Here is a 72089-nt window from a genome sequence, read left to right on the forward strand (position 1 = left end):
CTCAATTCTTCTATAACTAGAATTACTCAAGTGCTTTTGATAATAATTTGCATACGGCGTTTACCCGTAAACATTTCTGTGTACACCCATACATGCAAGTAGGTCACTTGTATGTATGGGTGTACCCGAGTAAATCTAAGTCTACTTAACCTTCTAGCATGACCCGTAAGATATACATATAAATAAACATAGCGGGTTGGAATTAAATACAAAATATTTGTAGGAATTCAGGTTTGAAATTTCGATACCCAAAAGCGCGAAGTAACGTGTTCTTTCTCTTGGTCTGCTCCTTCTCGAGTGGTGTCGCCTTTTGGAGACCATGGTAAGGATCGAGCTCGTAAGTATTTTGAAGCTTTGCATAATCAATGTCGGAATTCAAGCACATAACACCACCAACACGATCATTGAGCTGCAAAAGGAAATTAATACTTTACCCATATTGCACCCGATCTTTTACTTATGACTGTTTGGAATAGGTACAGAGGTCGTTTTTAATTCTGCTTTTTTTCGTGCTATATCCAAAGGGCCGACGATCTGGTGAAGTCGCTGGAATACGTTGGATGAGGGCAGCGCAGGACCGATCGTCCTGGAAATCTTTGGGGGAGGCCTTTGTCCAGCTGTGGACGTCTTCCGGCTGGTGATGATATCCAATGGATACTTCTTTATTATTTAGTACTTTTATACTAGTATGGGTATTAATTTAATTATTATTATCTAAGTGTTAATTTTTTGTGGTAAATAATTTGAAGCAAATTCGGCTCTATTTTAAAGTTTCAATGTATAAAAATGCCAATGCTGCATTTTTATCCCTTTGATTAATTGAAGCTCTAATCAGACGGTCAGAAGGTTCAAATAGCAAGAGATTTAGTAGTTGATCAACTAAAATTACATAAATTAACAAAGGATATTTTTAATCACCATGCACCGAATTTTGAAGTCAACGCAAAGTTGAGGGGATAAAGTCGTGCTGCGCGAAACACCTTTTTCGGATGTTTTATGAGCAAATAACATAATTTCAGTATTTTATTATAATTAGTGCAGTCGGAAATTATATGTTTATTTTATGCTTTCTTAAAGGCGGTTTGAAAATATCGTGGTGGGAGTTCGAAAGAGCTGTCATAACTGCTTCTTTAAGACACATAACAAGCTTAATATCTATACAGCGAATTTATGTAACATTATTCCGCGCAACGCCAAATACATAATACATATCTATAGACGTTGCCTAGAAAGAATTTTAGAAGAAAAATAAGAGAAATTACACTGTGGTGGCTCTACTTATATTTCTGGTGCTACATGGAAGAAACAGATTGACAGGAATAATTATTTTCTATGTATGCAATAGATAAACTTTACGTGTCTTACATCGGCTACAATAATTTTCCTATTCATTTCAGGATGTCGACCAATAACTTCGCTAATGTAGTAATTTCCGTATAAGTCACGTAACCTTTGATTATTCTTATCTAGTATATTCACTATATCACCATTATCTTCTTCACTGTAATGAAACAACGATAATTAATTTAGTAAGAAAATTAAGCGAGCGTAAAATGATAAAAAAATGGATTTGCAAACACGGCATCGATTCACTTGATTCTTGATATTTTTTTAACATGATTATATGTGGAGACCAATCCTTTATGCAGGTTTGTTTCACTTACTGGAACGGCTTGAACCGATTGAAGACGAAAATTGACGACGACCCGATTAAAAGGCTAATGGCCGTTCCCAATATACTATCTACAGATAGAGATAAATTACTACCTTCTACTGTCAGGAATTAGCTGTCAATAATCTGAAGCTGTCCCAATATACCCGATAAGTCATTCTTATCGCCAGTTCACTGTTGCAATTTCGATACAAACTTCTATCCCTGGTGAGATATACGTTCTCCCATTGACAGACAGCGTGTACGGATAAGATGAGTTACCGTCGATAAGTTTATTGGATCAGAAAATTCAATGATAGTTACTATTTTCTATCTCAAGTAGGCCACAACCGGAGATAGACTGAAAATTGGGAATGGCCGTAAGTGGGTAAGTCACCCAGTCAAACTAACTTAAGATACAGTGTGGATTGAATTGACTGACTCCAACATCCAATTGTTATCAGATATTTTATTCTTGCCCATCCATCTACAGCATCTACACTTCTATGTAGTTATTAATGACTATATAAAAACTTGGAAATAAATCACTACACCCAAATTCTACCTCCTTTTTGTTCGCACTCCATTCACTCAGGATGTGACACAGCCTCCCTGCGTCCCGTCATCATTTTCTCTACAGACTTGGCATCGATACGAGAAACATTAAGTTCCGTGGTCACCTCGCAGAGAAGGCCAAGCTACCTTGGTGTCCTCAGTAAAGCGAGATAATACTTCACCAAAATCCACCGCCAGCAACTATATAAGGCGCAAATTAAGCCTCACATGGAGTACTGTTCTCACCTCTGGGCGGGCGCTCCCCAGTACCAGCTTCTTCCATTTGACCGCATGCAACGAAGAGCGGCTCGAACCATCGACGATCAAGTTCTCTCTGCATCTTCTACCACATTTCACGGGGATGCTCAACAGAGTTGTTCGGGTAGATAACAACAGCCGAATTCCACCACCGGACATAACCTCAAAATGCTAAATTCCACCCACATCACGTTGACGTCTGGTATTCTACAGCCGCGCGTTTCGTAAGAGATTTCTTGTCTCGCACAAGTGGAATTAATTTCCAATGTTGCAGATTATCATGGGCGGATGAAGAACTATTCCGCATGACGTAAAGTTTTTTGCCTGTTTGCCCGTATAAAAAAAGCCCTGGGAGACGCAATGAACCCTACGATATGTAATGCTGGTTAGTTTTCCTAGCTAGTCTGCTTAGGGAGAAAACCTCCTCAGAAAATGTTCTACAAATTTTTTAGGATTACTTAAGAGTAGTATTTTGGCATGCCTTTGACTGTCATAGCCAAAATACTACTTATTATACTACACAACTGATGGCAGTAACCTCCTACTGTTTGCCGTGACTGTTTCTTGACAAATACTCACGTTTGGGGTTTGCAATGACGAAAAGGTAGGAATAACGGAAATCCGTCTACAAGCAGTCATGACGTGCAGAATGCAATTAGTGAAAGAGAAATCTCCCGTTTTAATTTTATTATGAAAACACAAAATTAAATACAATTAAAATTCGTAATTCTTTTATGTAGAGTCTATATAAATAGAATGAGTAATACTGAAAAAGTAGCTAACGTACACAGCCCGGCGAATTCGTAATTTTGGGCAAATATCTTGCCGGTTAGTCGCGTAGAAATAGTGATATCCGTGCTCTTTATCATCTTCACGTTTCGCGCAATATCTTGAAATGTTATGCTTTTTGAAAATCGGATGCTTCATGATAAATTCTGAAATGATATAAACCTTTAGTTAATCTACAATAATAAACACAATTTTGTCCTGATTACATTCGATACAAATCAGTACAAACATAGTTTTGTACTGATTTGTATCATCACCATATGATTTGTTCAAATATATTCTTTTCGTGTGTAGGGTACTTTTAAAATGAGGAGTGTATAAATAATTATTTTAGAATTGCTCAAAGTGCTGTATTTGACTTATTTCAAACTGTTCTACAAATACTGTGTAGCTTCGTTATTACATTGCGGACTGATACTGGAACGACTATAGTTCAAATCCCAAGTTTATATATATTTATATATATATATTTTCTTCTTCTTTGCTATTTTTTTTTCTATTTAATTATAAATTCAATTATCCTTATTTTTATGAAACTATCTACTGGAATATATAATTGATGATCTGCCAATTTTGCTCTTAAACTAATCAATTGGTGCATCCTGTCAGAGGCCGAGAGAGTAAGACTGCCATTAACTCGTTTTATTTCACTACATATTGCCATTAACACCAGCAGGTACAGTCGGAACCCGATATTCCTAGCAAAGTGAGCCAAGAGTATGACAGCTCCTTCGTGTCGGTAAGGAGTAAACGCTTGCGTACTGACTCTCACAGTGAAACTGATCGATTATCGGAGTCAAAGGACGAAATCAAAAATATGCTCTGCTCCTGGAAAACTGAACATAACTCTGCTCTTGCATCATGGAAAAATGCCCAAGACTCAATTCTAAAGAAGCTTGTTTCTGATCTAGCAGAAGTCAAATCTCAATGTAATACCATACAAAAATCTAACCAAGACATTGAGCGATCCCTAGAATTTATTAATAAACAATACGAAGAATTGCGTTTAAAAATGATAACATTGGAAAAAGAAAATAAGGCAAACAGAAGCAGTATATTGTTATTAGAATCAAAAATTCAAGAGATGCACCGGATGACGCGTTCTTCAACTGTAGAAATTCGCAGTGTCCCTGAAAAGAATAATGAATCTAAAGAAGATCTAACTACGACTGTTTCCGATATAGCAAAAACATTGAACACTAAACTGCAGCTAGCGGGCCTTCGTGACGTTTACCGCAGTACTGGAAAACCTGGATCTATTAGGAACATAATAGTAGATTTCACTAGAGTACAGGACAAATACGATCTCCTCGCCTCTGTTCGCAACTTCAATAAATCGCGCAAGCCGGCAGACAAATTACATACACAACACATTGGACTGTCTGGGGAGAAGAAACCCATTTTTGTCGATGACCATTTGCCCGCTTCGATAAAAAAGCTATTCTACCAAGCTCGGACGTACGCTAGAGACAACGCGTATAAATTTTGTTGGACTTCGAACTCTAAGGTGTTCCTTCGTAAGGATCAAGGGCTCAGACAAATCCTGATAAAATCTGAGCAGTGCCTACAAAATCTTGATCAAAAACTATGACTAAGTATTACTCTCGTACGATCGTTGCTGTTATCAGATACTATGTTAAGAAAAATCTATCATTTTATTACTAACAAACCATGTAAAACACACTTCTTACACGAACATTATAAACTCACACAAATATCTCTTTATAACTCTATTTTTTTAATAATTGCAACACACACTTATCACGTTTCTAAAAACAGAATCATAACATACACAAATTCGATTTACATACTTTATGACTATTTTAGCATTAATAACTTATTCATGAATTCAGATAATCTCTTATTTAAGATAATTGATAAACATAAACCTATTTATTTGAAAATTGATATATTTAAAAATACACTTTACACTAACCGTCCTTGTCCGTGCTATATTTTGTTAATAAATCTTTGCAATGCTTGATCTAATCACAAACGAAATAGATGCTTTTAGTGTCGCAAACTCTTTTCAGTGCTCACACGATCAATTCTTACAAATAATAGGTAACCCCGCTAGATGTATTAAAAGCCTTCATATAAATATTAGGAGTATAAATAAAAACTTTGATCAGCTGACAGTTTTTCTTAGCAGGTTGGGCTCTGACGTTGATATTCTTATTCTAAGTGAGTGCTGGCTTAAAAATACCCATCAATTACCGCCACTAGATGGTTACGCTTCATATTGTACCCACAATAACAAACTGCAGAACGACGGCGTAGTGATGTACGTTAAACAATATTTGGACGTTATATACGTCTGGGAACCTAAATTTGAGGATGGAAATTGCATAATATGTACCATTGGAAAAGATTTTGCGTTTATCGGTATCTATCGCTCCCCATCATATTCCAACATAGAACTTCATAAATTCTCTTACAACTGTAGTCTCCAGCTTAGATACTTTTAAAAATATTGCCATATTGGGGGATATAAATATAGACATTAAGCCCAATAATACCGACAGATGTTCGATTACTACCTGACATCTACGGCTGCTCTAGGTTTATTACCGGCCCACACATTCCCTACTAGAATACACAATTGCTTGGATCATATACTCTTAAAAACAAACCTCACTTCTAAAGCTATAGTCTTTGATTCCCCTATAACTGATCATCTTCCCATTATGCTGAACATCGACCGTGGTCGATTACATCATGGCGATAATTCAAACAGGACTAAAACTAGCGTAGACTATGAAGGTGTTCGGAAGGCACTCGATACATCCGACTTTTCCTCTATCATGTCTACTATGGACGCAGATTTGGCAACTAACCGACTAACTTCTATAATTACCAACACTATGAGCCTTTTTACAAATTTAATAGTCACATCTCGAAAAAGACATAACATAAAGCCCTGGATAACTCCAGGTCTACTTCGATGTATGCGTAATAGAGACAACTTACATAAAAAATTACGTCAAAACCCTACTAATCACATTCCTGATACAACATATAAAAAATACCGTAATTTTCTGAGTAACCTTCTGCATAAACTGAAACGTGAATTTCAAAAAAATGAGTTTTTGAAAACACATAAAAATCCAAAAGCCATGTGGTTAAAACTGCTACAAATTTCAATTCAACTCGGAAACCAGAGTCCTCACAGCCTCTCCTTACCTTATACGATGATCCTCATATTGCAGTTAATAAGCACTTTGTGAGTTTAGCTAAAAATCTAGCAGCTAAGATTGTTCCCAATACCACAAGAATGGAGTCACTGACAACCTCCACACAATCCAACTCCCTTGTTCTCCTTGAGATTGGTACTGATGAAGTTGAACGCATAATCTGTGGACTACGAGACGACTCTGCTCCGGGTTGGGACCGAATCACACCCTTGGTAATCAAAGCGTCCAAAAAAGTCCTGATACCTCCAATCACACATATCTGTAACATTTCCATATCTACGGGTGTGTTTCCTGAGGTAATGAAAAGAGCCTTAGTCAGTCCCATTTATAAACAAGGGGATAAAGGGGACGTATCTAATTATAGGTCGATTTCGGTTTTACCAGTCCTGTCCAAGGTCCTGGAAAGGATACTTAACAACCATCTTGTTAAATTTCTCAATAAATATGACATAATAGCTAAAAATCAATTCGGGTTCAGAAACGGTATATCTTCAGAAGTTGCAACCACAAATCTTATTAGTAACGTAGTGAGTAAACTTGATAATAAAATAAAATGTTTTGCAATCTTCTTCTCTCCAAAGCCTTTCACACGGTATCAATTCCGACCTTAATCACTAAGTTAGAGCGTTATGGAATTCGAGGTCAAGCGTTGGGAATTTTCTGGAGTTATCTTTTGAATCGGCAACAGAGTGTGAAAATAGACAAGCATATCAGTGACACGGAGTTAATTGACCACGGTGTCCCGCAGGGCAGTATCTTGGTATCCTACACTCTTCCAGCTGTATGTCAACGATCTGTGCAAACTAAACATACCATACTGCAGCATATACGCGTATGCAGATGACACCGCACTCGTTGTACATGGTAATGACTGGAGTAGTGCCAAACAGCACGCCCAAGAAGCGATTAACATCGTGGCCGATTGGCTTTCAACTAATTTACTCACACTAAATATCCGGAAAACACAAATTCTTCCTTTTTCCTTAACATCTGCTTCCTCGGTTCCACCTGAAAACTCAAATATCATTATACATACTTGTCATCCAATAACACCCACCTGTAACTGCCTCTCTCTCAATATTGTCTCCAGCGTAAAATACCTCGGAATCCACATAGACTCTAACCTAAAATGGCATACACAAATAGAAGCGTTAAAAGTGAGGCTGCGGAAATTAATATACATATTTAAGACGTTACGACACTTGACTGATCCCAATACGGTGAAAACTGTATACCTTGCCTTATGCCAATCACTTTTGACCTATTGTATCCCTGTTTGGGGTGGAGCCCGCGTAACTATTATGTTAAGTCTGGAAAGAGCTCAAAGAGCTATTCTAAAGATAATGCTTTATAAACCTATCCGATACTCTACCAACCTCCTTTACTCAGAATGCCAAGTCTTAACGGTCCGGCAACTATATATTCTTGGGAGTGTATTAAGAAAACATGCGACCCTTCCCCTCAACGTCTGTTCTTGAACGACGCCGCACCCAAATATGTCCCATAATAAAATGTAAAACGGCCTTCGCAAATCGTCAATATGATGCTCTCTCCTCTAAGCTTTACAATAAGATTCATGAGAAGACTTTTATCTACACACTAAGCAATTTTGAGGTAAAAAAGAAAACCACCACTTATCTTAAACAATCATATTCAGAAACGGAATGTCTACTGTAACCTACTCACTAAGAATTACACACACACACACACACACACACACACACACACACACACACACACACACACATATACATTCACATTTAATTTTTATTTTTTAAATTTGTTTAAATTCGTTTGTCATTTGTCGAGGAATCACTGACCCCGAAGATACAGTTTTAACTAGTTTCGGGGTCAGAGGTCTTTTAATATCACTGCAAAACCAAATTTTCAATGTTCAATGTATTGTTACAATTAGCGATAAAAAGATGTAAATAATTGGTATTATGTAATAAATATTGCACATTTAGTAATTTAAGTTATTTGCAGTGAGTGTAAAAGAAAATGAAATAAAGTATTATTATTATTATTATTATTATCATACCTGTGGCTAGCAGTAAACTTTGTATTTTTAACCGGTAATTTTAATTTATATTTTAAATGTAAGAGGCTACATTTAATGAGATAGGTGACCAAATACCATGCGGGCACATGAAGAGAAGTGAACACTGCCATAGATGCTGCCCTGTAACACTAGTGGAGCCACAGAAGCGCTGTCGGTCTTCGTACCGTTCGTCTGTCAGGGAGGTATATCACGTAAGCCACGATAATAAGACAGCAAAAATTTTGACAGACGAAAATCCAATGTGACGCATTCAAAATAGCTGCAATAAAATTTTCTACAAGTTTTTGAATAATACTTAGTACTGAAGATGATAAAATGGTAAGGGCACTGTTCACTATAATTTAGTAAGAAGACTGCACTCGGGGACGTCCGCTCCCGACTAAGGACCGATTGGAACTGGCGCTCCATCTCTACTGCGCATTCCTTATACCACGTCACACGGTTAATGTCATTGTCGAATGTCGATGTCATTACAGTGACAATGATTGTTAACACATGCTTCATTCAGACTAGATGTCAATACACTACAGTAAGGAACCTTTCTTCTTCATTCTCTTTCCTAGGCCGGTTTGCAGAAGTATGTGGTTAAATTTTAATGCGTTATTTGGTAGTTACCTCGGGGGCAATCTGGGGGCGGCATAAGCACTATTTGTTGAAGATAAGCGTCGTTATTGAACACCGTCATCATAGCTTCCGCCAGAAAGAACTCCTCCACGGAATTGTGACAACCCATGGCGTGGATGAACAAGGTGTTGCGTGACAAATAATACTTCCTGTTATTGAGAATTTATAATTATGATTACTTATTTGGTTGAACTACGGGGAGAAATATACTGCGTTCAATCTTTTACAATTCAGTTATTCGAAGTGAATTGCAAGAGATCCCGTGGGACTCCTCTTGATACGGTGATCAATTCTTAGACTGTTCCTTCTTTACATCCACGATCTAGGTACCTAAAGTTAAAAATAACTATCTAATGAAGAACTCGTTGGGTATTCAGTATCTACCTAAGCAGCAAATTATTTATATATTTCGTGTTTTTCAGTTGAAAGTACATATGACTCACTTTTACAATGAACATACCTAACCCTACTTTTAGTAGGTAGGTAAGTAATATCTAACAACAATCGTCGGAAATTTGAAATACATATTAGTATGTTGTTCGTTAGAAACTGTCGCTTTTCAATTTATTACATTACTACATAACTGAATTAGAACTGTCATATAGGGCACCACTCGGATTTTAAGGCATTGTAAATGACTGTACCTAACTACAACCTACCTTATAAGGAGTAATATATTTGGATTAAATTAGTAATAATTATTATTAATATTATTATTTTATTTTATTTAATAAATTAAAAACTTATCAATACATTTTAACCTCAACCCTATTTGTTAATTCGTGACAAACTGTTAACACGCCATGGTATTCTCGCCCGTATTACTGGCCGTTTCGGGTCTTGGTTGCGTGAGCGCCAAACCATGAACAAACAAACGAGTTTGCTGTCTTGTTGCTATCTAAAGATTGCCTCGGCAATATTTAAAAACTTTGTAGAATATCAATTTTAATCGTGATATTAACTACGCATCACGTTTACGCGTACATAAAATTTATTTATTAATTATATTTCCCTATGTGTAAGTTTATTTAATATTCTAAATTAAGTATCTGTATGTTAAAAGTTTTGAGATGGACTTTTGTTCGTAAAACATATGATCTTATGATTTTGTACCGCTAGGATTTAATATACACTGGCTTTCGTACATTTTATTTATATTGTTATGATAATAAAGATATTTTAAAATTGAAATTGAATTTAAAATCAATAAAAACTATAAAATAATATTTAGGTACTCACTGATACATATTCCTCATCCACGTTTCCCAATCTGATGGATCTATTCCTGGTACATTAGGGTGGTCACAAAATGAGGCGAAACCAATCACATCTTTGTTTTCATTGATCATACATATCGATAAAGTTGATATTTCACTGTAACAGGTTGTGTATGGGAAACATTTGCTTGATCCCTTTGCGTTGCGTTAGTGACTTCAATTAACTGTCGGATGCAGTACACCGTATCATTTACGGAGATAATTCCGAAGAGCTATTTGTCCTAATCCTGTCGCTATTCTCTAGCAAAAAGTCTAATATCATCCCCACCACCTGGATGTGTGGCTTCATCCAAGTACGATTCGCAAAAAATTTAAGCCAATATGATTTTTTTATGGAAGAGAGGACAAACGTACGGGTCATCTGATATTAACTGATCACCGCCGCCCAAATTCTCTTGCAACATCAGAGGAATCACTAGAGCGCTGCCAGCCCTTGAGAAAACTGTACGCGCTTTTTTTGAAGGTAACCATGTCGTATCCGCTTGGAAACACCGCACAAGGAAGCTCATTCCACAGCTTGATCGGACGTGGAAGTAATTTCCTTTAAAACCGCACTGTGGAGGAACGCCACACATCCAGATAGTGGAGATGATATCCTAATTTGTAGTGTGGCGTGCGAAAATGGTTTCGGAACTGTCAATGAGTTTCTTGTCATTTCTCTATTTCTAAGTGGTGATAAATGGTAAAATGCATAATTTTGACAGATATTAAACGTAATTGTTGACTAATGATTTTTGATACGAAATAATCCATGAAGGCTTGTTTTATCGACAAAAAGTCTTCATAACAAATAACATAAAAGAACTCACATCAAGCAACCAACATCTACTTTACCAAACACCTTTTCATAATAACTATCATCGCTCAAAATAGTCTCAACTTCTTTTCTATCTTCCTCCACAGCCCTTCTGAATCTCCTGCCAGTTGATCCAACATCGAACTCAAAGTAAATCGACATTTTAATAACTGTTGACAACAATCTAGGAGGCCATGAATGAAACGCATTTTTTAACTATATTAGGTACATGACCATTTATTGAAAAATAATTGAAATTGTAAAAGAAAAGTGCAACATAATCTCAAAACCGTGCAGGTTGTATAATTAACAATACTGGTGAATAGGTTATCACGAAACTAGTAATCCAAATTTAAGCATAGACAAGTTGCATGCCTTCTCTATAAGTGTTTTCAGCATGCCAACAGAATCCAAATTGTATGGAGTTCACAGAGTAGTTTGACAACAGAGAAAAAAATAGACCAAGATTCCCTGTTAAAAATATTTTCAGCCCAACAATCAGCAGAACTAATATAGGTAAAAACGCCCCCTTAAACAGAATTATGAGCTCTTATAACGATATCACTGCAAAAAATGGTAATATAGATATTTTTCATATGACTAATATCAATAAATTTAAAACCGACTGCATTAAAATATTAAGATCTTAGTTATGTAAGTTAAATATAAGAAATAAACTAATATATTGTTGTATAGTTATAAATTTTATAAATCTCTTTTTTTAAAGTAGTAATGTATTTAAGTCATTTAATATCATCATTTTTGTTTAACTCTTCATTTCTTTAATTTTAATTGTTCAACTTTGTTACTGTTTTCGCGCTATTGTAAATGTTGTTTACACCTGTAAAGACATATCATATTGTACTATCCCTTGTGTACTTGCTAAAATTTTAATTTTATAATGATGTGTTGTTGGTGTAACTATCTAAATAAATAAATAAATTGTAACCATAATTATGTTACGTCAGTTGTAGGCGCTTTTAGGCTGAAGTATTTTATTTTTCATCTATTGTGGCTTTTGCAGAAGTAGGCTGGGGTAGACCCCAAGTAGAAAGAGTTTTTGTTTGGTGTAGATGAATAATCCAAGTGTAACGGTAATTATCGTTTATATGTTTTTTTACTTAACTATTATGGAGGGTATCTATTAATAATACATGAGGCCTTTAGGGGGGCAAATCCGTATTATTTTAAGTGTGTAAGAAAACAGTATAAAATCGAGTGAACACTTTGTAAAATTAATTTATAAAATCTAGTATCTAAACTACTTGTCAGAATAAAAATAATCAAAGTTACAAATTATTTTATAAATAAATCTAACGCAGATTTCAACTAAACCCACGTGAATTGTAAGGCGTGGGCGAGCAAAATCTTAATCTAAGGAGAGAAAAAGGGGAAGAAATATCGCCAAATTCTCCATGACACTGACAGGTCGATTTCACATTTACATCGAGAGTTTGACAGATTTATGTTTCAATATTTAATAACTGTCAATTTTTTTTATTAAAACACCCTCAAATATGTCTCCTAGTGATCTATAATAATTGCTAAAAGGAAAGGCTAAATGACCCCCATTTGAAAGCTAACATAACATACATGACGCATTGCAATTATCGGAACGTATACTTACAATATACTAAATATATAATATACAGACATACAAGAAGTGCGAGGGAGAAGAATATCTCTAATCTCCGATACAGTGAGATAATTTATTGAAGTAGACTTTACTTTGCGGAAATCCATAATTATACATATAAATGATTTGAGTTTTCTTTAGTGTTAATTCCGCCAATATTTGTCTTTAAACAATTCGACACGTGTTTCGCCTCTACACGAGGCATCCTCAGGACGTGTTGTCTCGCCAAAATTGAGTCTCGTGCCAGATTTTGGCGAGACAACACGTCCTGAGGATGCCTTGTGGCGGAATTAAAAGTAAAGAAAACTCAAATCATTTATACAGTGAGATATAAAAGGGAAGTGAACTTATTTTTAATGTAAAATATTTTGATTGACGAGTCGTGAGCTAATGCACACATTGACAAATATCAGTCGTGATTTATCGGGCTGTCAGCTAGTCTATAAGGTAGTATACTCCAAATCTATGATCGTAACCTTCTTATCATACTTCAAGATCGTATTCACTTTGGATTACTTGTTTTGCGAAAACTATATTAAGTACAATCGGCGAATGCGATCAACCAACCCATTCTTATGTACAGGGAACACAATTAAACAATAACTCAGTAAAATTACTATAATTGAAATGAAAACTTACCGTATAAAAGATTAAAACGAATAATGTCAGCCTTACTAACAAATATTATTCCTTCATTTATATAAACATAAGTAAGGCATAATATAAAACTTCTAACAAACTTAATATTATAATTCTGTTTTGAATTGCTTGAATATACAGAATAAAAACAATAAGTGTAGTCACTCGATTATTTCTGAACTATACGATATAAGTATATGTATTACATCTTAATATATATAAATTACGTGACACGTTGTTTGTCCGCGATAGACTCCTAAACTAATGAACGGATTTTAATGGGGATTCCTTCAGGAGTGAAGTTTAGTCTAACTTGAGACATAGGATAGTTTTTATTTTGATTCGGGACCCATAATTATTTTTATTTTCAATATTTGTTTTGTATGGACACATTTTCTATGAGAGAATTTAGTGACGCACGGTTTGACAGTTCCGCTGTGAAACAATTTCATTATAACAACAGGGATTATTCTTGTTGTTTTGAAATATTATTATCTACAGAACAATGTCTGTCGGGGTAGCTAGTAACATATATAGTATACAAGATAATATATCGAAACATATCAATGTTTTCTATATTTCACACTATCTTATTTAAAACTATGGGAAAATCTGTTCGATTCAAGATTTTATTTATAAAAACTAAAACGGTGGAATTCCTATTATGTCCACAATTATTTTTTGAAAAGGTTATTCTGTAATTTTTTTACAAAAAATCTCACTGCATAGTTATAACTTATGTACTGATATTAATAAATGCGGAGTGAAGTTATTCCAAATTCAAAACTTTTTTGTATTACCTTTGTCACTACAGAATTACATTACAGGGAGATGTAATGTCAAACTTGGAAGTTATTAATAAGACAGATTGTTAAAAGGTGTTTAGTAATTTATAGTATTTAGTTCAGTAATAAACTACTGGTATTATAGCTAATAGCTTTATCAAGTGGTATAAGTAATCTATATATATATATAAGAGATTTCCACGTACATAGTCACTCATCACGATATCTCTGGAACGATAAGGCATAGAGACTTGAAATTTGGTAGGAATATTCCTTTCATCGAGAAGAGGTCAGCTACGAACGGATTTTACGAAATTCCATCGGCGAGAGTTTTTTTTAACAGAACAGCGTCTGTCGGGTCCGCTAGTCAGATATATATGTAATATAAATAAATAATACATCTAATAGAAACTATTTGTACTAACTAAATACTATAAAAAACTCCTTGATTCTTATCCTGAATGTTTGACGGTACTTACTTATATTTTTTTTGCCGTTTGTCTGTTTTTCCGGCTAATCACCGTAACGACTATATATATATATATAACTAGAGTTACCTTCTTTTTTTGAATATTCTACCTATGGATATATGGATTCAATGGCTGGTAAATGAAATCCATACGTCATCAGATAGTGGATATCTTGTATTTTTTAGAAATAATCAAGTCAGAACAAATATCGTTTAAATCTGTGAATGTAGGTATAATAATTTAAAGGAAATTAATAATTTAGATGTTGAAACTACAGAACATTAACCCCCTTATTCATAATGGTCCGCTAACTTTAAACAGCCGCTAAGGAGTGTTTTTTCTCATTCTGACTTAGGTCAATAGAAGAACACAGAGTGAGAATTAGCAATGCTTTAAGTTAGCAGACTATTATGAATAAGGGGGCATGATATAGTGTAAAATAAGGTACAAAATAATAATAAACTACTCTTCAATATATTATAGCAATTATGAGATGGAAATTTCATATCAAAACCTAGTGTTTTCAGTCAGTCTCATGTCAAAACTGACACCAAAACAAAAAAATCTAAACCAAAAACGAAACTCAACACCATTCATTATTTTAATATAATATGTACAAGCGGTGTTCGGAAACCAATTGGACGTAATTCCAGAAAAACGTTCCAAACTACAATTATGTGGAAATTGAGTTAAGAACAAAATACTGGTCACGTGATTCATATTAACCCACTGCCAAAAAATGGCAGCCTTACTGTCACTCTTTAAATGACATCATAACTTAGTAGCTCAACCCATGTATGGAATACACTAATATTTGTTAAACTTTAAACACAAATTCCTTAAAATGTGATGTTTGTGGCTTGGAACGTTTTTCAGGAACTACGTCCAATTTGAAACGATAAATTAAAAAATAAAACTGTACGAGCGAAGTGAGAAAAATATTATATTACACAACTGCCCTGTAACGATTCAAATAAGCGGTGGGAGATTTTTGACTCGCAGGATCTGATTGTGGGAGTTCGATCGGCTAATTCTGTTCGGTGTTGTCTTCAGTAGGTCCGTGCCTGTGTTTTGTTTCTGCACATAGAGTTTAGTAGCGCTCAGGGGCGCACGGGGAGTGGCAAAACCGTCATTATTCAACTTAAGAGCGGACCTAGTGAGGCGAGAGGGGGTATTGAATCCGTTTTTTGGCGTCGCTTGTAGATTGTGTTGAATGTTTTCTTTGCCGCGTTTGGGTGTCAGAGGGGCAGGCGTGCGAGGGGGCTTACGGGGCGTGTTTTGTGGTTTGTCCGCGTCATAATTATCACACTTGATAACAGGCAGCTCCTTCATGTGGCATGCCATGGAGCTGCGGCTCACTTGCCTTTCGTTAATGCCAACCTGTTGAATACAACACATTTTTTCATCGATTCTTGAACCTATTGTAATTAACATCATATTACATGTTTGATAACGATGAACACGATTTTTAAATATACAAATTGAATTTGTAACTTGTAAAATTTATGTACGATGCCGGACTCGAACCTGCGCCCTATCGGATTCCGTCCGAACACTCTTACCAACTGAGCCAACCGTTCGAGTGATGCATGCATCGTAGTTTTGAGCCAAGACATACCAAGATTTAAAATAACAAATTATTACGATTTTAAATCCGTAAGATTTTGTTGTCTTTGCAGAGACACACCATAAGATGTGCAAGATGGGCAAGCCAACATTATTTCAATAAAATACAGCATAATATGTTACTCCATGATAAAATAGCATTCCACTTGTGTTTAAATTCTAAAAATATATGTCTTAGATCATTTATACGTCTAGGTAGACTGTGACAGCTGTGAAAACGTCGAAAAAGGTTGGCAAATAGTGACTCTATTTGAGCAATGCAAGCAGAGTAGGTAACACAAAGTGACACACAAATCGCGAGTGTATGACTTAGCATGTCACGCAGGCTAAAGCAATAAACGTTGCCTGTTTTCATCGGTTGTCTAGGCAGCAAGAGGCTCTATCTATACGTATAATTTATCTAAGATACCTTAAGTACCTATAGATGTATGACCATAAGTATTAAATGGATTCGGTAGGTACCTCGAAGTCAGTGTAGGTTGTCAGCAGCGTGTTCTCCATGAGCGGGTCGGGTTGGCGCTCCACGCTAGCAGTACTCCGTGTGCCGTTCATTGAGCACGACCGACGGCCGCTGCGCCGGCGACTCGCGGACTGCAAACATATTATATATTAAAATAATTCCACCAATACACTGATATTTTAAATTGTAGTACCAACGTATTAATAATAATAATAATATCTTTATTAAAAGGTATGCACACAGTTAAAATTACAATAATATATGTATAATGTAAAATTATATAATACAATTAAATTTAAAATTAAATAAATTAAAATACAATTCTGTATTCAGGTCTATTTATTTCCTATTAGCCTCCTGGTGCACTGAACGCCAATGCTTGTTAATTGAGCAATCCAGACACCCAGCCAGCGTGCTCAGGATCTCATTCTTGGATTCTCGCAAACGGCTCCAGAATGTTGCGATACGCGATCTCATGATCGCAAAGAAATCCCGTACTCTGGCCTCGGCGAACATGGCCGACGCGCTACAGTACCGAGGCAACTTCATCAGGATACGATACGCGTCATTGTATTGCACCCTGATGTTGTTGATGGCACGCCTGGTGTACTTCCTCCAAAGTTGGCATGTATAGAAGCTTAGACAGTAAGCTCTAAACAGCGTCACCTTCACTGGGTCAGTACACTTAGCAAAGCGACGCGACAGCATATTACACCTAACAGACAAAGCACGTCTCTCCCGTTCAATATCTTCGTCGTCCTTGAGGTACTCAGTCACAATGTGACCGAGATATCTGAACCGCTCAACCCTCTCGATTTTCTCTCCATCCAAGAAAACCTCTTGGATCGACTCCGGACCTCTGCCTGAACGGAACACCATCGCAACTGTCTTTTTAACGTTATATTTTAAGCCATGTTGTGCGGCATAGCGTTCGCAGATCGCTAACAGTTTACGGAGACCCTTGATTGAGGGACTCAGAAGCACCATGTCATCAGCGTAGCTAAAGTTATTCATACACGTGGAGCCTATGTGACAGCCGACCCTGGTGCCTCTCAGTTCCGCAATCAGGTCATTCACGTACAGGCTAAAAAGGTCGGGAGAGGTCAAACCTCCTTGGCGCACGCCGCATTCTAGCCTATATTCGCTAGAGGTCGCGTCGCCCCATCTTACACTGTTTGTTTGGTTTCCGTACCAATATCCCAACAGATTCACCGTTTTCGTTGGTACATTCGAGGCGCGTAATTTCTCCCACAGTAAATTGTAATTTACGAGGTCGAAAGCACGACTCAAATCGAGAAAGCATGCGTAAACAGATGTTGCTCTGCTGACGTAATGGTTGATGGTTGCTTTAAGACAGAAAATTGCTGAATCCGTCGAGAGACCGGGTCGGAAACCAAACTGAGCATCATTTACCTCGATGCCTTCCTTCAGACTTGGATGAATCATACTTTCCAGTATTTTCCCTATCACATAGTACACTATCGCCTAGCGAAATCGGTCTGTAGTTTTTGACACTAGAAAGGTCACCCGTTTTGTTCTTTGGGATTGGAACTACCACAGTATTCATAAGCTGTTTCGGTAAATAACAAAAATTTATGCAACTATTATATAGGTTGGCTAAAACCCCATATATTGACTCACCAGCATACAGAATATGTTCCAGACTAAGTCCGTCGAGACCCGGAGATTTTCCCCTCTTCATCTTTCGAACCACCGTAGCCACGTCATTAGCAGTAAAACATACATTGTCAGTATCACTAGTAAGTCGCTCATTGGGCATACAAGCAGTCCGGGCCGATATCGGGTTGACCCTGAAGTGATGTGAAAATAAGTCGGCAATCTTACTTCTGTCACTTTCACCTTCGACTGTCACAGGTACATTCTTTTTGTAGTTTAAAGAGTTTGTCGATCGCCAGAACTAAACAAAATTTTTATCGGACCTGTGCATTGCTAATAAGTCTAGTTTTATTCTCTCCTCATTATTTTGACACCACTTCAGTTTGTTCTTAAAGGTCTTACGACTTTGCACCATGTTGTCATATAGCTCACCTGTACTGGGCTTACCACTACAGCTCCACCACTCATAATACATTTTAGCCACTTGATGACTATCTTTGACGTGGTAGTTCCAACCAAAGATTTTCTTAGGCCTCTTCAGTGCACCAGTTAGGCTACCCGCGCTAATTTTAGCGCCCGTCTGAAGTACACAGACTATCCTATTATAATATTCGTCAATTTTATACAAATGCTGAGTACACTTAAAAACTAAGCAGTTATCACAATGACTAGATATATTTGGAATACTTAAATTATCACAGCAATACTTATTGTAAACATCAATTTGAGCATCCCGCCTATGCCCCCATTTGATTCCTTGCAAGGAGTCAAAGGCCGTTAAATTAACTTTACTTATAATAGCACTCATCTCACAAGTTATCACGAGGGGCAAGTGGTCCGACCAGTAAACACCATACTCGACGTGCACGGTTTTGACAGTGTCGCGGGCTGCACTAGTCGCCACACAGTGATCGAGCCACCTCCTACTGCCATGCGCCTCACTGATGTAAGTGTGTGTATTCGTTGGTAACAATTCGATATCAACACATAGCAAGGAGTGGTCCGATCAAAAGGACTGTAATTCGCCTCCAAACTGGTACCCGGGTGCGCGTTAAAGTCTCCTAGGACATAAACAGCTTCTACACTTCTTTCTTCAATTAACGCCGCCATACCGGCCAGACAATCTGTGAAATCAATTAAATTCTCTTCCGAGTCCGTCGGAAGGTAAACGCTTAAGATCAGAAGTTGACGACAGCCCAAATTAATTTCAACAGCCGCCAACCTTTCGTTCGCACAGGGTATCACAGTTACGTTTGAGAATACCGATTTTCTCCACAGAATTGCCAGGCCACCGTACGGGCGCCCCCTAACAACTTTCGAGTCGTCAACAGAGGATTTAGCAAAACAACCGAAATCGTCGCTAACTTCATTCACAAAACTAAGGTCGTGGGGCCACAGCCATGTTTCCTGTAATGCTACAATATCCGCCGAACGACACAGGGCCCTCACGTGCTCAACGGATTTCTTTAAACCCCTACAGTTAAACGTAATCATTTTTACAATTTCTTTATTACTGTCCATTAAGTGTTTTGTTAGAGGCGGCTGTATTTCTACGTTCACGGAAACGGCGGTAAACTAGCCCGGCGGGCCAGAAGTTAGTGTCGAGAAAGGTGTCTAATTTACTCGCTGGTATTGTGACCTTAAAGGAATTGAAAGAAGTTTCCTTGTACTGGGGAAGCAGCTCCACATTACTACACAATTCACCCCTTTCTTTTATATGATCTTTTATATGTTCTCAGACACGGACTTCATTGCTCTTGAGACATAGATGGAGCACTCCGATTCTACCACTCGTATCTTGCCAGTACATTCTAAAGTTCCTCGCAAATTATTAATTTTGCGTTTATGTTTCGTATTTCTAACGATGGTAAAATTGTCTTCACATTCAGGTAATTTTTGCTTAATTAGGATTTTAGGATATTTTAACTTCAAACTGCCGTCGTCCTGCACGCGATTCTCACCCGTTTGTGTCTTAAGCGTACGGGCGACTTTAGCACGCTGCGGTCGCGAGTCATTACGCACAATGTCTCTGTACGTCGGTGTAAATGTAGTCTCAACCGGCTCGCTTACGTCACAGATTACGTAAGTTGACTTGTCTTGTGGTGCGGGCGCAAGCGATAGCGATTTCATGTTGCCGGGCTTGGGAGTTACGGCCATTATGCTAACATCGGTACTTTTAGTCTTGTGTTGGTCCAGCACATTGCGCAACTCCATGAGTTCTATACTCAATCTCGTCTTGAAGTCAGAAAGCTCAGTCTTCATACTTGTCATGTCTTTAAGAAGTCGCGTTACATCGACATGGTCAAAAGATACCGGTGGTAATTTATTCAGGTCTCTTGCAACGAAGGTTGGTTGCACGTCAGGGTCCACTTCTTTCATTAACTTGATGATGTCTTTAATGTTCTTTTTTTTCTTATCATCTCCTTTTCTATTTATGTTTCGCAACTTGTCACCACATGCGCTGTATAACGCTTGCTTTCCGTCCTCAATTTCCACATCCGAGAAGTTGGAAGCACAGATCTGTATAATATTTAACTCATCCAACACATCAATTTTGTTTTGGACGAAAGTTAAAAGTTCATTAATTATTATTTGATCCGCCATCTCTTATGATCTTGGGCCAAGCAACGTCTATGACATGTTATGACTCATAACTTATGAGAGTTGCAATGAAACGAAACACGCGCACTATTTGCCGATCGATGCGCGCGACCGATAACGACCGCGTCGCGAGACGAACTCAATTTAATATTAGTAACAGTTCTATTCTATTCTCCCTTCTGTGGAAGGTAAACCAACAGTTAACCAGTGTCACGAGTATTTGTATTCTAATTTTAATGGTAGTGATCGGTGCTAAACATTGAAAAAAATTTTTTTTCCTTATTTTATACCTAACACAAATATACATGCTGTTAAGACTATAAAGGACATCATGTTGCAATGCAACAACGAACGCAAACGCATTGCAATTTGATTACAGACAGTAATACATTCTGCCACAGATTGCACCCTTACTGCAAGCCGTTAAGGAATTACATTTATCATCATATTCCATTACGTCAATTCCTCGACCATAACGACGTTGACGATAATTTGCTCCTACGAATTGAAGAGTTCCATTACTTTGTAATTGATCCCATAATCAGAACTTAACCAAACTCTCATCAAACTACCCTTGAATTATCCTTTCCAATAAAAAAAAAGATTTCAAGAGAAATCATAAAAATCGTTTCACCCTGTACAACAAAATATACAGTTGAATTGAGAACCTCCTCCTTTTTTGAAGTCGGTTAAAACTGTAAAAATAAAAAAACACGGAAAAGCAGTAAATATTAAATTTCTTAAAATTATTTTATTTTTTTATTAAAAATTAATTTAAATTTCACGTATATATTGTCACATACGTGAAATCTAATTTAAACAAATAAATTCATAAATATTTTTTAGCACTGACAACACCGGTTTAGGGTAAGTATCTAATGGAGCTAGCAAAACGTTATCTTAATATCTTTGTGGACTATTAACACGTTGGCTGAATCGTCGACATCCAGTCGACGGAGCCATTAAATAAAAAAAAAGTAAAAAAAATGTGACAGCTGAAAAATAAATTGTGATAAATGCCGTGGAGTGTATTGTTTTGTTATGATACGAATAGGTATGAATACAAGATAAATAATGGATTCGCAGCTCGTAGTTGATGTTGTTTGCTCGCCAACAATAACGTAGTGAGTAACACATAATATAAAAACTTTACATTTAATGAATAATTTGCATGAAAGTAATTATAGTACATGATATATTTAGGTATCGCGAAATACGCTTTTTTGTCTACTGACGAATTTCTAAGACAAAGTATTATGTATTTATTATTATGAGGATTCAGGAATAACCTCTTTTGTGTATATTCATGTGTTTCGGAACTTGCTTTCATGAAAGTAATCCCTTTTTGTATACCTGCCTATGTTTTTCTTTGTGAGCCATAAATGTCACACATTAAAGAAGTTGGAACTATTTTGAAGAGAACATTTAAATATTACCATTTGATATTATTTATGTGCTTCGTATTTTGGCCTTCAGAAGAGTTTTGTACATGTGGATTTTTTAAATTAAATAACAAAATTGTTATTTAACTTAATGATTAATGCATGTTCTTCTTCCAGTTCTAAGAAGAAACCTTTTACCACAGCTGAGAGAGAGTTGGTTAGAGAATTAGTGCTGGAAAGGCCTATAATTGGAGATAAGCGTATACACGCTGAAAACATAGTATTAAAACAAAAAGCATGGGAAGATATAGCAAACGTTTATAATAGTCGTCCATATGTCACACCTAGGAATAGTATTCAATTAAAGCGATGCTGGGAAAATCTAAAACAACTACGGAAAAAACAGCTTTCAGAAAGATTGAACAACATTAGGCAAATAGGGGGAGCTGTAGCAAATGGTTCGTGTGAGTCTATGATTATTATTTATCTATTAACCCTTACTATATAAATAGCCTTAATATCTAATTACTAAAGTGTTAACTTTAGTAATTGCCACTTACTCAAAAAAATTATATGTCATTTAATACCTACAATGTCATTAAAACTCATATAGGTATTTATTGGTTTCAGAAAATTTGGAGAGAACAGATGATTTTTACAAAGAAGATGATAATTTGGTCGAGAATGAAAGTCAAAATAATGTTCATGGTAATTTATCAAATTTGATATGAAAAAAAGTGTATTACACAATATATAAGCCAAATTTACTTTATATTAAGATTTAGTAATAACTTTTAAATAATTATCTTCAAATTCCAGATTATCACACAGGACCAATGTTGAATGGACACACCAATGAAGCACTTCTGAAGACTTATGAAGATAAATGGCCTGAGAGTAAGAATTAATTCTACAGTAATATACATTATACAAACAATCACAAACTTGTCAGTAAGATAGTATGGTTTCCATTTATATCTAATATATAAAATTCTCGTGTCATGGTGTTAAACATTAAACTCCTCCGAAACGGATTGACCGATTCTCATGAAATTTTGAGTGCATATTGGGTAGGTCTGAGAATCAGAGAACATCTATTTTTCATCCCCCTAAATGTTAAGGGTGGTCCACACGAATTATTATTTTTATTTATTTGACTTTTTTTTTAAATTTGTTTGATTATGAGTCAGCATTAAAAAATACATACAACTACCTTTTCACCCATCTACGATCAACAGTTACTTTTGTATCGCGATTTTAATATCGGCAATACAACGTTTGCTGGGTCAGCTAGTACATATATATATATATATATATATATATTATATACTAACTTCTTTCTAACATAAAATGTCTCAGTCAAGTTGATGCAGTGGATTATGTTCTTTGAATGTGGTCCCAGTACATATTTACGGCTAAAGTATCCAGGTGGAAATGGATTTGAGACTAAACTGTTTTTTAATTGTTCACTGGATGTTTTCTAGTTAGAGAGTGCCAAGCAGTTTTCAAAGGACTCTGTGTCAAAACATCCCTTAGCAGCATATTTTAACACTGGCCAAAAGATTAAAATATCAGTATAAACTTGGTAGTAAGGTTTACTTTTAGGAAGACATCTCTCTTAAGTGTGGAATATTCCCAGAGAAAAATCAGTTTATGACACTATTATTTTTGGCTTAATACAAAAGTTTGTAGGCCCTAATTATTTTATTTTCAAAGTATCACAATTGTTTCCTTTATTTACACACACATTTATTACAATTACATTCAATTTAATAAATATTAAAAATTATATGGAAAAATGAAAGGTTTAATAATAGTTGGTGTAAATGAGAGTTAAAACTGGTTGCTATCTTTGTTATAGATAAACCTACTATCACATATAAGTCAGATCTTTCTCTCAAACAAATTTAGTCATCGTCCTTTGAGTGCATGCTGCTGCGAATGAGAAGAGTGCAAGCTATACTACTACATTGAAATTTAAGAGGTTTTCAATTGGTGAAAATCGATCAACATTGAGTGTCTTACCAGGGTTATCATCCTATTACAGTGAACGACAATAGGCCTTTTTATTTATATAGAAGAGTAGGCCAACGGTAGGTACATACGGATTACCCGATGGTATGAGATCACAGCGGCACATACTCTCTTATAAATAATACCAGAGGAATCACAAGAATGTTGGTATGTTATGTTGTCAAACCGAAATGAATTGGAACACTGAAAACATTGGTAATTTGCAGGTTTTAATGGGGGGCACTGTTATGAGATTCAACGTTTCTACCAATTACACCACCATAGCTGTTAACTTATTAACTCCACATCACACAAGTTTTAAAGTAAAGTTAGCTCTTCTCTAAATCCACATGTACTTTAGTGCATTTATAAAACTTTATATCTTTGTTGCAGTAATGCATGTAGATATAAAAGAAGAAGAAAGTGAAGCAGACCTGAAACCTCCTGAGCTACAAAATCATATACAAAGGCCAAAAAAAAGTAAGGAACAATTTTTGTTGATTAATAACAGATACTCATTGACAGACGATAAACAACTAGACTCCCCACGAGTCAGTTTTTTTTTAAGGAATAGGAGGACAATCGAGTGTACCGGTCACCTGTTGTTAAGTGATCACCGCCGCCCACAATCTCTTGCAACACCAGAGGAATCACAGGAGCGCTGCCGGCCTTTAAGGAAGGTGTACGCGCTTTTTTTGAAGGTACCCATGTCGTATTGTCCCGGAAACACCGCACAAGGAAGCTCATTCCATAGCTTTGTAGTACGAGGGAGAAAGCTCCTTGAAAACCGCACTGTGGAGGACCGCCACACATCCAGATGGTGGGGATGATATCCTAACTTGTGGCGTGTCGTGCGAAGGTGGAATTCGGCGGCAGGAATCAGGTTAAACAGCTCTTCGGAACACTCCCCGTGATAAATGCGGTAGACGACACACAATGAAGCGACTTCTCTACGGAACGCCAAGAGTTTGGCTTCAAACAATTTTTGAGCGGGATTGGATGTTGTTTTGTATATGTCAATATAGATACTACAATATACTATGAACAGTCTATTGCCAGCGATAGGGTGATATTGTGATTATATTGAGCTATGTTTGAAGTTCTTGTACATATGTCAAACATTAATATAGAGTAGATAAAGTACCACGGGAACACCGAGTTTTTAATGTTCTTAATTCACAATGTGAATCAATGAAATATGTATCACAATAATCAAAATAAATAATTAGTACTAAGCAAATAACTTTTGTATCACCTAGATGTAATTTAATATTTAATAAAGTCTGATATAAATCAGATGAAATAGGAGGAAAAATAATCATCATCACCTGATGGCAATTAATCACCACAACCCATTTTCTGCAATACCAGAGGTATCAGAGAACACATTCAAGTGATGTTAGAGCAATTATAAAGAATAAAATACAAAAATAATATGTTTACATTGTTGAATGAACAAACAAATTTGGTCACTCCACGGGGCGATGGTATAAAACAGCAGTTTCCGGCTCATTTAATTCAGTCTCGTGCCAGATTTTGTCCTGAGCACGCCTCGTGTAGAGGCGAAATACGTGTCTAAATGTTTGTAGACAAATATTGTCGGAATTAACTCTAAAGAAAACTCAAAACATTTGTATAATTATGGATTTTCGCAAAGTAACGCCTACTTCAATATTTTTTTTAAAGTAGGTATTATTATGCTTATGATTAATTATATAAACTTCATTATAACGGTACACTAATCTTCTTACAGGGCTCAAAAAAATTGCTAATCTAAATGAAGCAAGAATTAAGAGGACTATGTTAAATATACAACAAGATTTAGAGATGCACAAGCTGAGGATTCGGAGAGAGAAGTTACAAATTGAACGCGAAAGGAATCTCACCGCATTTGAGAAACAAATGCAAGATTTACAATTAGAAAAAATGAAAATCGAAATAGAATTACTGAAAGGAAATAAATAAATATATATAAGTACAAAATACAGTGATGCCTTCTTTATTAAAAACACCCCCAAAAAAAATTAAGTTGAACAATGCGTCTATAATTTTGTCCATTTTTTTTACGTATAACAATTATTGCGACAACTATTTATATTAAGTACTAGCTGACCCGGCAAACTTTGTTTTGCCATATAAATTATTTTTAAAGTTAGACCGTTTCTTGGACATTGCTTTATTTTTCTAAAATAAACGTAGCCTAAGTTACTCCTTATTACATCAGCTACCTGCCAATAAAAGTCGCCGGATTAGCCGGAACAAACAAACAGACAGACAGACAAAAATTGTAAAAAATGTTATTTTGGTGTATGTACCATAATATACATTTAGTAAAAAACAGTTATTTCAATATAACAAACAGACACTCCAATTTTATTCAAATGTATAGATAATTCACATAATAGTTTTATAAATTATAGCCTATATGTTATTCTGGTGCGTAAGCTATATTACTGCAAAGTTTCATCAAAATCCATTCAGTAGTGTTTGCGTTAAAGAAGTTCAAACATACAACCAGACATACAAACTTTCTCATTTACAATATTTGTAGGATAGATAATATCATGTGGAGACGTGTCACATGTCTACTATATTGTGCCACCATTTTGTATTAATGTGACTTGCAACATAACGATTTTTGATTTGATTCAAGTTTCCTCTGGTATTATAATAATATTCTTTGTATTAATATATTCAATTTGATCAGAAAAAAAAATGTTTCATCAACAAGATGTCAAGAAATGGACATGATATGTTGGATATGAACCCACAACTTCATCAAATCATTATTTATTCATGTTAGTCAAAAATAATAATAACACTAATCTATGTACTTACGCTCGTTTGTATCATATCATAATCCACCATAAAATCTAATACCATAACCATAAAAACAACCTATATATATTAACCCCCTTATTCATAATGGTCCGCTAACTTTAAACACCCGCTAAGGAGTGTTTTTTCTCATTCTGACTTAGGTCAATAAAAGAAGACAGAGTAAGAATTAGCAATGCTTTAAGTTAGCAGACTATTATGAATAAGGTAATAGTAAAAAATATATAATTATAAGATGCCTACCTTTCGCTTATGCTTCAGTATGCTGGCCTGAACGGTAATTTTGGGTGTTTTCTTGCCTTCCTCCCCATAGTTCAGCTTCCTCTTCGCGTTTTCTGCTTTGCCCTCTGCTACCACTCTTGCCGCCAACCTACCGCTTAATCGCCTATTATACAAATCAATATATTAATAAAACTATTTATGATTTTGGCAACATTTTATTTTAAGCGTTACCGGCCCAAAGTTAATAATAAATCCTGTTATTTTTTTGCGCCTTTTCACGTTATAGCGATAAATCCTGTTCTGCACAAAATATGTAGTACAAAATTGAATAAAACACAATTTATAAGCTACTGTATTTATTGTTTTATGTTGAAAGCTAATCGGGTTTTTTAAACCAGAAGACGGTTTCCGAGGGCCGTCTTTCTCGATTTGGGAATACTCGCCTAATTACCACACCCTATATTCTATAGGGCCTATATAATATATTAAATACTTGTCGAAGCGTTGATAAATAGCTCTTTTCAATGACCGATATAAGCGTTGCCGCAGCTGCAGTCAACTTTATAGACCCTAGGGATGGATGGGGTGGTAGTATTCCATAGTGCCCTACCACCGACCACTTTAAGGGGCTGAAAAATAGTTTTAATTTCAAACTCACTCCTCAGTATCCTATCTGTCAAATTAATAAAAATATATCGTGAGTGAATACATATTAAATATACAAAACACAATATTATTAAGTATGTATCTTTTAATTATTATACTATTTTTCTCTTACTGCATCTTATCTAAGCTATTGGAATAAATATTTCACTGATAACCTTATTTTATGATTTCCAAGTAGGTATTACTTTCTTTTCATAATAGAGAACCTAATGATGGGGCAACTGAGATCTACATACAGGATGTACCTACAACGAGAATAATAATAACTACTTATTTCATTCTACTATCTATCTATGATCTAAAACAATATAAATTTAGTATGTTACAACTAATTAAATTAGGGTTTTTATAGTTGATACCAACTAAAGAAAATTATTTTTGGAAATTAATACAATATTTGGCAAGTATTGGAATGGAACAAATAATAATATTAGATAGCCGGTAGGTGAAAACAGTTTTTGTTACCGAGTAAGTTAAGTATTTATGTATGTATATAGTATTAAATACATCGTTGTCTTGTACCCATAGTACAGGCTATGGCTCATTTGGGCCAAGATAATTTATGTAAAAGTGTGTCAACATTATAATAATTATTAATAATCATTCCTAGCTAAGCTAGTGTGTATAACTTTCCAAAAATATTTATTCAGTACAATCAATGTTATTCTAATGCAAAACTTAAATGTTAACAATCTAAATAATAAAACTAACTAAGAAGGCACACATAGCCAACAACTATTTTCTTCATACCAAATTGAACTATAAAGCAACAATAATTTTCATTCCTACTGACCCAGCATACACTTATTCTACTCTCACTGTGCAAACCGTTCCTGGAGAAATTACTCACCTCATTACTCTTAAAGGCGAGCACTGTAAATGTAAGGAATGAAAAGTATTGTTCAATGTTAAAAACTTGACAAAAACATGTATGTATGTATACAATAATGCTACAATAAATAGGTAAAACCCAAGTCGTTGAAATATTAAATGTATTTTCAATGTTGCACTACTATTAAGGGCGTATGCTGTAATATATTATACATTCAAAATAGATTGAAACGGTGTAGTAAAAAAAAAAGTAAACTAAACCGTCAATAAGATATCTAACACATTTTTGTACTTTAATGAAAAAAAGTCGTTTTTGATACGCTTTATATTAGCTTTACTTGTATGTTTGTAACTGACTGATTTAGACGCGATTTTGACCCACTTTAAACGGCCAGATTTCATTCAAACTTTGTAGATCTATCTAGGACCGATGACAATAAGATTATTCAATTTGCAAGCTAAGATTTTTGTCAATTTATACAATTTTTATCTAGTCGATAAGGCAGGATTGATGTTGAAGTACTTAATAGTTTTAAAAATACGCTTTTATAGAAAATTTAGCTAATAAATGAAAAATATATAATAAATTTTTTAAACTATTATTTATTTAAGGTATATCCTTAAACCCTATTTGCAATTTTAATTGAAGCAACAAACACCTTTACAGCATATAAAAATTTGCTAAGCAGGTTTACTCAAATATTGATGAATATACTTAAAACAATAGACGAACAAGATTTATGATGCACATAGGGCTTCTACGCAGAGGAATATGCACATATTATAATGTAGAAACATAAACCAACATGTCATGTGTTACTCAAGTCTTGCTTGAGGGAGAAAGGGTAGTCAGTCCTACATTAGGTCCCATGAGAAAAAAAAGCTTAAGCTAATATCTAAATATATGGCAGTTTACAAATTAACATATTTAGATAGGACATTATATTTAAAAAAAAAACACAATATACAATAATATGCTAACTGCTGCTAATTTCGCACTAAACACTATGATTTAAACCTACAAAATTGGATGTATGTGTTGATTAATGATGATAACTTGTAAAGTATTCATCAGAATGATTTACTTTAAAAGACCACATGATTGAATGTCCTTGAATACTAATAGTCCTCCACAAGAATACTAATAAGTATATTTAATTAGATACAGATAAATTGCTGAAATTAAGTAGGTTCGTAAGTTTAGCAATTTCAATGAAGGAAATTGTTACTGTGAGTCTAGTACATTATTTTCATTTATGTCTTAAGTTACAACCACTGTAAGCCGTGTAAATATATTTTAGGTTAGTTGCAAAACGTTGTGGTTTTCAACTTAAATAAAAACTGAAGTTTTATGATTATATAAAGCTTCTGTGAAAAATAACCGTATTTTAGGAGGAGTTAGCGAATACACAATATACAGAAGCAGAATATGATACAAGAAAATAATTGTTTGATCAGATTTTTATGATGAGACTAGTAATACAGCAGATCCTAAAGACAGACAAGTTATATTTTTATAATGTTACCTTTTCACAGTTGTAATTGCGGATCTCTTCAGAGCCGACAGGTTCGATGAAATTGAAGCAAGAGCCCTATTAGCACTCCCCGTCACCAGTTGTCTCTTCACTGGGGGCCTGAGAAGTACATGCACTATATAGTTTGGTAAAATATCTACCCTTGTACCTTACATTATATGAAATAATATTTATTTGTTTGCCAGTAAGTGTAAGTGTTCAAGATTCATGAAATAAGGTGAAATCAAATCATGATGGGAGAACTAGAAATGTGTGGAAAAGGTTTTGGTCCCTAAAAGCTATCCAAATAACTAACAGACAAACATATGTATTAAAAAGAACGAACAAAAGAACTGCTTAAAACATGTATATTGCCAATTGTTACCTATGACTGCCAAACTTGGGCATTCACAGCAGCACAATGCAATAAGGTTGAAGATAATGGGTGGCGCGAGCCATGGAAATAAGCATAATCAACAAAAAGAGACGAGACACAAATAGACAAGACATGTAATAAACATTTGAGAGACAAAACAAGAGTAGCCGATGTTGCTTATGCTATAAATAGTCTAAAATGGAAATGGGCTGGACACCTGATGAGAGGACCTGATAAATAGAGCAAAACTATCACTACATGGTATCCACGAGGTTGCAAGAGAAATAGGGTAAGCAAATTGAACTGGATTAGACTATCTGCAAATAAAGAAGAGTGGAGAAGAACAGAGGAGGCCTTTACCAAGAGGCACACAGACATTTAAGTAGTTAAGTATTTAGATAAGAGTCATGTATTAGGATTAGTCCTTCTCTGAATAAAAAGCTATAATAATATTATTAAGAGTGTAAGTGTTTATGTATTTCAAAAGATTTCGAGACAATTCTTCATAGAGATGTTTGTATTTTCAAAATAGGTCATTAATTACACTAAAAATTAAAACTTTACATCAAAAGGAATACACAAAACTTGCTTGCTTCTCCTGTTCAACCAAAACACCATATTAATAAATAATAGCGACCAAGTAAGCTTGGTTATTGTTAGGGTTTGTAACCGATTACAGTTTGATATTGTTCATAGATGTCGCCCTAAGCCATCAAGGACGCATTATCTAAGTTTATTATAGAACTGTGACCTTACTTATTATGTAACTGGTGAATATACGATTGGTACGCCCCTATTAAGTGTTTTAAAACCTTAGTTAGTGGGATATTTTTGGGATTTGTACAGTTATTCTTTTATTACTTTTCACAGTTCTATATCGGAAGGGTACTCAACAGGAACTCTAGTAATATCAAAACAAAACCACTTTATTCATGTAGGTCAAGGAAATGAAACTTATGATTGTAAAAAGTTTTCTTTTTAAATTTACCTCCACTTCGGAAAGGGTTGAGCTTTAATGAGAACAAGTGGCAAGTAACTGATTGCCACTCTTTTGAAATCAACATTTACAGCTTCAACTTTATACAAATCATTTCAGTTACAATATAATATGTAAAGTGATGGAACAAAATACTCGTACATCAAATAGTCGCCTTACACGAGTAAGTCTATAAATATTATCATCATTCAATACATATCTATAGACGACCTGTATAGCCGAGTGGTTAGCGATCCTACCTACTAAGCTAGAGGTCCCGGGTTTGAATCCCGGTAGGTGCAAGCATTTATTTGATGAATATGGATGTTTGTTTCCGATTCATGGATGTTTAAACGTATTTATGTATGTTTATATGAATTTAAGTAAGCATATTGTATTAAATATATCATTGTCTTGTAACCCATAACACAGGCTATATATGCTTAAGTTGGGGCAAGATAATTTGTGTAAAAAAGTGTGTCAATATTATTATTATCTAAACTCTCTAATCTAGATAAATACATATTAAGATATTTAATGAAACTTTTACCTTTCTATATAATATGTACTAAGTACTTATATCTACTCATATTGTTAGTTAAGATTTTAATTAATCTATATCTTCCACATGAAATTCCTATTTTAAGTAACTACTATATCTACAATTCTATTTATATAAAACAATTAAGAGTATGTCAAAATACTAACATAATAGTTTTATGTATTCGCTTAAGACAGAATAAAACAAGAAGAAACGAAAAGCAAAACAAGATATGGAAATGCAATTAATTTTAGCAAGAGACAAAAATGGAAATCGGACACATCATTAGAGATAAAAGGGACAAATGGACAAAGAAAGTTACAGCGTGGATACCACTTGACAAAAAGAGAAGAAGGAGACAGTTACAATATGTTATGTTTTTTTTTAAAGTAACCTACCTACTTTCACTTCTAGGATTAATACACAAATAAAATTTGAAAAACAAAACTTTATGAACGATGCGGGATTCGAACCCACGACCTGAGGCGTTCCGTGCCGGTGCTCTAACCAACTGAGCTAACTGTTCGAGGACCGCCTCGTTATAAAATTCTGTTTGCTTTGTTCAACTCTCAGGTTGTGGCTTCATCTACAGGATCTACTTTACAGTTGATAACCTGCTCAACCCCAATATTTATATATTAGGAAATCGACTTGAGATGTCGCTCTTGTAAATCTCAACAATATGATAAACCTTACTTCTAGGATTAATACACAAATAAAGTTTGAAAAACAAAATTTTATGAACGATGCGGGATTCGAACCCACGACCTCCGGCGTTTCGTGCCGGTGCTCTAACCAACTGAGCTAACCGTTCGAGTACCGCCACGTTATCAAATTCTGTTTGCTTTGTTCAACTCTCAGGTCAGGTCAAAATTTTATTTGTGTATGAAGACAGTTTAAAAGATGGGAGGATGATGAACGTAGTATATCTAGTATCTATATATAGTTGGTCCCTTGTGGTACATATGGCTCGACATAGAAAGGACAGGAAGATGCTAGAGGAGGCCTTTGTCCACGGCAAGCTGTATAGTATAAGCATACTGGTTTCCAAATTATATTGTGTTCATTGTCAGTACATTTATGAAAATTTAATAACACGACAAATCGTCACCTTTTTGCTCCTAATGGTGATTTTCATTATTATAATACTAGAAATAAGGGATTGCTTGTTACTAACTTCTAGTAGGTTTCATAAGATACATAATAGCTTAAACGGTAACCCCCTTATTCATTATGGTCTGCTAACATTAAACAGCCGCTTAGGAGTGTTTTTTCTCATTCTGACTTAGGTCAATAGAAGAAGACTATTATGAATAAGGGGGTAAATGTATAGACTTTTATAAGAAAGTCCCACTGTTCAGGCATTATCTATAAATAAATTTAAATGTTTTATTAATAAATGGCTCTGTCGTAAATTCACTACTCCACAGTTGATTATCTAAGTGATCGGACAGCCTGGGATCAGATTATGATTGTTTTATAGCAATAGCAATGACAGTAAAATATTGTATATTTTATTAAAAAGAGCGAAAAAAAAAGAATGTTGGGAGCGTTTCTTGCACCGCTTCTTCTCTCTCAGAGCACTTCTTCTCTCTCAGAGCGCTATTTGTTTCCGTAGCGGTAGTAGTATCTAGTATATTAGAAATGACATCAAAAAGAATTCTAAAGTAATTATTCTAGACGAATCAATTTTGAGAAAATAAATGCCTTTTATGCATTTATGTAAGAATTTAAAACATTGTAATACAGCAATTAAAGACTATTATTATTTTATCTACAATTAATCACAAAATAATGACCGCGTGCAACGCAGAGCAGCTCAAATTGTCGGGAACCCAGTGCTCTGTGAACGGCTGGATCACTTGGCGTTGCGTAGAGACGTCGCTTCATTGTGTGTCTTCTACCGCATTTATCACGGGGAGTGTTCCGAAGAGCTGTTTAACCTGATTCCTGCCGCCGAATTCCACCTTCGCACGACACGCCACAAGTTACGATATCATCCCCACCATCTGGATGTGTGGCGGTCCTCCACAGTGCGGTTTTCAAGGAGCTTTCTTCCACGTACTACAAAGCTGTGGAATGAACTTCCTTGTGCGGTGTTTCCGGGACGATACGACATGTGTACCTTAAAAAAAGCGCGTACCTTCCTTAAAGGCCGGCAACGCTCCTCTGATTCCTCAAGAGATTTTGGGCGGCGGTGATCACTTAACAACAGGTGACCCGTACACTCGTTTGTCCCCCTATTCCATAAAAAAAAATATATATTATGTGGATTATAGCTGTGGCTCAAGAATTTTTATGTTCAACTGACTTTGACTTACCTGTTTTTATCGACAGTGTTCCCTAAGCCGGCAGCAGTGCGATTCCGCTTGCCCAGCGGAGAGGTAGCGAGCGAACGGAAGGACGGAGTGCTCGGAGTAAGAGCCTGCTTGCGAGCCGACAACTTATTCTGACGTTCCTGTGTCATAATAATGTTCTAATTAAAACTTCATTTTAATTAATGAAATAAAATGTCAAGCTGAAACCAATAACTAATATTTTTATCCCAAATAGGATTTTTAAAATAAGCGCTAGTAAATCATGGGCTTTTTGTAAGTAAAACAGAATTACAACTAAATTTATTCACAAAAATGCCTGGAGGGGATCACTCCATTGCCAAGGTCTAAAGGGCGCTGTAGCTAGTGAAATTACTGAGCAAATGAGACTTAACATCTTAAGTGATGAACACAATTCTAGTGCCACTCAGAATTATTAGGGTTTTCAAGAATCCTGAGTGGCATTGCATCATAAAGGGGAGAGTGTATCAATTACCATCAGCTGAATGTGATTGTCCCCTCTTATCATGAAAAAAATATCACCTATCTTAAACCTACTTAAAATTTGAACTACAAAGATAAAATCTCAACACAAATTTTTATTTAATTGATCAAATAGGGTCAGCACAGATTACTTAAGGCAGTCAAAAAATAAATTATACTTGTTGTAATATTAAACATTATCCTATATATTATATTTATTGTTATTTGATCTAAGACAAAGCTTCATAAATTGGCAGCAAACTGAGTTTAATTTAACTTACAGCTTTCCTTGATTCCCAGTCATCTTGCATCATTTGCAGCAGTGGTTTGCCATCAACTGTGAATACATTTTCAGACGTCTGTTCGTAGTGCATCACTAGATCACGGATTTCAGCTTCAATCTTCGGTAACTATCCAAAGGTATATTAATATTAGTACTGGTGAACATGCTCAATGATCACTTTGAAAATATGTACAGAAAACTTTTAAAAATTAAGATAATCCAATTTTAATGTCACACAACTAACAAGGGAATATGACTTTTTTCAGTGCCTATTCCACTGTGCTACTAATTCTAATAATTAAAATATCGTGATACAACCAAATTTTTAATTTTTGTTACAATTTTTTAGCATACACCGGTAGAATAGGTTAACACAAAAAAAAATTCTACAGATACAGCCTTCAAGTTGAAAGCATACCCTCGCCTTAAAGGCTGACAGCCTTCACTTGACAGACTCATCTTGTTAATTAATATAACTAAAAAAGTTCTATCAAAACTGTACTTTCAGCTTTAACAGTTTCACAAATAGTTTCCCAATCAGATGTTCCACAATTTGTCATCAGCAGTGTAACATACCTACCCTCTGAAATCAATAAACTTAACAAACTGCTTAAAATTCAATGCATGCGTAATTTCCACAAGTTCTTCTCCCCATGTCAAACTCCTTCTAAGAATAATGATATATTTTATTTTATTTTTATTTATTTATTTCATAAAATCTACAGCACATAACATCACTTATTTCCTAAAATATTGTATAACAAAACATGGGCCAACAGAGATTTTATATTATTTAGACAAAATTCTTGTTGCAAAAACCAAGCATTGTTGCAATATCTCATTCACTATGATTAATAAATATGTTTCTATTCTATTATATTCGAGTACTCACCTTATTAGCAATAACTTTCCTCTCTTTCTCTTCTTTTAGCAGCTGCCCTCCTCTGTTGTGGTACCGACCTGGCTCACTAGCCCTTGACTCCAATTCAACCATTTTCAACCAAAGATTCTTACGGGTCATCACAAGATCGAAAATATGCCTAAAAATAACATTACATTTATATCTTTACTTGTGTTATATACATAATGGAAATTTTCTATATAAATCTACAGACTAGTTTTTTTTTTGTTTTCTGCGTTGTGGCAATCTGTTATTTCAAACAATAAGCCACTGTTTTGGCTGCATATATCTGCTGAAAGAGTCATTGTCGAGAGCCCGAAATTAATGTAAAATTACTTCGCATCAAACTCTCCATTTATTTATTTTTTATTGATATCTTTTACTGAGATTTGTGATATCATGTCTCTTAAGCCTGGTGAACTGGATACCACCCTTTTCGCTCAAAGACTTGGCTAGCTCGTTGACATGTGTTGTTACTTTGTCCTGGTATTTCAGGCTAGTTTCGGTTATTTCTTGCGGGATAGTTTTAATGCCAAGGTCTAGGGTGGATACTGAACATGGTCCTTAATGTTTTGTTCTAAAATCTTTCTAGTATTTCGATATTACTATTACTGGCAGTCCCCCACAGCTGTATACCGTATATCCATATTGGTTTGAGTATTGTTTTGTAAATAATCAATTTATTGTTGTTATTTAATTGTGAGTGAGGTCCAACTAGCCATTTAAGATTGCGTAGTTTTCCGTCAAGCTGTTTTATACAGACTAGTCACCAAGTGATTATTGTATTATTAATATTGTAGTATATTCGCCTGATTAACAAAATATATTACATCATCATTTGTTATACTCACTTGTTCTCATTGTAAAACTTTGTGATTTTATCAAGATAGAGTTCATGTAGCGTTAGAGTATCTTCAGTAAATATGTCTTGATAATAGTGAACAAACTCCTCTCGCTCCTTTGTAGAGTACATAATGTTATCCCACATAAGCTTTATCTTTGTGCGTACATTTGCTACGAACACCTGCAAAATGTATGAAAACATAAGAATAATAAACAAAATATTAGAATTCTGAAAATGTATTTATACAACAGAAAAATTATATTTTAGTGAAAAATATGTATGTATTTAAACTGTTTTGTATAAATTTGGTTATGATACTGATTGAAAAGTGTATGTATTTTCTACAAGGTAAATAATAGTCTTGTGAATAAGCTTCATACCCCAATTTTCTGACGTTTAATTTGATCACATCTTTTAAGCTCCTCTTTGATGGCATTTTCAGTTGGAGGATTGCAACCGGGATGTGCTTGCAGAAAATTATCACGATAAATTTGATCTTCTTCCAAACAGTCCCACAGCTTGACTAAGCGTTCACGTAGTTCTAACACCTGTAAAAATTTCAAAAAGTTTCAATTTCATCTAGGAAGAATGAATATATAAAAATATTGTTTATAAAATACTCAAATTACAAAAATCAACTAGGTTAACTTACACTCAATAAAAATCACAGCATTTGGATAATTATGGATTTTCACAAAGTTGTTAACACCTAACCCCCTTATTCATAATAGTCTGCTAACTTAAAGCATTGCTAATTCTCAATCTGTCTTCTTCTATAGACCTAAGTCAGAATGAGAAAAAACACTCCTAAGCGGCTGTTTAAAGTTACCGGACCATAAATAAATTTTGAAATACCATAAGCAGGATTAGGCTATAAAAAGAAGTATATTTTTGAAGTCCTATATCATTACCCAATACCAAATGAGACATGTCCAGTACAATTTATTTACGAATTGTAATATTTCATTGACATAATATAATATAAGTACTGGTTTTATGAACTCTTCTGCAAATAACTCAAGGTTTTGAATATATATCATTATGTTACCAAATGCATTACCCTGTTATTAGTCTGCTCATATTTTTCCTGTAAATCCTGACGAAGCTGCGCTAGTCGATCCATGTTAATATCGGTCACCTTGAAGTCCACAGATAATGATGACACAACAAGCTGCTCAAACTTATTTTGTGGCTTGATGTAAAGTCTATCTGTAATAATAATATTTATATATTTCATTTCTGGTGAATTTACATGTTGGAAATATAATTTAAGATTTCTGCAAAACAATGTTACTGAAAGTATTTATTGAGTATGAAGCACTAAAATGTAGACATACCTCTGAGTCAAAATATATCACATTTTAAGTATTTTGGTACGAAATGTTAAAAGTTATAAGCGAGATCCAAATGTTTTTATTATATAAATACAAACCCATTATGTCCTTGATTTCAGTCTGGTTGTTTAAAAATATTTCAACTCGTTTATCTCTTTCAGCTTGCAGCATCTCAAGGTGGTCCTTCAGTCGGTCCAATTCTTCCTCAGATGGTAGTGGTACTTCTTTAAGCTCATGTATTGTCACACCAAGCTTGTCAGCTAGGTCTCTTTGCCACTCTAATAGTCTATCTCTTTTAACTCTACGCTGTTCAACTTGTTCCCTATAGCTGTACAAACATATGATGTAAATGGAAAAACGTAGTTTAAAAATACCATAACAGTTGTAGAAAATAATTTTTGATTCCATTATATAGTTATATAAAATCCACTGAAAAATGTTCTATGTCAATTAATACAAAAGGCTGGACTAATTTTGATAAAATTGTTACTTGTATGCATAGACTGAAATCAACATATTTTCATATACATTTCATACATAGAAATTTTGTAAAATTTTCACCTATGATTAAAGTTCCATCAAAACAAAGATTTTAGGTCCCCTAGAATACTATAAAAATATGAAGAAATGTTGGGTAGCACAAACATTTTTCCATGATGATTTTAAATGGGTCACACCACACATTTTGTACAAAATATTTTAGAAACTTACCCTGCTATTTGAGCTTCCAACTCCCTCTTATAGTCCACAAGAGCCATATCCTCCTTAAAATCCAGAATTGTAATCTCAACAGACAGACATCTACTCAGCTCTTCGGTTTCTTTTTTCAGTTCTTTAGGAAAGCAAAAAAATATATGAATATAAGTTTTACTTTCAGTACTATATGGTCCCTTACATGCATATTTTTACACTTTTTGTGGAATATGCAATTAATAGAATTATATGTTGTACATTTTTAATTGCCTAATTATATTACTCTATGTGTGAAGTCAGTTTAAAATAATCATAATATTTATTATTATACTTACTCTCTACTTGTGCTTCAAGAGCTTTCATCTTTTCCCTGGTCTCAGAGATTACCTCAAGATGAAAATCTTTATGTATTTGCACTAACTTAGAAATATTGGTATATTTAGATGATTCATCTACACCCATATGTGACCATATCAACCATAGTTCTTCCATCATAGCACGAACATTTTTTGATATTTCGGAATGGACCTCATTACTGAAAGATATAATAAAAGTTATAGTTTGATATTACTTTAAATGAAATACAATTGCAATAAACTTGGGTTACATTCTTATGAAACCAAAGCAAGAAATGACTAACTTGGTTTGATAGTTGTTTTATGAATAATTCGAGTTACTTTAGATATCCTTGATTCTAGTCTTAATAAAGAATATGAATCAAAACGTATTTCTAAACTAGCAATGGTTAAATTTAATTTGAGTAAAATATATATACTTACAAGAGCTTCTCGATAGCTTCTGTTATTAACATCATTTTTGAGTTAGCTAAGGCTACAAACAATAATTCACATAATATGATCACTATTATCACTTAATCCGTATTTTAACTCAACTTCTACAAGTATGATTAAAAACTATAGCTTTAAAACATAAAATATTCAACTATTACCAAAGCTTCAATAAGTCGTTTGGGTGGAAACTGGAAATTGTGATTTCAAATATTTCGATACGTTACATACAAAACGTCAAGTTTGATTTTAACGAACGTATTGGCATTGGGCTATGGGTAGGTACCTACTTGTTTAGCCAAAGAGAATATAAGAAGCCTAATGTTACATTATGGTGCACAGGTAGAATGTCAAATTTGGAAACACGTTGATTTATTGTAACGTCATTGGATAATACATACGTCTGTGGTTTAAACGGACAATATTATTACGCAGAATTTACAACTAAATGCCGATATCAAAGTCAAAGTAAAAAAATCTTTATTCACTGTAAAACTTTATAAGTTATTTAGTGCAAGTCAGGATGAAGTACAAAAGTTACAATAGCATTCAAATGAGTATAACAATATTCATTAACAAAATTTAGAACATTAATTTCAGCTATCTTTATCTTTCAAATAATCTTTCACGCTATAATAGGCCTTAGATGTTAATTTTTTTTTTACGATACATTTAAATTTTTTAATAGGTAACATTTTAATTTCATTTGGGAGTTTATTATAAAATACAACACAATCCACTTTAAAAGATTTAGCAATTTTATTTATAATTTTTATTTTATTTTTGTTTATTTCGAGTATTGACACTGTGTACATCACTATTCTTTTTAAATTGGCTAATATTTTTATGGGCGTATAGGAGGTTCTCGTATATGTACTGGCAGTGTACTGTCATAATATTTATTTCACTAAACTTTTCTCTCAATGAATCCCTTGAACGCATTTTATAGACTGCTCGAATTGCTCTTTTCTGCAGCACAAATATATTTTCAATATCTGCAGCCCTACCCCACAATATAATTCCGTAAGACATGACACTATGAAAGTAGCTGAAATATACAAGTCTAGCCGTTTCAACATCTGTCAGCTGCCTATTTTTTTTATCGCAAATACTGCAGATTACATAAGTTTTTATGTGAGCACCCCATTGTAGCTTAACGTCTAATGTAATGCCTAGGAATGTTGTCGTTTCTACTACATCAAGTTTTTCATTATTAATTTTTATAGGTGTGCTTTATATTTCGAAGCTTAAACCTTACACACTTTGTTTTCCTTTCGTTTAAAAGTAAGTTATTAACATTAAACCAATTTACTGCTTCAGCAATGTCGTCGTCAACCTGACAGAAAGTTTTTTGCTGGCATTTTATTTTAAATAACAAAGATGTATCGTCAGCAAACAGTATAATATCATGTTTATTTTGAATAAGAAAAAAAAATATATCACTCTAAAATAGTATACAACTTAGACTACAGAAAACGGCGTTGTTGTAATAGGAGGACAAACGAGCGTACGGGTCATCTGGTGGTGTTAGTGATCACAGCCGCCACATTCTGTTACAATACCAGAGTACAGTTTTTCTGTCTCAACTGAACTGTATTTCAGGCATAGAGCTCTGACACCGCGGGATGGTCGGCGGTGTTTTTCCGTTGCCGTCAAGTGTCGAAAAAAAGTCAAAGTCGTCGGAGGCAAAACGTTTGTGCACTCTGCACAGAAGATCAGCTTTCTTTCTTGCCTTATGAGCCAAAATGACATTGCTTATGTGCAGTAGCGGCAGGGGCGGTTGGTTGAAGTTACCCGGAGCAGCTTTTGACAAAGCCCAGAACTTGCGTGTTCCAGTCAGGTAACTGGAAAGTTGCTCGCCGATTTTGATGACGTGCTTCTTTTTCACCCGGGCATTTTGCTGCTAAAAAAACTGGACGCACGGTTATAATTTCTCTTTAGAACTTAGCAGTTTGAATGCTTTGTGCCCAGCGCTGCAACCCAGATGCGGAATGGCTTTTTTTGCTGTCAGGTGCTGCTTTAATTGATGTATCGAACCAGTGCTATAATTTGTCACCTATTGGTACTACAGAGCTTGGCATAAAAAATTCCATGCCCTGTAGAATCACACTGTAGTGTCCAAATACATAAGAACATCGAATTGGTAATAATCATGGAAGAAGATAGAAGTCTTGGCTCAGAAACATAAGGGAGTGGACTGGCCTCGAGATAATCCAAGAACCATTCCATCTAGCCATGGAAAAGGAGAAAGAAGGAGGGCCTTCTGAACTTGTAGTGCACAACGTGACGGGTCGCTGGTGGTCTAAAACGTGGACGTCGAATAGGCACCACACGCCTGATCAGGCAACGGTTGGACGTTCTAAGAGACCTCGTAGCTATCGGGATGTGTAGACAGTAGAAAATGTAAAAAGGGTTGTATGTGGCTATCCACATCTCGTTGCCTCATTGGTGACTCAACCAGTTGGGACAGACCATTGAACAAAAGTATGCACAGATTGACCTGCGTAGTCTGTGGTGCGTGACCCAAGCCATTCGTTTTTCGATTCGATTTCATCGGAGGGGATATGTGCAAGCACGTCGTCTATTGCCGTTTCACGCAACCCATGAGATGATCTGTTTCTGTGTTACCACTATGGGACATTTAGACACACGCATAGATGCGGACGTTGTCCTCAAAATCTACATGCAGCCAGAGAGTAGACAGGTCCCTGCCATAAAAATTGCCGAGATGGCGACAGCAAATATCCTCCTTATGGTACACATATACTCCGGCATGAGGCAAAAATTATGCTCAATTTTGTACCCGGAGTACGTTAAATATGATTTATGGCTCGGTCGACATACCTGCATCTGCGCATGGAAACACAAGGGCGGCGCGCCGTCTCAAGGTGATGGTCGACGGCGTTTAAATTGTTATTAGTTTTGCACTGATGTTGCAAAATTATTATATTATATTGAACGTATCGGGATGGGACCGTAAACATTCGAAGCGGTATTTTTTGTACTTGACCTTTTTTTTATTCAATTTCGTATACTTTTTTCACTACACGACAAGATTGAGCGACCGTGTAAAGTAATGGGCTTCAGCTGCTTTTATTATAACTATTCTGGCCATAAATACTCTAACATATTTTTTTTTTCTTATTTTTAATTATTTTGAAATTAGAACACGTTTATTATTTTTAAAACTTATTTCAATTGTGCACCATTTCACATATTTTTTCGTGTTCATTATCAAATTACAATATGGAATGGTGTGTTGAATATATGAAGAAAATAGGATTGCAGTGATTGCCTTGCACAAAGAAAATATCGGGGCGGCCGCGTGTTGTTAGAACTACGATGGCTGTTAATGCTGTTAAAGACAGAATTCGTCGAAACCCCATTAGGAAGCAAAAAATCTTATCGCGAAATGAAGATTTCCGCTAGGACTCTGTCGCGTATTATAAAACAAGACCTGAAACTCGGTGCTTATCGCCGTTATACAGGACATGCCCCAAATCAATCTTTACAATTAAACAGAGTGGATCGATCATAACGCGTCTTATCGATCATAACGCGTCTGTCGCGATACGCAGGTGAAAGGCACAGAAATATTCTCTTTACCAATGAAAAAATGTTTACGATTAAAGAACACTACAATAAGCAAAATGATAAAGTGTACGCTCACAATTCTAAAGAAGCTGCTCAAGTTGTTGGAAAGGTACAACGTGGTCATCATCCTGCGTCAGTGATGGTTTGGTGGAGCGTATCTTATCAAGGAGTCACAAAACTACATTTTTGTCAAAAAGGAGTGAAAACTTCAGCCAAAGTGTATCAAGAATCAAGATACAGTCTTGGATCATGTTGTGAAACCTCTCAGCAATACAGTTCTAAAAAATTCCGTGGACTTTCCAGCAGGACTCTGCACTTGGTCACAAGGCACGAACTACCCAATCCTGGCTTGAAACCAACGTTCCGGACTTTATAAGAGTTGAAGACTGGCCCTCATCTAGCCCAGGCCTCAACCCTTTAGACTTCAAATTATGGTCAGTTTTAGAGGACATGGCCTGCTCTAAAGGACACGGCGACATTGAGTCTCTTTAAAAATCTTTGGAGCAAGCAGTGGCGAAATTTCCCTTTGAAACAGTGCGTAAATCCATAGATTCGTGGCCAAACAGATAAAAACTACTTAAAGGTCGGCATTTCAAATAGAATAATTTTTAATTTTTTGCTGAGACGTTAATAAATATGTAGGTATCACTTTTTTTTTTATATATAGAATAGGAGCGTACAACCAAACGAGCGTACGGGTCACCTGGTGTTAAGTGATCACCGCCGCCCACATTCTCTTGCTACACCAGAGGAATCACAAGAGCGTTGCCGGCCTTTAAGGAAGGTGTACGCGCTTTTTTTGAAGGTACCCATGTCGTATCGTCCCGGAAACACCGCACAAGGAAGCCCATTCCACAGCTTTGTCGAACGAGCGAGAAAGCACTGTGGAGGACCGCCACACATCCAGATGGTGGGGATGATATCCTAACTTGTGGCGTGTCGTGCGAAGGTGGAATTCGGCGGCAGGAATCAGGTAAAACAGCTCTTCGGAACACTCCCCGTGATAAATGCGGTAGAAGACACACAATGAAGCGACATCTCTACGCAACGCCAAGTGATCCAGCCGTTCACAGAGCACTGAGTCTTGAAGGCTGAAGAGAGGCTTGAAGTATTGCCGTGCTCTATTGATGACGCCCAGCTTCTTCGAAGCCAATTTGGCTTTGCCCTCCAGATGGCCACGGAATTGGCAATCGCTCTCGATTTCGAGACCCAGTATTCCGATGCTAGGCGAGGCTTTAAGAGAAGTGTTCTCGAAGAGCTGTGATACGACAAATGGGTTTTTTTTAGTGGTAAACGCGCAAACTTGAGTCTCCTGAGGGTTAAATTGGACAAGCTTCAATTTACCCCATTCCGCGATCTTCTCAAGAGAGGACTCGATAGAAGACACAAGTTTCTCCCGGCACTGGTCGACGGTTTCCCGAGAGAGACCTGCATGGCCCGTGTATACGGCATCATTAGTGCTGTCATCTGCATAGCAATGTATGTTGGAGGTGTCCAACATATCATTGATATGCAGAAGAAACAGCGTAGGAGATAGCACAAAGCCTTGGGGCACTCCAGCATTCACGGGCTTCGGGTTCGAGCAAAAAATATTACATTACTTCATTTAAAAAAAAATGCATTTTTTATTTGTAACAGAACTTATGGCTGGACTAGATATAATAATAGAAAGAAGAACATCTTTACAGTTGTGAAAATAATTGAATAACCTATTTTTTACCTTTTTGTCAATTCCCCAAATATCAAATATATTTAGACTACTGAAATAAAAAGCCTCAATGGCAACTAGTTACGACCAGAGTAAAAATAATAAACTCAATGATATCGTTAATGGAAAGACATCAACGCAAACGGAAATTGCGAATTGCGATTTAAAATGTAGTTACAACTTTTTTTTGGAGCAGGGCTTTGCCAAAAATATGCAGACAAACAAGGTTGTTGAGGAAGTCTAAATTTTATAATTTTATTTCAATGTAAATATTCAAGGTTAAGTAAAACACACTGTGAAAATATTGCCTGAATAAAGGCTTATACTGTTATTATTACTTACAATTTAATCATTTTACTTTCTGTTTAGTGATAAGACAAAGCAAACCGTTAACATAATATTTTTGTTACCAAATTTATTTCAATATGTGTCTTGTATCAGATTATTTGTTACAGACTTATCAAGTTACGAAGGAAACAGATCCGGGCAGTAATGTCTCTGCTACGTAACAGAACTGTTTTGCAAGTTATTATAATAATTTATACACTCTATATATTTTAACTCGCTCTAGATCTGATTTTAGTTTATATATTTTGTTTGATATTAGTTAGTTTCAGCGATATACAGACTAGGTAGATACTTACTTACTTTCTATGAGAAAACAATAGCTTAAAATAAAAAATATTTTAACAAAAAAACAACCGACTTCAAAAACACTATTCCAAAGGAATAGATATAATATGCACTAAAAAGTAGAAAAATAATTGCTTTTTTTTATACAATCTAATTAATTAATATAATTCTAGTTACGATTATTGTTATTTTTGGAATCGGTGTCAACCAAGATAGGTTTGTAACTACATACAGTGTAGAAGAAGTTTTAGTTTAATAATATCTTCAAAAGCACCCCACGCTTTTTTTACAATAAAATATTTTTTTTACACTATTTCCAATTTAAATTATTAAAATTTATTTTCCATTTTTTTGTTGAATTTTATGTAAAGCGTGTTTTTTAGTTTTCTTAAATTATTTTTTTTTTTTTAATTTTTAGTTAAATTTTCTATGCAAGCGTATTTTTAAAACTATTAAGTACTTTAACATCAATTCCTGCCTTATTGACTATAGACAAAAATTATATGAATTGACAAAATTGTTTGTTTGCAAATTAAATTATTAAAATTAGTGTATTGTCATCAGTCCTCAATATATCTAAGTTTGAATGAAATCTGGCCGTTTAAAGTGGGTCAAAATCGCATCTAAAGGGAGTCAGTTACAAACATACATACAAACATACAAGTGAAGCTAATATAAAGCGTATAAAAATGTGACGAGACAACATCGACATTCAACTGAAAGTGAGTGATGCACCCCGTTTAAAGGTTTTTTTAAGCGAAGCTTTTGTACGGACTCTCGACGTAAGGTCGTACGGCTCTGTAACCACTTCTAGCGTTACATGAGAGCGTGAGATGTAGGACCGTTATACGATATAATATAAGTATTTATAAACCAACCAACCCAAAACCAAAACGTAAACAGTTTTCGGTATGGAATAACATAAAAACTATGTATTTTTAAATACCCAGAGTATTTAATACCTCAGTGTTATTCTTATTTCTTCACGTAGCATTGAAAGTAATAATTTAACTAGTTGTACCCATGAAAATTATATTTTGTTACCGATGTCAATAATGGTGCTATTTTCGTTACATAATTTTCCCCAATGTCCTCCTAATCTACTGCGTCCCTGCTTGGGCTAGCGTGCCTTCCCTAACTCACTATGCCTAAAAAAATTGATGTGGAAATCGAGGCTAGGGCCATTATGCTATTTACTTTCAGTACTGTCGCTTGGATAGTCAAACACCACATGAAGACAGAAACAGACAAATTGAAGAATATAATGCTGTAGGCAGTGAGAAGTTTGTGTTCATGTTGTCTACAAGAGCTGGTGGTCTGGGTATCAACTTAACTTCTGCTGGTCTTACTGTGCCTAAGTTTAAATTACATCCTCAAGACCGTAATAATTTATCTTAATTATTTTTAAGCGCCGTAGGATCCTTAAAGGGTGTATGTAGACAGAGTTCGTCCATCATTTCACGATAGGTATATTAATTACGTGATTTTTTTAACTTCCCGCTTGAAAATTTTCTAATATCGGGAAGTTATTGGTTTTACCCCGTTTTTCGAAAATCGGGTTTTTATTAGATATTGCCGTTTTAAGGTCCTAGGCAACTTCCTTCACTATTCCCGCGATGGTGTCCGTACGTCTGTATGAAGGTGTGTGTGTGTGTGTGTGTGTGTGTGTAAACCTCTTATAACGGCTCGACCGATTTAATCGCGGTTAGCACTAGTAGAAAGGACTTGACCAAACTTAGATTTTGAATACTTACAATTCGGACCGGTAGTAATATGTAAGCCATTCGTTTCGTAGACGTTTTTAAGCAGCATCTTAATTCGGCATGGCTAATATAATCTGAGGGTCGTATCGATTCTTATCACGAAACTGTATGACATCGTAAATTGCGGGACAACCGACAAACTCGTGTAAGTCGAGCCTACTTCTTGTATTGCACACCTGTTAAAGTACCACTTCAGGTTGAATTCGTAATGAACATAAAATATTATTTATAAAATAATGTTATAAATAGCTATTCTGTAAATAATACTTTGAATAATAAATTCGATGAATGATATGTTTTTTTTATGGAATAGGAGGACAAACGAGCGTACGGGCACCTGTTGTTAAGTGATCAGCGCCGCCCACAATCTCTTGAGGAATCACAGGAGCGTTGCCGGCCTTTAAGGAAGGTGTACGCGCTTTTTTTGAAGGTACCCATGTCGTATCGTCCCGGAAACACCGCACAAGGAAGTTCATTCCACATCTTTGTAGTACGTGGAAGAAAGCTCCTTGTAAACCGCACTGTGGAGGATCGCCACACATCCAGATGGTGGGGATGATATCCTAACTTGTGGCGTGTCGTGCGAAGGTGGAATTCGGCGGCAGGAATCAGGTTAAACAGCTCTTCGGAACGCTCCCCGTGATAAATGCGGTAGAAGACACACAATGAAGCGACGTATATGACGTATCGCTAGGTCCTCCGTAAGGAAACACAAGGCCGGCTTCGCTGTCTCAAGATGGTGGTGGACGGCGTTTAAGTTGGAGTGAATTCCCCTGATATTGCAAAAGTCCGCGTGGAGCGGGGTGCCGTGGTGTTACTGCCTCGTTTGTCCGTGGTCATGCGCGGTTCTGTGCCCTCCCCAGAATACGAAGGGCAGCCCGAGCTAGAGTGCTCGGGGAGGGATTGTCCGACTCGGGAGCCGGTACCCTCCTGGGGTACTATCTCTTTAAGGACCGCTTTCATAATCTTTGTTGGGGAAGGGGGGGGGGGGTGGCCGGTCCGCGACACTAACCCATGCGAAACATAGCGGCACTAGGCCGCTACTTCACGCCGGTATTCTGTGCGAGGGTGGTAATTAACCCGGACGAGTCTGGCGCGATTGTGCTGACGTCAAAAGACGGCAGCGTGACTCTCCCACTTCTTAAAAGCGCTTAGTTGCCTCTTACGACACCCATTGGCCTGGGACACCCATATTCTTTTTATGCCCCGGGGAAAGCACAGGGCGAATGACATATAAAAACTTTTAATTATCAGAGCCAAATATTAACAGGCTTGTTAAATACTTGACAATTTATTAATTATATTATCAACGATTCTCTAGGTTCAATTAAAAATTTATAGATTATGATTGATTGATTAAATAACAGCAAGTTCTCTGTCAAATTTATTAATCAACTAGGTGACCCGACACGAAGTATGCGGGAATAATGTAGTATAATGAGTTAAAAATGAAACAAAAACGTATTTCTGAATAATTCTATAATATGCACTAATAAAAAATTATAAGGATTAGTATCGTTTTGTGTTAACAACTTTTACATTACCGCGTCATATTGCCAATTTTTTAAGCATTAAAATAGATAATGTATGTGATCCTGAGATAGACATACTTGAATATTAAGCCGTTGTGCCATACCTTGTCGAAGGCCTTTGCGACATCGAAAAACGTGGAATTGAATCCGTATGAAGATATAGGCGGTGAGCCTGCGGGGACACGAGCGAGGCGGTGGCGGAACCCTGAACTGTATGTCGGGTATCAGGTTAAGCTTCGCGATGTATTGATTAAGACGCGAGAGAATTGATATTTCGAAAAGTTTCCCGATGGAATTAATTAAACTAATATCTATTTGGTTATATATCCACTCTGGTTATATGCCATCGCGGACTTTTCTGTAGACCTATATAAGATACACAATTCCACTATACATTATTTTGTTTGTCGAAGGGTTTAGACAGCGATTTTGTTGAAAGTTTCCAGACGGCTAATTTCTACCGACACCTCCAACAAATATCACGCACAAAAGAAATATATATATAAATGTAATGAAGTCTACGTTTCAGCTTCACTCTCTGAAGCTACGTAGAAGTCATCAATTTAGCCTTATTACGTTAATTGCCATCTATTATTAATTTTAACCAAATTATGAATGACTTCGAAGCGTGCATTCCTAATTTTCTAGTTGTACCTAAGTGAAGAGCGCTTTTTTCCGCGCTATTACGCAATGGAAGATTATTCCAATTCTTCTTTGATTAAAGATTATTCAATTCTTGATTGCATCGTTCGGTGGATATTGGCGCGGCGCATCTATCGGTGTATTGAACTTGTGAGACATGGCTGGTGATATTATATAGGTATACTTAGAAATTTGCAACACGAATTCCATTTTTGATTTTTTTTGATCCAGAGTGGTGCGACTGCGACTCCTTATCTGCGGCTCTGTTGTAACTCCCCATCAATGACTGCAGCATATCATATCATATATATCATAGGTGGAAGACGTCCACTGCTGGACAAAGGCCTCCCCCAAAGTTCTCCACGATGATCGGTCCTACTTTTCTCTACGGATCTCCTCATTTCTGATTCGATATATAAATATTCGATATCATATCGTGTTGTGCCTTGTAAATTGGCATGTATTATAGTATTCTTCCTCCACCATGGAGGAGGCCTTTGTGGAAGGACAAACAGTTAACAGAAAGAGGACACAGACTGTTTAAAAGTTACTGCAAATAATTAAGTTAATAATATAGTTATGTAAGATAGGTTAATTAATTAAAATGTTTTATAGTATGTGTATTAGTTAGTAAGTAAATTTTTATGTTTTGTTAACTGTAATAAAGGCTTTATTATTATAGTATTCTTCGTGGATAATTCGTTTTCGTATCCACCAACTTCTACATATAACTTTTCTAAATTATTCTCAAATCAATGGACATATTGTTAATGATAAGTCCATTGATCTGTTCACCGACAATATAACATTTAAATATTATTTAATTAAAACACTCGATGCAGCAGTAAATTTTAGATGGATGGTGAAATGGTAGAATCTTTTATTTTTATTTCTTAAACCTATCTTTATATAAATTTAATATTTTCATAACTTTACGTAGCCTTTACTTATTATGTAACCTTTTGTACGACTTATATGTATGTATATACTGTAACTCTGTGGGTAGTTCATGAATAAATAACTATATATCGGTCAAACGCTTCCTATGCAAATTGCTTACCTGTTATAAGTTCTTGACCACGGGAAATGTGTTCCCTGAATTCATAGCTGTGTAAAATCAAGTATCTTTAAATAATAATGATAACTGTTTCTATCATAGAAAAATCTTAGAGATGGTGCTTTGTTTTCTCTATTTTTTTTAAGTTATCGATTGAGGCTTCATAAGATACATAATAGCTTTAAGGGTAAATGTTTACACTTCTATAATAAAGTCCCAGCCACTGTTCAGGCATTATCTATAAATAAATTTAAATGTTTTATAAAAAAAATGGCTCTGTCGTAAATCCTATTACTCCACTGCTGAATATCTAAATGATCGGACAGCCTGGGACTAGATTGTGATTATTTTATAGCGATGGAAATGACTGTATAATATTGTATATTTTTATTGAAAAGAGCGCAAAAAAAGAATGCTGGGAGAGTTTCTTGCGCCGCTTCTTTGCGGCGCGCGCCATTTGTTTCCGAAGCAGTAGTAGTATCTAGTAGTTATTAGAAATGGCATCAAAAAGAATTCTAAAGGAATCAATTTTGAGAAAATAAATGCCTTTTATGCCTTTTGAGCGCGATACTAATTTAATACTGAGGAAATCGCAGAAGCAGAAACGATAGAAGGTTGTACATAATAGTATAAGACTCAATGTAATACAAATCGTATTTAATTGCTTGGTATGTACAGTAACAATAAAAGATAAACCGCTTATAGTCTTGGTAAACGTAACAGCGAAAATTTCATAATAAGTAAATGACCGACTGTGACGTGGTTTGCAGAAAATTATCGATACAAGAATGTTAATGTGTACTTCGCGAGTTCTTATAATTATATGCTATGTTGTAAAATATAATGGAAAGATTGCTCGTTGTATACAGTACATTGAACAATTACTTTAAAGTTGAATTCAGATAGCTGAGCATGCGATCCAAGTTACGTTAAATTTGATTGTAGTGATAAATTTCCAAAAATTTAACCTATTTGTCTGACATAAAAACTTTAGTTTGGGAGTTTTAAGGAAGGTGATCTCATGTCGTATCCTCCCGAAGACACTGCACAAGGAAGCTCATTCCACAGCTTGGTTGTTCAAGTGTATTGAAAATGACTGACGACTCCGTATCCATTTTGTGCAAGGCAATCATTCCAATTTTGTAGTCTTTAGCATCACATTGCGTAATTGAGATTCAATATTATTAAATACTAGCTGACCCGGCAAACGTTGTTTTGCCATATATATTATTTTTAGAGTTGGACCGTTTCTTGGACATTGCTTTATTTTTCTAAAATAAACGTAGCCTGAGTTACTCCTTATTACATCAGCTACCTGCCAATAAAAGTCGCCGGATTAGCCGGAACAAACAGACAGACAGACAAAAATTGTAAAAAATGTTATTTTGGTGTATGTACCGAATATGTATTCATAATATACATTTAATAAAAAACGGTTATTTCAATATTACAAACAGACACTCCAATTTTATTTAAATGTATAGATAATTCACACAATATTTTTATAAATTATAGCCTATATGTTATTCTGGTGTGTAAGCTATATTATTGCAAAGTTTCATCCAAATCCATTCAGTAGTGTTTGCATTAAAGAAGTTCAAACATACATCCAGACATACAAACTTTCACATTTATAATATTAGTAGGATGATATTATTAAAAATGGCGGGAAATGAAGAAGTTTCTGGAGTAATACACACGTTCCGAATTTAAAAAAATTTGAAGTTTTAATTTGCATAAATATTGCGGTCTGAGTGTTGAGTATTATTTACTCTGTTAAATTTTGATTGTGCTCCCTTTAGTTGACTCGAACGAGGGTTACATAATCGACTGTGATGGCTGAGCCTGCACAATCCAACTGTCTTAAAGCTTTTCAAATCAAAAGTTTAATGCAAAGTTATGGTGAAAATGAAAAACGAAAAATATTTATTTCAGTAACAGAAATGGTACAAACATAATAGTGGATGTGTCCTTCTATTAAGTGAGAAACACCTGTGCCAGAAGGCCACGCTCTTCCATATCAATTAAAATTAACAGTACCAAAAACTAGGGATCACAAATTTGGTCTAAAAATATAATAATAGTATGTGTGGGTGTGTGTGTGTGTGTGTGTGTGTGTGTGCGTGTGTGTATGTGTGTGTGTGATCATGCGTGCGTGTGTATGGTGTGTGTCATTGTTACTTTTCGTAAAACACTACTTATTGTACTATCAAGAAGGTATACCTAAAATTTACTCCGTGTAGTTAAATAGCTCTTCCATTTCCACATAATTCATGGATTTCAACCAAGTGGTTAAACTTCGTCTACATTCCACTTTATATATATATGATCTTGAGTTTTATGGTAGTCTTAAGATGTAATATGAAAAGCTATATTTAATTAATTTTTATGAATACCTATGCCTACACTTTTACTAAAATGATATGATATGTAAATATCACATAAGCAAAAGGTATTTAAGGTTTATTTTCCGCAAATAAATGTATATTGTGTAAAAACCCAAGCTGGGTTGAAGCCCTTGTAAGCTGATTGCTAGTTGATCAATTCTATACATAAAATTTAAATTTGATCTTCTCAGTGTTTCCTCACGTTGTTTTACTTCCACTTCGAGCGTCGAATAAAACGCACAAATCGGGGATCGAACCATCGCCCATCTGATGAAAAGCAACGCATTTAAAGATAGATCGTAAAAGAAAGAAAACCCACATAGCCCAGTGTTTAGTGACCCTGCCTTCTGAGCTAGAGGTTCCGGGTTCGAATCCTGGTAGGTGCAAATATTTATATTATGAATATGGAAGTTTGTTTCCGAGTCATAGATGTTTATATGTATTTATGTATACTTAAGTAAATACATTGTATTAAATATATCATTGTCTTGTACCCATAGTACAGGCTATGCCTAGTTTGGGGCAAGATAATTTGTGTAAAAGTGTGTTAATATTATATTATATTATTTTAATATATTATAAAAGAGTGTGTAGCGCGCTAGTGAAATATATAGTTGTTCTTCTTTGAATGTGAAGAACGTTTTATCAAAAGGCAACTTATCCAGAAGCACTACTTCGCGACATTTATCTTTACGCAAGCGACACTCTTAAAATACTTACACTATATTATGAGTCCTCATTTGCAAGTTCTAAGCTAGTGATAAAAAAAATAAACAACAATTATAATTACAAACTCTATCTTATTCTACTTATTGGTTTCTACTCTTACCTATTGTTACTACGCGATTGGAGTGCCAATGTCCCGTCGTCTAATATTTGCAATACGTAACCAAAGCAGATCACTCACACATATCTGCTGAGTGAAACGGGTATAAAAGCGATGCAAATAGCAATTGCTGGCATTACCGACAATCGTGTGGAGTGAACAGTACATAACGGGACAACCATGTATCACCATGTGCGTGAAATTAATCGTTCTAATTCAATCTGTATTCAACATTAATTAGTTATTAATGCATCCAATCAAGCGCCACTGTTTTTCCACTAATAAATTACTTTAATTATTATATGAGGAAGCCTTTCTCATTGCACAAGAGATTGTGATAGTTCCTTTAGTGTTTTCAAGTGAAACTTGTTTCTAAAACGCTTTCATTGAATTTATATTCACTGTCACCGTTATAGCCCAACTAAGATTAGATTTAATTAACTTGGAATGTTTTACATTAAACCTTTCTGCATTATATTGATTATTAATGGTGTTTCTTTTTTGTTGCAGATATTCCTGGGGTTGATTTCGATGGCAGCAGCCTTCCCTGGTATCATTCACGAGGAGACCCCACACTACGAACACCAAGCACCAATTGCTGAATCAGGTCACCATCACCAAGTTCAACACGAACACGCGAAGTCACATCAATCAATCAAATTCGAACACTTTCACCCAGTTCCGGTTTATGTGAAGAAGGAACACAGCCATTTGCTTAAACATCCATTAGAGAAGGGACATAGTGAACAGAATCTGAAGCAAGTCCACCCTGAGACTCAGCACAATCATGGCTATGGTCTCGTGCTGGAAGACCACAGAGAGAATACTGATCATCACGCCCAATTGCACCATGGAGGTTTTGAACATGCTGGCTTTGAAAATGCTGGCTCAGAACATGGAGGATTAGAGCATGCAGGTATTGAACACGGTGGTTTTGAACATGCTGGCTTACAGCACGCCGGCTTTGAACACGCCGGCTTAGAGCACGCTGGCGCACAGCAAGCAGAACACGGCCATGGTGGTTTTGAGCACTATTCTGGTGGTTATGAGGGTGGCGAAGGCCTGAAAGCATATGCTGAGAGTCACCAACCACAAATTCAGGATCACTACTACGGCGGACAGGAGCAAAGCTTATCAGGAAACAACGGAGAGTCTTACAATTTTGGTCATCATTAAATACCTTCTAAGCTAAGCTACATAGACTGAAGGCTTTGTATTTTTTGCCTTGTTACTATTAGAGTAGCGCTTTGTCTTTTAAACGTACCTGAATATGTGAATGGATGAATGATTGCCATGTGTTGCCTTATTTCTATGTATTAAGTATTAAAATAGCTTGAATCTCAAAAGTATTGTGACTGAGCGATGTTTGTTGAGTCCAAGTGGATATGTGATATTAAATAAAGATGTTGAAACCTTAATGTGAACGGATATATTATTTCTTACAATCGCTTTATTTATAAGCTGAACATTACAATAAAATGCCGCTCAGGATTCATGATAAAACCCAAACTACTGAGCAGCATAAGAATTGCGCTTGTAACATTGAGACATAAGATGTTTTCTCATTACTCCAGTAACATCACTAGCTAATCAAACTAAAACATAAAAATGCATGCACATTACAGCTGATTTACGAAAGAAAAAATTGCTGCTGTCGAACCCTAGCCGGCATTTTGTACAAAGTTGCCTCTCAAAAGTGGCGTCACAGAATTTAGTAAGAATAAGTTTTATAGACAACAACAGATTCATAATAAAACTCGTAATCGAATTCTTTGTTCCCTTCACGCTTCTTAACGTTTGTGCAATAAACAGTAAGAATAAACAATGATTTATATTTTTTTTATAATTGGGCCAATTAATACTTTTAATAAGGAAATTAGGAACAATCTCATTAGACCGTAATAATAATACTTTGCGCAATGAAATGCAACAACTCTACCGCTATATACTTATTACGCAGATTAACAATACCCAGATAATTACATAATCTGTGTTATAAAATTCAATGTAGGGTATTTGAGATATAGTCGCAAGCCGGAACGACGTGAGTTCGGCATATTTTATGAAGACATGTTGCGACATGCAAGATTTGAGATTTTCTCAGCCGATTATGTTAGCGTCGAGTGAGGTAGTCATTATGTTACCAACTTATTGCATAAATTGTATCAACTAAGTATACCGCCGATCGCAACTGTTGTTATTGTTAATTGAAATACGCAATACTATTAAAAGAGCTTGTAAATATAACTGGAATTAAATGTAGATAATTAAATAAATGTCTCAAGTATTTTATTTACGAAAATTTTAACTGTTACACAAGAGTTTATGTTAGTTTGTTTTTATTCAAAAAAAAGCAAAATAACTTAATTTTGTGTAGTCATAGTTATAAGAATTGTAAATATAGTTATAAGATTTGTTTTGTTTGAATAAGGGATATTTTTCAGAACGTATTTTGCTAAATTGTAATTAAAAGAAGTCCTTCATCAAGGTCACGGAAATGACACTTATGAATGTCAATAAAAAATTTTTTTCTTATTAAATCTACCGCTACTTCATAAAGGGTTGAGCTAATGAGAAGAAGTAGCAAGAAACTCATTGCCACTCTTTTAAATCAATATTTACATTTCATCGTTTTACAATTGATTACAATTACAATATATTGATGCTTCAGTCACGCTCTTCTCGACGGTAACCCTGCTTTTGATGTATTTGCGGATGGACGGTAGACGATTTTAACAGAGTGCTTGCGTTTTTGCGAGACGAATGGATGAACGGTATTTGGATGTTTATTAATTGTTAGTTAATTACAGTAAACTTTGTATTTATTAACTATTATTCGTGTAATATGTTTAGCTTTTAATTTGTTATTAAATACTTACTTTTAATATTGTAATTGGTTCACGCCATTTTATTAAAGTATAAATAAATAAATTCGCAACCTGTAAAGGTATGAGATTCTCAAACAATAATTCAAAGTGTACACGCTGCATTTAACGATTATTTTCTAATTCTGTATTGTTCTCAATAAAGACACATATATCTCGTTGTACCTATATGCAAAAGAGAAACGTTCAGTACTCTCGTTGAGTAGAATCTAGTCCATTGAAATGTTACATTTTTGAGGCCTTACGTTGCGTTATTTAGAGGACGCAATTTTATTTTTTTGATGTCTAGGGGGGCTCAATGTAAAGCTAAAACCAAGTTTTTGCGGTCGCCACCCTTGTCCCACGGCCGCCATCTTGAAAATAGGGGTTGAAATGGTTTTTACGATATATCTCTTAAACTATTTATGTGATAAGAAAATTGTGAACATTTATTGTTGCAAATTAAATTCTCTACAACTTTGGTCTGCTATGCGTAGATTAGAATGAGTTATAAGATCTTCACATGACCCTATGATTATTTATTCAATGGCCTAATAAATACCTTGATGGCAGGTCAGGAGGTCGATTCCCGCCGGGGGTCTACGAGACACTTTCGCTTTGACTTATTATAAACATCATCTTAACATAGCAGTCAATATATTATAACATTTTATTAGTGTCGCAATGATCTAGCGTGGAGACTTAGGTAATCGAAGGCTGAACCAAGTTTTTTTGAGGCTGCATAGTAAGTAAGTATTGTACGTTTGGCTTCAGTCGCCCGATCTCTAACCATAAAGTGAGATATATTATTTGAATTTGTTGAATATTATAAAAACCAGTGGTAGGCACAGGATGCCAGCAAGATTAAGAGTACCTCAACGTCAACCTATTTCTGCCGTGAACCAGTAATGTGTAAGCATTATTGTGTTGCGATCTGAAGGGCGCCGTAGGTAGTGAAATTACTGGCAAATGAGACTTAACATCATATGTCTCAAGGTGACCAGTGCAATTGTAGTGCCGTTCAGAGTTTTTGGGTTTTTCAAGAATCCTGAGCGGACTGCATTGTACTGGGCAAGGCGTATCAATTACCATCAGCTGAAGGTCCTGCTCGTCTCGTTCGTTATCGTGATAAAAAAACCTAATCATTTTAATACGAATTATGTAAAGGAAAATTTTGCTTCATCTTGTGACGTCACGCTTTAACTCAAACAGAGTTCAATGATCACAGTTAGGTTCGATTTCGTACATAAGGCATAAACAAGGCTTGTTCAACCATGTTGTATAGGTCTCAAGTCTTTAATGGTCATGAATGTGAATTGAAATTGTTTCGTAATGCTCGCCGCTAATAATCCTCAAATCCAAGTTTCTCTTCCTTGTTTTAAACAGATTTCGTATTCCGATAGTAACGGTTGCTTTCTAAACAATGATCGTACAAATTTGTAAGCACTTTAAGCAACTTAACTAAGTGACTTGAAAAAACACAAAGTTATCGTAATCGTTTCAGACCGACTCAAAATAATGCTTACACATTACTGCTTTACGGAAGAAAAAGGCGCCGTTATGGTACCCATAATCTAGCCGGCATCCTGTGCAAAGGAGCCTCCCACTACAAAATAAGGAACGAGACGAGCCAGACGTTCAGCTGATGGTAATTGATACGCCCTGCCCATTACAATGCAGTGCCGCACAGGATTTTTGAAAGACCCAAAAATTCTTAGCGGCACTACAACTGCGCTCGTCACCTTGAGACAAGTTGTTAAGTCTCATTTGCCCAGTAATTTCACTAGCTACGGCGCCCTTCAGACCGAAAAACAGTAATGCTTACACATTACTGCTTCACGGCAAGAAATAGGCGCCGTCGTGGTATCCATAATCTAGCCGGCATCCTGTGCAAAGGAGCCTCCCACTGGTGGATTTATGGCCATCATAGTTTTTAGTTTTATCTACAAACAAATAAAAATAGTCTTCTCGCAAATTATTTATAATTACAATGCTTATATACATGCCTCTGACTTGTCATAAAAGGAAGCTCTATAGCGGTTCTATATTAGTAAATATATATCTGTATATAGAATACATACAATACACTGTTACTTATTCTCATATAATATGTCAATATTACGATATACATATAACAAAATACTTTTATAGTTGTATACTTATGGCACCACATGCTTACAGCAAAACATAATTTATATTTACAATTAAATAACTTTTATATTTACACTCTGAAAACACGAACATCAGATATTAGCGGATAAGCACTGCGTTCATGAATGTAATGGAAAGTAACTAAGTAAGTAATAATTGCAATTACAGCAGTGAACGGGCCCAAACCCGAGCTCTCGAAAGCTATATCTGACGTTCTTACAACTATAATATGGAAGACGTAGGACTACTGAAGCATTTCTCCTAAATGCACAAGGGCTTAGCATAATTAAAGAGACATCTTAAATATTAACAGTTTAAGCTTACAATCTACGCCACCCATACTTACAGCATAAGCATATAAAAACTACATAATAATATCTGTGGAAATATATCACATTTTATTCAATATATTCAAAATTGTTGAAGCATTAAGTACAAAATTAACTCTAGACTATTGCTTGCTTAACTCCAATGGTCGTCATCAAATCGAATGTAGGAACAATTGTATGAATTTTATTATTATCTAAATTAGTACATTAATTGAATATAAATCACATTTTCTCAGATTTTACTTATATCAAGATTACTTACGATAACTATAACATAGTTCTTCTTCTCTTAGTTAACATATTATGACTGGAAGTGACTATGAAACCGAATTAAGTCAGCTTTCTTATGCTATCACATTAAATGTTAGACACTTAAACACTAAAGCTGTTCTTGATGGTACAATCTTACAGGAACATAGTATTTTTATATTATTTGTCGTTTGATTCAAATATATACTTCAATCTCAATGGATCTAGTTCACAGAGAATTATAGAAACTAGATATAACACTTTATAGATTGGTTCCTTTAGCCAAATGCAGTCGACAATAGACTATAGAAAATATTACAAACATGTTAATCAGACTTAGAAAACTTAATTAGTTTTCTTAATCTGCTTGCAATTACTAAAGCTCTAGAGTTGGGGCTTAGCAATGCATTTTAAAAGTAGAATAATGTCATAAAATTGAACTATATATGCGAATTTACAATTCTAAATTGGTCTATTTTGGATTACATAACAGTAAAGGTCCAGGATAGATTGGGAAAGACCTCCCTGTGTGTTATTATCATGACGTGTAGATACTTTTTTTTATATAAAGTCGTACTGATTAAAATATTTGTAATTTTCAAAAAAAAAAATAAAAGCGATGCGCAAATGCCTGTGTGCGATTGAAGCGAGCTAAATTTGTTGGACCTAACTATGTATGTACATACAAAAGCGTAACTTATTGCCTTACGAGTTAGAAAGTTCCTTGAAAACCGCACTGAACGCCACACATCCAGATTATGGAGATGATATTCTAGTGTGTGGCGTGTCGTGCGGATGTGGAATTCAGCGGCAGGTGAAATAACTCTTCGGAACACTCCCCGTGATAAATCGGTAGAAGACACACAATGAAGCGACGTCTCTACGGAACGCAAAGTGGTCTAGCCGTTCACAGAGTACTGGATCCCCGACAATTCAAGCAGCTCTGCGCTGCAAGCGGTCCACGGACCTCCGCTTTGTAGAGCGGTAGAATGTGGGCCGGCTTGAAGTATTGCCGAACTCTATTTATGACGCCTAGCTTCTTCGAAGCCAATTTGGCTTTGCCATGGTACACATTATTTAAGTTAGAAGAAAATCCTGATCACTTAACATCACCTCTTTGTACGTTTATTTCATCAAAAATATAGAAGTGATCCAATCAGATACGACATATTATTAATATAAAAAGTCTAGATTCTTTACGGTTTCTTAGAGCCTATTTACACAAGAGTGCTAAAGATATCATACTTCACGGTGCATTTAAGTCGAAAATCTTCCCCGTGCTTCACTGAATCTTCTGCCGTTCTAATGATTCTGCTCTATGTTTTCATCCAGTCCGAGTCAATCATAAACATTAGATATTCTATGTTTATGTGTCACCGGAAGACATAGGCTTGGTAGGCCCCCATAATATGGACCGACAATCTGGTCAAGATCGCCGGTATGGGTTGGATGAAGGCAGCGCAGGACCGATCGTCATGGCGATCTTTGCGGGAGGCCTTTGTCCAGCAGTGGACGTCTTTCGACTGAAATGATGATGCTTATGATAATAATTATAATGTAGTATCATACCATAATTTACATATATTCAAACAAAACAAATCTTAAATGATCAAAAATACTATGATTACATAAAATTAAAACTCACTACGGGGAACCGTACCAAGAATACTGGAAGCATTTCCACGTTGGATATCTAGGCTGATCCGTTGACCGAAATAGCTGCCAGCCCTTGGTTTGCCAGTAGCCCTATTGAGGCGAGAAGATAGTACTTTGTACATTCTCCGCGCCTCTGGGCCCCACAGGCCAAGTGTCGCGACACTAAACGGCACAAAGATGAGATATAAGACTCACTGAGACCGACATATTTGCGAGGCTTGCTGTCTTCGGCAGTCGAAGCAGCAGCCTCACCACCAACTGACGTAACTTGGACATGGGAAGGAGCCAGAGTGTCCAGACCAGCGCCCTTACCCGTGCCCAAGCCACCAGAGTCATTCCATCAGGAAGCTTGCCATCGCGGCGGGTAATAAATTGCCATTTGGCTCTAAAACAGCTGGTATATTAAGAGTGAAATATTAATGAAGTCATCCTCAGTGAATAAGCCGCTCTTAGTATCCTGATTCACATTAAAAGCTGTCGACACCGCAGTGATTCTTTTGGTGATCCAAGAGTGCAGTGGTGTGGTGACCACTGCTCATCCGATAATCATTTCCTTTTATTCTATTTCAAATATATAAAGTTTGTAGTGTTTTATTACCAAAGCAATATTTCAAATGTTATAATTGCTGTGGCAAAGCTATTTCTACTCTTACATTTAAAATACAAGTAACTTGAGCATTTTGTATAGTTCAAGCTTTTATGAAAATACAAATTTAAAATTTCATATAGTCTGTGATTGTAAAAGAAAAAAAAAAAAAAAAAAAAAAAAAAAAAAAAAAAAAAAAAAATTTAAAAATGAATCTTAGGTTCGATGTAGAAAAGAGCTGTCGTACTGCGAATGTCCGATTTTGAGTATTTTGAATTATTTATTGAGAACACTTGATGTATGTATGTCTGTGGTCCTTTTTGACTGTAATAGGTATAGCTTCTAGATCAGCTTAAAGGAAATGGCGACATAAGCAAATTAAGTTAAAGTTCCACAGCGTTTTGTTACATTAATATTTTATTGATTATAAAATGCAATGAACTTTTATCGCCAATAATAAAAACATAATGTGTATTTATAGCGAAAGTTTAATTACTCTTTATATAATGTTAAAACGTTTTATTTAATTCCATGTACTTATTATTTTATGTCTATAGAACTGTTGGTGTCTGAGTCAGATTCGCACTAGTCTACCTTTTTATAGTTTTAATCTGTTTAAATTACCTTATTTAATAATACAAACAACTCATTCATACCTACTTTTAGCACAAAATTAATGTGTATATATAACATGGCATTACTCATTATACTGTTCAGTAAAATCAAAAGCTAGAATCAGATTTAATATTTATTAGTCTTCAAGTTTAAAGTCTTCAAATTTCTTACAAAACCTACATAACGCTTAATAGTTTTAGTTTAACCATCTATGTCTTAAAATTGTCAGTTTTTCAGGGTTTTGTGCTGACCCGTCTACGGGGCCTTCTCTTTTATGTTCTACTGGGACTATACGATCTACAAGGAATGGTCTGTCAAAGTCGAAGAAAAGTGGCTTAGATACAGGTATTGGTAACAGCTTTTCCGCCTCGTTGAGTCTGTCCACCTCGAGTTTCTGTTTCCTAATAAGTGGCACAGGAATGTGCTTAATTATTTCCAGCGGAACAGGATACGGCTGCGGGACTTTGACTTCAAATGGTTCCGGAATTGGTACTAAAACTGGTGTCGGGTAGGGAACATTAACGTGTTTCACTACTGGAACCTGTTTGTGTTGAGTTATTTTTACTTCCTTGCGGACAATAACTGGCGGGGAGTTGGCGATTGCTTCGGCTTGGGCACGTGCTTTGTTTTTCTCAGCTTCATTCTGCTCCTGTGCTCTTAACGCCCTCTCTAATTCTATTTCATATTTTTGTTCATTGTATTTAGGAGCGTAATGCAACAGATCAGCTAAATTCTTTTCCTGAAGCAACTGTGCTTGTCCTTGTACCTGAGGTAAAAATTTTAATTGCTCCCGATTATTTTCAAGAATTTGAGCCCAATGTTCCTTTAACTGTTCCTGTAACGATAATTCTTTTTGATTTTTCTCCGTAACAGAGATTATTGGAGTCCATTCATTGTTTTCTTCTACTTTATACTCTTTGTTTTCTTGTTTGTTCGGTTCAAAATTTTGCTGTGGGTAGAAAAATTGAAAATGTGGTATTCTATTGGATGTCCTTTTCAAATTATCATCTACGATTTGGAGATTTTGTAAAGGCGGCAAATGTGCTAATTTTGTTTCTTTCACAAGGGGTGATTTAGGTGTTTCCAAGTTTTCGAAATGATGATGAGATTCTATATGCGGTCTTGGTACTTGTTCTAATATTTGACCACCGTTGTTGTCCTCAGGGTCTGACCTTAATACAGCTTTTCCACTTTGTAAATCTTTAATCTGACTAGGTGTTAAGTAAACAATAACCTCTTTTGTTGCAAATCGTTTTTGTTGTTTCTGAGGTTCTAATGAAGTGGAATTGGCATTATATAAATTGGGTCCTGCACCTAACTGCTTAGGCTCAGCGAATGCGTTAGCCACTAAAAGTGTCACCGTTAAAATCTGCAAAAGTACACAAATTATAGTATAGTTTTTTTTAAGATTTATACAATAATATAAAGTTTATCTATTCTACAGACTACAATCCAATACTTACATAGGTCAACATTTTAATTTACTTGTCTGTGTGTCTGTCTTCGACCACAGTGATCAAGCGTGTGCTGATAATCAAATAAATACACCTTTTATATATATACTTAATTTCCTATTTGGAGAAATAAACTAATAATTAATATGCAACGGTCATCTGATTATCGTTTGCATATTTTTAACTGAATTCGTTAATTTTTAACCGAACCTTCTAGATCTTACGTACACTATGGTGATGGGTTTGATATTTAAATAATTCAGTCATAGAATTAATGACCGGCCCACCATACGTAACTGTTATAAATGCCCACTTGTTACATAATTATTATGAAAATGTTAGGCTTCATTTCAAAATGTTACGTTTTTTGACTACACATATAATTTTATTATATAAATTTCTGGTTAATTTACTCAATTTTACAAAGTAGTACGCTTTTATTATGAAAATAAGGGACAAGACGAGCAGTTCCTGAAAAACGTTCCAAGCCACAAACATCACATTTTAAGGAATTGTTAAAAGTTTTATAAATGTTAGTGTATTCCATATAATTATGTGGGTTGGGCTTCGAAGTCATGATGTCATTTAAAGAGTGATAGTAGAGCTGCCATTTTTTGTGAGTTCGTTAATATGGATAACGTGACCCGTACCCTGTGCGGCATTCAGGGGCAATGGCGCTCAAACATTATTTTTTTAATGTTTTTCTATTACTAGTAGATTAAGGATATATGCTTTAGATGTTAAATTGGTGATAACTCGATAATTAAAGATTTTGTTACTTTGCTTAATTTTGATTTATAATAATTAATTTGAAAAATACACCATGTTTTCCTTAAGTGAACGCCATTCCCCCTCCCTACCCTACGTAGAATTATATGGCTTATACACAAGACTCGATTATCTGGACTATATGTTGTTATGAGTCATTCGGAAATAAAAAATCCCGATAGTTGAATACTTGAAGAAAAATCAGGCAAATAACCATGGCTACATGGGCATAAAATGTTAGGTGCTGATACAACATAACAAAAACATGTTGAAGTTATCAACCTAAAAAAATGCTACTAAATGTAGTATAACGCATACTTTGTAAATTTGTTAAAATAGTAGACGGTAAATACTGTATCTACTATGAATCGAAATTTTTCTAATCTTATCATGAATTGTCATCATCATCATCATCAGCAGGAAAACGTCCACTGCTGGACAAAGGCCTCCCCCAAAAATTTCCACGACGATTGGTACTGCGCTGCCCTTATCCAACGTATTCCGGCGATCTTGACCAGATCGTCAGTCCATCTTGTGGGGGGCCTGCCAACACTGCGTCTTCCGGTACGTGGTCGCCATTAGAGGACTTTACTGCCCCAACGGCCATCTGTCCGTCGAACTATGTGCCCTGCCCACTGCCACTTCAGTTTCGCAATCGTTTGGACTATGTTGGTTACTTTGGTTCTCCTACGGATCTCCTCATTTGTTATTTGATCTCGCAGGGAAACTTCGAGCATCCTCTCCATTGCCCTCTGAGCGACCATGAGCTTTCTCATAAGGCCCATAGTTAGCGACTGGTTGAAAACCTTCGTCTTTAGACACCGCGGTATTTGGGACGAGAAGATTTTACGGAGCTTCCCGAACGCTGCCCATCCGAGTTGGATTTGACGAGTGACCTCCTTCCGAAATTGAAGCTGGATTGTTTGTCCGAGGTAGACGTACTCGTCAACAATTTCGAGAGTACAGTTCCCAATTGCTATGGGAGTAGGTGCGACATGGACATTTGACATGATCTTCGTCTTGTCCATGTTCATTTTGAGCCCTATTCCTTGGGAAGCTGTATTGAGGCCATCGAGCATATGGCTTAAGTCTTTCATGGTCTCTGACTAACCCTAGAAAAAAGCTTATATACATGGCTCAGAAGTGATATGGGCCTATAGTTCTTCAAAAGCATTTTATCGTCCTTTTTGAAGAACAGCACCCCTATACTTCTGTGCCATGCTTGCGGCGTTTTGCCCTCCAGGGTCTTAAGTACAGAGGTACCACCAGCTCTCAGAAGCTCATCACCCGGCGCCTTGTTGTTTTAAGCTGTTTTAGGGCCATACTAATCTCGTACAGGCTGACGTCTGGGATATCTTTGGTATAGTGTCGGGTTAATTTGGCTCTTGGGTCTTCAGCCTTGTTGGAAACAGGAGCCCGTGCAGTCGTGTATAACTGTCCATTGAACTTCTCGACCTCCTTCAAAAGTTCGGGCTTAGACGTAACGACCCTGCCGTCACCGGTCTTCAGCTTTGTCAGTTGGCTCTGCCCGATAGACAAATCTCGTGCAAATAATTTTGAGCCTTTGTTACGCTCTATGGCCGCTTTCACACAATGTCTATTGTGGCGGCGTATATCGCGAGTCAATGACTTGGAGATCTGTCTATTTAGCTGCCTATACTGGGAAGCATCGTCCGGGGACTGAAGGGTCATTTGGCGTCTTACATCCATGAATTTGAGGGTATAGTCTGAGATTTTTCCGGTTCTTTTTGAACGGCTAGCCTTGAAGAACTTAGACCCAGCCGTTTGAACAGTTGCCGCGAATCTGTTGTTATACTCGTCCACGTCTACGTAGTCACCGAGGCATTCGAAGCGGTTTTGCAATTCGAGTTGAAAGTTTTCGGGGTTTTGAATCTGGATGGGTGCGGGTCGGAGCGTAGACTTCACCAGTCGAGACCGCTCCAGTTTTGGATTGATATTCAATGTGCCTCTTACTATGCGGTGATCACTCCCAGTTTTCACTGAGTTGATCACGGAGACATCATCTCATTTTTAGTGGCACCATCGGGGCTGATCCAAGTCCATTTGCGTTGTTCTGGCTTCGTGAAGACTTACAAAATTATGTCAAAAAAAAACTTACAAAATTATGTCATGTTAAATAGTATTCGTGTACAATTAAAAAAAATTCGTACAATTCTTATCTAGAATGATTAGCATGCCTCCAACTGTAAAAGTTCAGGGTATTTTGGTGATTTTTTCTACGATATAAAAATAGAAATGTAAAACAAAATGAATATATTCTTTCATATTCAGTAGATATATAATTATTTTTTTGTATAAATTTAAGCTTTATATAAACTGTCTAGAAATGATTACAATTATGCTCGATTTTGGTGATCTCATGGGATAGCGGCCTTAACCCCTTAATCCCTTCATTGTGTGTCTTCAACAGCATTTATCTTAGGGAGAGATCCGTCGACCTCATTAAATAAAAGCTGTTGAAAGCTTTAATTCAAATCATTTTAAGTGTATAGCACAAAAATGTGTAAAAATAACTAGTATATTTTTTTTTAATTTTTACTGATGGTGATGACTGGCAAAGTGATATCTCGACTAGTAAACATTCTATCAGATCATATGATGCTACGTCATATTCTAATAATGAAGTTAATATACAAATAAGTTGCAAACTACTTGCAGATCTTATCCCGATTATTATATGCATGTTTCGCATTAGCTTTACACGGGATTTGCTTCGTGATCAGCATATTTTTTAATTATATAATATATTCCAATCCAAATATTTTTATTGAAAATAGGATATGATTACACTTATTGAAAGTCAAAAACTACCACCCATTCGAAAAAGTATGCCTCAGACCTGAGAAGAACGGGTGCAAGAAACTCAGTGTGCTTCTTTTTTTTCTTTTCATAAAAATATGGTTACAATGTAATATCATACACTAAAATTTATTATTTAATAGCCTAAGGGCTAAGAAAGTCATTTATGTTACAGAAGCCTTTACCAGACAAAGAACACGTTTTTTAACAATTATTTTAAATTTCGTAATAAATTGTTTCGAACATTAATTATCTGCGATCTGGGATCACAAGACTTACTAACCCGACTTAACCGAGGGAAGTATATCATAAGTCTATTTCGGTATAAAACATTAATTACGGTTATAAAAGTTTCTAGCAAATTCACTTATGTATGCCTACGTGCATACATAACATTACCTAGAATATGACACCACGGCACCCCGCTCCACACTCAACGTGGACTTTTGCAATATCAGGGGAATTCACTCCAACTTAAACGCCGTCCACCACCACCTTGAGACGGCGAAGCCGGCCTTGTGTTTCCTTACGGAGACGCAGATATCTCGACCTAGCGATACGTCATATTTAACGTACCCCGGGTACAAAATTGAGCACAATTTTTTGCCTCATGCCGGGGTATGTGTGTACGTTAGGGAGGATATCTGCTGTCGCCGTCTCGGCAATTTTGAGGGTAGGGACCTGTCCACTCTCTGGCTCCGCGTAGATTTAGAGGACCGCGTCCGCATCTATGCGTGTGTCTACAGGTCCCATAGTGGTAACGCAGAAACCGATCATCTCATGGGCTGCGTTCAAGCGGCAATTGACGACGTGCTTGCACAGATCCCCTCCGCTGAAATCGTAGTCTTGGGTGATTTCAACGGGCACAATGCCGAATGGCTTGGATCACGTACCACAGACTACGCAGGGCGATTTGTGCATAATTTTGCATTGGCGTACGATCTGTCCCAATTGGTTGAGTCGCCAACGCGGCTCCCGGATGTGGATAGCCACATGCCGTCCTTATTAGATCTTCTGCTGACTACACATCCCGATGGTTACCAGGTCATTGTCGACGCCCCTCTCAGAACGTCCGACCATTGCCTGGTCAGGAGTGTAGTACCTATACGACGCCCACGTCGCAGACCACCAGCGACCCGCCGCGTTTGGCACTACAAGTCAGCAGATTCGGATAGGATGCGTTCCTTTTTTGCATCCTACCCTTGGAGCAGGGTTTGTTTCCCTTCGGATGATCCTAGTGCCTGCGCCGTTGCAGTAGCCGATGTGATACTACAGGGCATGGATATTTTTATACCAAGCTCTGTAGTACCGATCGGTGGCAGATCACAGCCCTGGTTCGATGCGTCAGTTAAAGCAGCATCTGACTGCAAAAAACAGGCGTATCGAACTTGGGTTGCGGCGCTGGGCACAAAGGATCCGAACTGCATAGTTCTAAAGAGGAAATACAACCGTGCTTCCAGATTTTTTAAGCGGCAAATCGCCCGTGCAAAGTCAAAACACGTCGTCAAAATCGGCGAGCAGCTTTCCAGTTACCCGACCGGAACACGCAAGTTCTGGTCGTTGTCGAAAGCTGCTCTTGGTAACTTCAGCCAGCCGTCCATGCCGCCGTTGCACATGAGGAATGACACCCTGGCCCATACGGCAAAAGAGGAAGCCGATCTCCTGTGCGCTTATTTCGCCTCCAACTCGACTCTTGACGACAACGGAAAAACACCGCCGACCATCCCGCGGTGTCAAAGCTCTATGCCTGAAGTACAGTTCAGACAGAAAACTGTTAGGCGAGCTCTGTTTTCGTTGGACGTCAGGAAGTCGAGCAGGCCGGATGGCATTTCTCCAATCGTGCTTAGAACGTGTGCCCCTGAGTTGACGCCGGTGCTAACGCGTTTATTCCGGCACTCTTATTCCAAAGGCGTGGTCCCTGACTCATGGAAGTCAGCCCTTGTCCATCCGATCCAAAAAAAAGGAGACAGTTCGGATCCGGCAAACTACAGGCCTCTTGCTATTACCTCCCTGCTCTCCAAAATCATGGAGAGCATAATTAGCCGTCAGCTCTTGGTATACCTAGAGGGTCACCAGTTGATCAACGACCGACAATACGGGTTGCGCCATGGTCGGTCGGCAGGTGATCTTCTGGTATACCTAACACATAGATGGGCTGCGGCTATTGAAAGCAAGGGGGAAGGCCTGGCAGTTAGCCTGGATATAGCGAAGGCCTTTGATGGTGTATGGCATAAGGCGCTCCTCTCTAAACTTCCATCATTTGGGCTTCCCGAGAGCTTGTGCAAGTGGACCTCCAGCTTCCTCACTGGGCGCAGCATACAGGTCGTTGTCGACGGACATTGCTCGAACCCGAAACCCGTGAATGCTGGAGTGCCCCAAGGCTGTGTGCTATCTCCTACGCTGTTTCTTCTGCATATCAATGATATGTTGGACACCTCCAACATTCATTGCTATGCAGATGACAGCACTGGTGATGCCGTATACACGGGCCATGCACGTCTCTCTCGGGAAATCGTCGACCAGTGCCGGGAGAAACTTGTGTCTTCTATCGAGTCCTCTCTTGAGAAGGTCGCGGAATGGGGTAAATTGAACCTTGTCCAATTTAACCCCCAGAAGACTCAAGTTTGCGCGTTTACCACAAAAAAAAAACCCCATTTGTCGCATCACCGCTCTTCGACAACACTTCCCTAAAAGCCTCGCCTAGTATCGGAATACTGGGTCTCGAAATCTCGAGCGATTGCCAATTCCGTGGCCATCTGGAGGGCAAAGCCAAATTGACTTCAAAGAAACTGGGCGTCATTAATAGAGCACGGCAATACTTCAAGCCGGCCCACATTCTAGCACTGTACAAAGCGCAGGTCCGGCCACACATGGAGTATTGCTGTCATCTCTGGTCTGGCGCACCCCAGTATCAGCTCGATCCATTTGACCGCGTGCAACGCAGAGCAGCGCGAATTGTCGGGGACCCAGTACTCTGTGAACGGCTGGATCACTTGGCGTTGCGTAGGGACGTCGTTTCATTGTGTGTTTTACCTAATTCCTGCCGCCGAATTCCACCTTCGCACGACACGCCACAAGCTAGAATATCATCCTCACCATCTGGATGTGTGGCGGTCCTCCACAGTGCGGTTTACAAGGAGCTTTCTTCCACGTACTACAAAGCTGTGGAATGAACTTCCTTGTGCGGTGTTTCCGGGACGATACGACATGGGTACCTTCAAAAAACGCGTACACCTTCCTTAAAGGCCGGCAACGCTCCTGTGATTCCTCTGGTGTTGCAAGAGAGTATGGGCGGCGGTGATCACTTAACAACAGGTGACCCGTACGCTCGTTTGTCCTCCTATTCCATAAAAAAAAAAATGTTGAGAGACATAACATCAAGAATATTGAGAAGTAACAGTTAAGATGTTTATTTCTTTGAATTATGCTCTGAATTATTAATTTTTATAAAATTAGCACCTACTTAAAGAATGTAGTAATATTTTATAACGCTTATATTACCTTGGTATATATCTATGTAACGGAATCTTTTAACGTGAATTACAATTAAAATGTCGGATTAATTTGTAATTTTGTGATGTGAGCATTCTCGACACTTGAAGGACCTTAAGTCGTATCACTTCGGGAATACAGCAGTCGACAGAAGTTCTATAAAATAATGGCTGTGCTAGACAAAACGCACGGCTTGTAGAATGACAGACGTTGTGATGGGGGGTGGAATTTCGTATTTTTAGATCGGGCGGCCGGTAGATGGTGAATGGTGAAAATGGCTACGTGAATGAATTGGTAACTTCTCTGCAAGCACATTTATTGTAAAAGTTAACGCCTGGAGAATTTATTTATGCTATATTACTCCGCACGCTAAATGCTCATCGTCGATAAACAGGAGTTTTCAATCTACCTGTAATATCATTATTGTGTTATCATTAATAATCTTCTAATTACGAACAAATATTTTGTTACCGTTTTCTTGATATCAAGTAGGTATTAATCAGTTTTCACTGTCCACTTAAAGTCAAAATTATTCAACTTTATTTGCAAGTTCTCACCTTCGGCTCTTCTCTTGTGATATTTCGGTCATTAGTATCAAATTCGTATCGAGCTGAAAACTTGGCTGTAGCAAGTTCTTTAGATAGCTTAGAACTACATGAGAGGTAGGCATGAAGTAATGATTAATTTTTTTTTCAGTAGGTATCTTCAGTGGCACCAATTTAAAAAATAAATATAATATAAATCACTACATAATTATTATAAAACAAAGTACTCCGCCGCGTCTGTGTCTGTCTGTTCGCGATAAACTCAAAAACTCAAAAATACATCGATTTTCATGCTGTTTACACCAACGGAGAGTACCTATGGTTATTGAGAAATATTTTAGTATATAATTTATTAAGTTTTTGTATTTATTTTGATAT

General features: G+C 36.2%; 5 protein-coding genes and 1 non-coding gene across 7 annotated transcripts; 2 read left to right on the forward strand and 4 right to left on the reverse strand.

Annotated features, from left to right (window-relative positions):
* Positions 1 to 202: 202 nt before the first annotated feature.
* On the reverse strand, positions 203 to 13303 carry LOC126967836 (cilia- and flagella-associated protein 61-like). The gene is made up of 6 exons (XM_050812524.1): positions 11220 to 13303; positions 10373 to 10507; positions 9125 to 9282; positions 3252 to 3399; positions 1366 to 1501; positions 203 to 409 (listed from the first exon to the last, which is right to left on the reverse strand). Exons 1-6 carry the CDS (start codon positions 11366 to 11368, stop codon positions 203 to 205), a joined length of 933 nt encoding a protein of 310 aa, XP_050668481.1. The 5' UTR covers positions 11369 to 13303.
* Positions 13304 to 15661: 2358 nt separating this feature from the next.
* On the reverse strand, positions 15662 to 40243 carry LOC126967929 (protein regulator of cytokinesis 1-like). The gene is made up of 14 exons (XM_050812629.1): positions 40032 to 40243; positions 39588 to 39787; positions 39271 to 39391; positions 38658 to 38887; positions 38286 to 38434; positions 37606 to 37773; positions 37233 to 37405; positions 36373 to 36520; positions 35479 to 35607; positions 34721 to 34857; positions 30519 to 30626; positions 27517 to 27658; positions 16825 to 16953; positions 15662 to 16116 (listed from the first exon to the last, which is right to left on the reverse strand). The coding sequence occupies exons 1-14, from the start codon at positions 40064 to 40066 to the stop codon at positions 15706 to 15708; spliced, it is 2280 nt and encodes a 759-aa protein (XP_050668586.1). The 5' UTR covers positions 40067 to 40243; the 3' UTR covers positions 15662 to 15705.
* On the forward strand, positions 21969 to 26422 carry LOC126967933 (myb/SANT-like DNA-binding domain-containing protein 3). Of its 2 annotated transcripts, none has more exons than XM_050812633.1 (6): positions 21969 to 22164; positions 22600 to 22880; positions 23053 to 23130; positions 23242 to 23319; positions 24829 to 24915; positions 26189 to 26422. In XM_050812633.1, exons 1-6 carry the CDS (start codon positions 22115 to 22117, stop codon positions 26398 to 26400), a joined length of 786 nt encoding a protein of 261 aa, XP_050668590.1. In that variant the 5' UTR covers positions 21969 to 22114; the 3' UTR covers positions 26401 to 26422. The 2 variants fall into 2 exon arrangements, with proteins under 2 accessions (XP_050668590.1, XP_050668591.1); XM_050812634.1 differs by having other exon boundaries at positions 21985 to 22094.
* Positions 33140 to 33213, reverse strand: Trnaf-gaa (transfer RNA phenylalanine (anticodon GAA)). The gene has a single exon. It is a non-coding gene; the product is annotated as a tRNA-Phe (tRNA).
* A 14078-nt stretch (positions 40244 to 54321) lies between the features above and the next one.
* Positions 54322 to 55600, forward strand: LOC126967935 (histidine-rich glycoprotein-like). Its single transcript, XM_050812635.1, has 2 exons — positions 54322 to 54374; positions 54693 to 55600. Exons 1-2 carry the CDS (start codon positions 54363 to 54365, stop codon positions 55356 to 55358), a joined length of 678 nt encoding a protein of 225 aa, XP_050668592.1. The 5' UTR covers positions 54322 to 54362; the 3' UTR covers positions 55359 to 55600.
* A 7152-nt stretch (positions 55601 to 62752) lies between these two features.
* LOC126967930 (uncharacterized) lies at positions 62753 to 64156 on the reverse strand. The gene is made up of 2 exons (XM_050812630.1): positions 64096 to 64156; positions 62753 to 64001 (listed from the first exon to the last, which is right to left on the reverse strand). The coding sequence occupies exons 1-2, from the start codon at positions 64105 to 64107 to the stop codon at positions 62829 to 62831; spliced, it is 1185 nt and encodes a 394-aa protein (XP_050668587.1). The 5' UTR covers positions 64108 to 64156; the 3' UTR covers positions 62753 to 62828.
* Positions 64157 to 72089: the final 7933 nt, after the last annotated feature.

The sequence above is a fragment of the Leptidea sinapis genome, chromosome 14 (assembly GCF_905404315.1).
Source record: "Leptidea sinapis chromosome 14, ilLepSina1.1, whole genome shotgun sequence".
NCBI lineage: Eukaryota > Metazoa > Arthropoda > Insecta > Lepidoptera > Pieridae > Leptidea > Leptidea sinapis.

Bases quoted from the DNA above. Each gene is read 5' to 3' on its own strand.
- LOC126967933 (XM_050812633.1), top strand. From the start codon at position 22,115: ATGGATTCGCAGCTCGTAGTTGATGTTGTTTGCTCGCCAACAATAACG. The intron at 22,165-22,599 runs GTGAGTAACACA...TTCTTCTTCCAG, and splicing joins TGCTCGCCAACAATAACGTA to TTCTAAGAAGAAACCTTTTA. The intron at 24,916-26,188 runs GTAAGGAACAAT...ATCTTCTTACAG, and splicing joins TATACAAAGGCCAAAAAAAA to GGCTCAAAAAAATTGCTAAT.
- LOC126967836 (XM_050812524.1), bottom strand. From the start codon at position 11,368: ATGTCGATTTACTTTGAGTTCGATGTTGGATCAACTGGCAGGAGATTC. The intron at 10,508-11,219 runs GTGAGTTCTTTT...AACCTGTTACAG, and splicing joins GTAGATGTTGGTTGCTTGAT to TGAAATATCAACTTTATCGA. The intron at 410-1,365 runs GTAAGACACGTA...TTCCTTTTGCAG, and splicing joins GGAAAATTATTGTAGCCGAT to CTCAATGATCGTGTTGGTGG.
- LOC126967929 (XM_050812629.1), bottom strand. From the start codon at position 40,066: ATGATGTTAATAACAGAAGCTATCGAGAAGCTCTT. The intron at 38,888-39,270 runs GTAAGTTTCTAA...ATGTTTGTACAG, and splicing joins TTGGAAGCTCAAATAGCAGG to CTATAGGGAACAAGTTGAAC. The intron at 35,608-36,372 runs GTGAGTACTCGA...ACCTTTGGATAG, and splicing joins GGAAAGTTATTGCTAATAAG to TTACCGAAGATTGAAGCTGA.